This window comes from Scomber scombrus, chromosome 12 (assembly GCF_963691925.1).
Source record: "Scomber scombrus chromosome 12, fScoSco1.1, whole genome shotgun sequence".
NCBI classification, from domain to species: domain Eukaryota; kingdom Metazoa; phylum Chordata; class Actinopteri; order Scombriformes; family Scombridae; genus Scomber; species Scomber scombrus.
The window spans coordinates 2,129,536-2,201,624 of record NC_084981.1 but is presented as its reverse complement, the minus strand read 5'-3'; the positions used below and the strand labels follow the sequence as shown (position 1 = coordinate 2,201,624).

General features: G+C 38.5%; 1 protein-coding gene across 2 annotated transcripts; it reads left to right on the top strand.

Moving 5' to 3' along the window:
* The first annotated feature begins 31,901 nt into the window (after positions 1 to 31,901).
* Positions 31,902 to 65,088, top strand: hspa12a (heat shock protein 12A). Of its 2 annotated transcripts, XM_062430357.1 has the most exons (12): positions 31,905 to 31,976; positions 34,115 to 34,242; positions 43,352 to 43,538; positions 44,993 to 45,097; positions 45,341 to 45,457; positions 53,081 to 53,252; positions 53,440 to 53,448; positions 59,820 to 59,906; positions 61,091 to 61,195; positions 61,286 to 61,544; positions 63,235 to 63,338; positions 64,457 to 65,088. In XM_062430357.1, the coding sequence occupies exons 1-12, from the start codon at positions 31,905 to 31,907 to the stop codon at positions 65,086 to 65,088; spliced, it is 1,977 nt and encodes a 658-aa protein (XP_062286341.1). The 2 variants fall into 2 exon arrangements, with proteins under 2 accessions (XP_062286343.1, XP_062286341.1); XM_062430359.1 differs by lacking the exon at positions 53,440 to 53,448 and having other exon boundaries at positions 31,902 to 31,976.
* The last annotated feature ends 7,001 nt before the right edge of the window (positions 65,089 to 72,089 follow it).

Genomic DNA, 72,089 nt, shown 5'->3' with positions numbered 1-72,089 from the left:
TGAGTCATGCACAGCCCTTTGTTTAAGCCTAAGAAGTGGCCGACCTGTCGGTGAACCCTTTCCCAGCATGCTTAGGAGGATGACTTAATCAAGACAGTCAGAACTCATTAAAGCTCAGGAGTGTGGTTTACAAAAATCTTCTTATTTGACATGTTCTGACTGAAACTGCAGCAGGTAGAGTAACACCGCTCATTGCAATCCTTTATATTCATAATCCTGATCAAACTATGACTGTTAGTGTTATGTGAAATACTGCACATACTCTATTATGAACAAATGTAGAAACATTGCTATATTGCTTCTATACAAATGTGCTATTGCTTATCAGTACATGTAAAAATGTAACTGTTGCAACAACTAAGAAACTTTAGTGTGATTTAAATGATGCAGCAACAATAAACATACATGTATTTTAGACACTAATATAACATGACTTATAATACACAGAAAATGGCTTATGAGCTTAAGTCATTATAATATTAAATGTTAGAGTTGATCAAACAGACTTCATATAATCCATGTATATAAACCACCTGATTTAGTGCTATTTTAAAACCATAATATTTCATTCTTTCCTTGTGTTAAATCATACAGTCCCCACAATTCAAATAATAAACATATTCTATAGTAAAAATGTAATTCTCAAGACTTTAAATAAGCTAAAAAGCTCAGAACTGAACACTTTACAGTATTTTAAACAATACAGATCACAGTCTTACATGTGGAATGTCATTATATTTGGCATATACAGGTTACTACGCAGCTAATTCAGCCAACTGGGTCTCTTTGTCCAAACCTGGATGGAATACTTTCATGTTAGAAGCCTGCAGGCCTGTAGTCTGCCTCTATTTTCTACACTTGCAGCTCTCTCTAGTGACCGTTTCTGAGCACTACAGCTTTAGTCCATGTTGTTGGAGTCCAGCATCCTCATGATACACAGTGTTGCGTAAGAAACAAGAGTTCTGCTGTTTATGATAACTGGATCGTTAAAAATGTCACATATAAACAAAAGTAGCATGCAGCTAGCACATGCGGATGGAGGTGTATGTATACTTGTTAGAGTTTAAGCATGTTGCATTTATCTCATCTGATGTAGTGACAGTTAATGAACTGTGAATGAAAAAGTGATTTAACCCTTACATACTGTTCATATCAGACTCATAATTAGTCTCTACACCAAAGAGAAAAAACACATTAACAATTACTATTTTATGGTCCAGGAGAATATTTTATAGAATATGATGAAAAAAATAAATAAATAAATATATATATATATATATATTTATTTATTTATTTATTTTTCCAAACTGTAAACTGCCTTTTACCACACAGCCTAAATAAGAGCTTGATTCCAACAAATGTCAGATTAATGACATCATCATTTACACAGATGAGTGGTACAAGAATGGCACAAAAATCCATGTTTGACTAAGACATTATGTAGTTATAAACTAAAGGGTCACTTCAGCCAAATCACATTATTGTTGTTGGGTTTTTTTTTAACCAAAACCATTTCCATCCATGTTGGTCCTTCTGGTTTTATGTCCTGAGGGTTTCATATATCTGATATCTGTTTCTGAAACATTTGCCATGACTCAACTCTGAATTATGAATTAAATTTAATTTGTGGCTCTAAAAGCATTAAAAAATAGTTTAAACCTTTTTAAGCAACAGCATCCTCATTACTCTGTTTCACCATCTACAGACTCCACAGTCTCTGCCTTCTCAGTATACCAATGAACACTTTGGTACATCCATCCAGTGTCAATGTATCCCTACAGTGATGATGAGCAGCAGTGAGGAGGACTGAGTGACCACTAGATGGAGTAAGATGCTGGTAAGAAACACAATGACCTCATACGTCCTCATCAGACGGCAAAATCAAAGCATCTGGTCCTCCTCACTGCAAATACTACACAATATACTGTCAGTGGAAGAAGTATCCAGATCATATCCTTAAGTTTGATTAGCAATACAAAAAATAGTACATACAAGTAAAAGTTCTGCATACAGGAACATTCTGTATTTTAACTTATATATAAAATAATGCTTAAGTATAGTACTTGAGTAGATGTGCTTAGTTCATTCCGCCACTGTCTACATTACATTACTAATACTTATTCATAAGACATTAGCAAAACAAAGGAAACTGCACTGAGAATAAAGGAGCAATTATATAACAACACAAAATGTACACAGTGTTCTGAGACAGTAAGTACACTCAGTACTTCATAAGTCATTCTCTCTATTTGTCGCATTATACATTTGACCTTGCTGTGCATTGACTAAAAGATGTTGAGAAAAAAAACAGGTTTGGAATGAATTGGAAGTGCACCAATTGAACACTACAACAATTTTCCTCCATTCATTATAAATATAATACCGGCAGTGCTTTAAAGGAAGCTTCCTTCACCAATCCAGTGACAAATATTATGATTATACCATGTACAGATATAATAGTGCTTGCATGACAGACACCTCTGTATATTTTCTGTCTGCATTAGCAGCAGTCTAATAAAGGCAAAAATGCACCTGATATTAAATAAATTGAATAAAAAGCAAGTGGCTCCATTAGTGTGGGTGTGTTGCTATAGTACCAGTGAGAAGGTCAAACACAGACCAGGATGGCCAGTTTAACCCTCCTGTTGTCCTCGAGTCAAGGAAGGAAGGGAGGAAGGAGGAAGGAAGGAAGGGAGGAAGGAAGGAAAGACAAAGGCAAGAAGGAAGAAAGGAAGGTAGGAGGGAGGGAGAAAGGAAAAGAGGAAGGACAGAGGAAAGAAGGAAGGGAGGAAGGTAGGGGAGGAAAGAAAGAGAAAGAGGGAGTGAGGGAGGAAGGAAGGGAGGAAAGAAGGGAGGAAAGAAGGAAGGGAGGAAAGAGAGAGGAAGGAAAGAAAGAGAGAAGGAGGGAGGGAGGAAGGACAGACGGAAGGAAGGAAGGGAGGAAAGAAGGAACAGTCAAAACAGACGGGGTCAATTTGACCCGGGAGGACGACACAAAGGTTAAAGGCTTATCAGACACATAGTATAGAAGCTTTTACTGCTGTTAAATTAGTCCTATGATTTATACTTTATACTTTATACCAGCTGGTATGAACGCTTGAACGTATTTGACTGGCCAACACAATGCATTGATTGACTGTGCTGCGACAAAAGATTGTTGGTGGATGACCCAGCATTTTTTTTTTTTCACTGTGGCACCGAATGTGATGCAGAGCTATACTGTAGGTTGTTGTGAATACAGCGTAAAAACCTCAAACCTGTAGCAGATCAAACATGCCTCCCATTCCTGCAGGATGAATATCTGATGTCCCAAGATAGCAGCTACATTCATCACAGTGTTGGCTTAGGTTACTTGCATTATGTTGCTTTTTGTCCAAATTTCATCTTGTCATTTTTGACATTTTTCTTTAACCTAGTATCAAATGCACACCCACTTTTATTGCATTCTTTTTTGTGACTGATTTTCCATTAGTTTAATAAAGTTAAGGAACAGGTCTGCAATTTGTTAAGTCTGTGTTAACAGTCAGGATTCCAAATAAACATTGAAATATATGTTTATCTTGCTGTAATCATTCCTCCTGTTCATACTGACCATTAGAAGATCCCTTCATAATGTGTTTACAATGGAAGTGATGGAGGACTAAATCCACAGTAAAAATGTATTTAAAAGTTGATCTGAAGCTAATATGAAGCTTCAGCCGTCCAAATGAGTCAAATCTTCATCTTCTATGTTTCAACATTACAGTTTTTTTAGTACCAAAGTCTTTATGTTACTATACTTCCACCACAGCTCAACAGGGAAACACTAAGAGGGAATGTGATGCTAAAAAGACTGTAAATGTGTCAGATATCACTTGATATGACTAACTCACACTGATGAAGACTCATATAAACTTCACATCTACTTTTAAATGACTGTGTGGACACACTGTGGATTTTGTCCTCCATCACTTCCATTGAAAACACATTTGAAGGAGATCATTTAATAGTCAGTATGAACAGGAGGAATGATTACAGTGAGGAAAAACCTCTTTAATGTTCATATGGACACCTGACTGATGGTGCGTGTTCACTTAAAGAACTGTAAACGTATCATTTAATTCTTAGTTTATTTGTAGAGTAATCTGAAACATATTAAAAATAAAGGTTATGAACATAAAAAGACTTGATAGATTTATTCTTAATCAAATGAACCTTTTAGTAGTATGGTTAACTGGAGGATTTCCCTTGGTTCAGTTGATACATTTAGACTGAAATCATCTGCTTTGCTCACACACAGGAGACAGAGGACACACTTGAGGATCAGTGTATGTGTGGAAGCAGTTTTGACGATGCAGTGTAGTTATACATACACATGCTTGTTCGAAAATCATAAATGTTTTGATTTATATGTGATCTCTCCCTCTGTTTCTCCTCACACACAAATAAGCATTGACCCAGTCTGGCTCTCCTAAAGTTACAACTTAATTCTCATGACATTATGACTTTTCTCTTAATTAATCTGAGTGGAGATCTGAATGTTTTTAAAGTTAGCCAATTATGTCAGGCTGACATTTTGGGACTTTTAATGCAAAGATGAATTCATTGGTGTTTTGGGTGTGAATATTTGACTCATTGTAATCATCATGAAGTGATGGCATCAAAACCATCTTATCTTTATCTTGAACTCCTCCTCCTCTACTCAAAAATATGTTTTTCCATCTGATTTTTTAAGGGTGGGCCTACATGCATGATTCATGACATCACAGCTATTTTTGGGAGACAATCCTGGTCCGATATTCAATTTACACCAGTGTGATGTGGAAACCTGAAGCCTCCAGTGCACAAACACTGAAAATGGACTTTACAGTGAAGAAGGGGACATCTTTTGTCCAGCTGTTAAACTTCTGAAATGAAACACATTTGCTTATTCATAGATTCTGGATTTGCAATGAGGGAGAAGGTGTTGCAATTTTAAGGATTTTAACATGGAAATAAAGTTCAAGTTCAAGCTTCTTTTATTAGCACATGGATAGGCTGGTGGAATTAATCTCATTACAGATGAAATAGCTGTAAAAAAAATACATCACATACAACACCCACACAAGCTCCAGTTAAGGTATTCTGTCCTGCCCCCTACTGACCTGTACCTTCTGCCAGAGAGGGTCAGGGTTAGGGTTAGGGTTAGGGTTAGGGTTAGGGTTAGGGTTAGGGTTAGGGTTAGGGTTAGGGTTAGGGTTAGGTTGACACAGATGGTGAGCCGGGTGGAGAGGGTCATCTGGGGTCTTGATAGCTAGTGAGATGGTACTTTGTGTGTTTATGGAGTCCAGTGTGGGGGGTTTACAGTCTATGGTCTCTGATGCTCTGGTGATAATTCTATCCATTTTCTTTATTGTGTGCTTAGACTCTGTGCCAGACAGTAATCAACAGTGACAGGATGCTCTGGACCATGGCTGTGTAACATTCATTATACTTTTTTAAATCTTTTTTCATCAAAAAAAGTCATATCAGACACACATCATTGTTCCAATCAGACTATTCTTATGTCTTAATACATGTCTGGATGGGATTGTTAACATTTAACTAGGCTCACATAAAACACTCAGTGTGGTATAAGACATGCCTGAGTCAAACCAGCAGGATGTCCAGAGTAACACGTCTCTGTGACTTACTGCCACACAAAGCAACTAATTAAATCATCTGAAAAGTGCAAATTCAAGCAGCATGACACCAGGCAGGCTGAGACAAAGAGCCAAACAACTACTGTAACATTGTTTTTCACTCATTCAGTTTAATGGAAATCTAGATCTTCAATGTATTTGGAGCAATTTGATGCTGAGAGAAAAAAGGAAATTTTAACGCTTTTTAATTTTTAACTGGCAAACTCCATCTGCTGATAAAGATCATCTCACATCTCTGGGCTGTCATTGGTTGTGATTTTCAATTGTCTCTGGAATGAGCAGCTTTTACTCCCATTGGGGGAAAAAGGGCTTGTGAGATGTAGTCTGGCTCTGTGTGTGACTACATAGCTTTCCCAAACAATAAGCCTCTTTGTGATTGGCTGAACTTTTGCAAGTCCATGTGGGATCTGTAAAGGTTACTGACAAATGTGAAGACATATTTACATAAATAAATAATTTGGAGAGAGAAACTGAATACAAAGAATCATCTAACCTAAACTGGGTTACCCACATAGGGCTTAAATGCTGGTCCAACACAGACCCATTTGGGCATACATGGATGAGTAAATGTTATGTGAATGAGGTTGGTTACAGAAAGAAATGATCACTAGATACTCCCTGTTTTTTTCTTTTTATATCCAAGTTCCAACTTCCTGTGGGGAAAATTGGTGTTGGGTCTCTATTGACACCCATCATACATGGTGCTACTCAAGAGCTGAAATGATTGGTTGATTAATCAATTGACATAAGATTTATTGGCAACAATTTGGGCAAGTTCATGAGCCATATTCATGGAGCAAATACCCAGAATTCACTGCTACCAGCTTCTCAAGTGTGAGCATTTGTCGGTTTTCCTGTTTTCTCTGATAGTTCATTCATTATCTTTGCTTTTTTTGAGTGTTGGTCAGAAAAAAACCAGACATCTAAATGTCTTGTTTGGAAATGTTAATTTAGGTATCAGAGTATAATTACTGCTATTTTTCACTATTTTATGACATTTTACGCACTGAACAATCAATGAATTAATAAACAAAACAATTGATAGTGATAGTGATAGTGATAATGATAGTGATAGTGATAGTGATAGTGATAGTGATAGTGATACTGACTAATTTACAACTCATCAAATTAGGGTGGATTAGGGTAATATGGGACATTGACTAATGTGGGACAACTAAGCTCCAGTGCATTTATCTCTTCTTCTATTCAAGGATTTTAAAGCTAACTAGTACATACGTAGTGTGTAAGTTATATTGTTTAAAATGACATGTGAACATACAGCCTACTAGTTTTTTTAACCTAAAAACTGTAAGCCTACAAATTTAATTGACCAAATATGGGTATGCACATTTCAGTTGTGGCAGATAAAGCTGCTTTGTATGAATCAAAGTATTTCTAAGTCTAAAAACTAGTGTCCCACATTACTAAATCTATCAATTCTGAAATGATTTGGCATGAGGAATGGCCTATTTATATATTTGCCATTTTCCTTTTGAGTACAATATCTAAAAATTGTCTTCTGGTTTAACAAGGAAACATCTCAGGGATTACATAATGATAATTGGTGTTTATATAATGTGTTGGATTCATATGTGAATATGGTGAACAAGTCAGAATTACAAAAAGTGTCGCACATTACCCTAATCTACCCTACATAAAGCCAAATGATAGCCTATGGAGTAAACCTGAGTTTTTCTTGCCCCTGGGCAGTTTGATAGTTGGTATCCAGGTTTGCTTCCAGTCATTCACATGTCTAGTAAAGTTTGTCAGCATATCTGAAGTAGACTCCCTCATGTGTGTCTGGAGGAGAGCACAGCATCTGGATGTCCTGAGCAAGAGCTGTAGCACACTGGGCAGCAGCATTCCTGGTCAGGACAACCGTGAATGTGATGGGAGGGGCGGACAGAGCAGCAGCAGCAGTCTGGGGTCCAACATCCTCTATGCTGAGGCTCACTGCCCCCCACACCTAAAAAAAAACCTCCCTACCCCAAATCTCTTACTCCATGTGCTTTTAACGCCTTTTCCCCCATTAAACAGGAAGCGGCAGAGCGAGGTGAAGTAGAAAGGGGACAACGAGTGAGCAGCGTGGATGGTGTTTTTGTTGATGTTTTTTCTTCTTTGGGCCGGTTTACGCATTAAAGCAGGAAGATTGCTTGGTGTAGCTGTATCGGAGAGAAGGCTCGGGAGGAGGTTAAACTGCGGGATATGATGACTGAGAAAGAAACAGCGGCAGAGAAGATCATAGCGGGTGAGTAAGCTCACTTCATTAGTGCTAAAAGCTTGTTTTTTTTTTTATATAGTTTTGATGAGCATCTCTGATACTAATTAATGCTCGCGCGCGTACGTGTGTGCCTCGGTGTGCTATGCGGGACGTGTTCACGTGCACTTCAGTGACATTCCTGAGGTTTTTGCGGTTAAATTAAAGAGTGTTAACTCCATTTAATGCTCTGTTACACTGCTGATCACTACACCGAAGTGTTTCCTACATGTGTGCTGCAGTGCAGGGAGGTAGTATGAGCTAATAGAGCGCTGCTTTGGTTCTATGAAGGGCAACAGCAGGGGACAGGACCTCGCCTACTACTGGCCTGCGCAGAGCAAGAATATGGCGATATTAAAGTTGATCATTGTAGCCGAGGGGATTTGTGATTCTTAGGATGAGTTTCGGTGTGTCAGGTTGTCCATACTGCCTTAGAGAACCGATAAGAGTACATTCGGTCTTCCATAACGGTGCAGAGTTTGGTCACATGGCCCGTCCCACTGGAGTTGTGACTCAATGCAGCAAAAAAAAAAGTCTGCAGCATGTCCTCTCAGGTAACGCAGTGTTCATCACCCGCCCAGTGCTGCTGCTGCTGTTGCTGGGGTCTGCTCAGGCTGCTCCATCCATCACTGCTACAACATGTCGCAATTTTTTTTTATCATTCTAATGCCTTCATGTTTGCTCGATGGATAAGATAGTTTTGCCATGTTATTACTCTTTCATCCGTCATAGGTGCATAGCTTACAGTCAGAACTCCATTGACATTTCTCTCAATTTAACTGTCTGATTAAACACATACATATAAGAACAAATATACATATAAAAAAATGTATCAGGTATATTCCAGATATCGACAATGTTGAATTCGGCATACACTTTTTTAACAATGCTTCAACTTGTAGCTGTATTAGTCGGACTGCAGTCTCCATCATGCATGATTTCACTTGATAGTCCGTTGTGGAAGGCGCCAGTAAACACTGCAACAATCCTAATAAGTAGGAATGTTAAAATGCTTCCTGGTGATTAACTTGTATGCCGATTATTTCAGCAGATTCTACTTATTAGCATTACACCTTATACATGACTGAATGAGCATTGTAACTTTATCATCAAGCTAAGAAAGCGTTAAAATAGCAGAATATGAAAGGGAGTTTGGTTGTGTTGAAGTTCTTTGCTTACTAGAGGTATTGGGACTAACCTTTCCAAGGGCTTGGCAAGGCTTCAGCATTATGTAATGTCACTGATAGAGCACCATAGAGACTGCACCCTGCTCATGTCCTGCAGGGATGAATGCTAAATACCAGACAATTATATATTTCAGCTCCTGAAGCTTAATAAAGTGCTTTGTGTTGGTAAATTGTAAAAGTCTAACTTGTGGATTAATATAGTCAGATTTGAAAGAAGGCAGAGACCAGTTCAGAATGCTGTTTTGACCAATAAAGGCACACTGTTGCTTGAGGTTGTAGAAGTTTATAACACTGCACAGGCGTTACCATCTGTGTCTCATAAAACAGTATCAAAGAGAAACCCAAAGTTGACAGAAAACGTAACATCTTCACAAGATTTCAAACACCTGATGCCATGTTTCTGACTGATTGTAATTATTCTCATGCGGCAGGAATGCAGCGTCACTCTGCGGATCCCCCACTGTCGGGCTCTTTCTTCTCAGCAGTCAAACCAAACTGCGTTCACATGATGCAGGATGTTGCACAATCATGTGAAATGACAACATTCACAGCCAGATGTCGGGGTGACGCCGATCTTGGCTGATTACTTTCCTGTCAAAACATTTCGTCTGGGGGTTTGCATCACATTTGATATTTTATAAAAAAACATTTCTCACATGGGGCGTCTCGTCACTACAATCTCTGTGACTAATGTCATTTACTCGGAACTAATTTGTTTTTCTTGCATTTTGACAGCAGCATTTAAGGGATGAAACAAGCCTTTTTTTCGTGATGTGTTTATGTTGATTCGCTACATTAACCTTCTGTGGGCCAATACATGTCAGACTGAATGAACAGCAGACTGATGAGTAGATTGACAGAAATATCTGGAACTACTGTGATTAATCTTTAGGTTTATAAAAGCAAAAACTCCTTTAGGAAAGTGTGATGACATTAAATAGACCAAACTACCAAAAGTAATGAGCAGATTAATTGATAATGAAAATAATTGTTAATTTGCAGCTCTCAACAGCCCAGTTAGCATGTCCATGTGGGCCCCACATGGGTTAAATGTGGGCTACATGGGTACTGAGTGGGCATGGGCTTGAACTGGGCAAATTTTGCAGGTCCCACATGGTTTCAGTAACATGGGCTCTACATGTGAAGCCCACATTGGGTGACCTTATGAGCCCCATAAGGAATCTAAGTGGGCAAAGGCGGGCATAGGCAGAATCAGGGAAAATTGTATGGGCCCCATATGTGAAGCTCATGTGGGCTGGCTAAATGGGCCCCATTTAAGGTCCATTCTGATCCCACTAAAACCCCATATGGGCAAATACAGGTGGGGCCACCATGGAAACCGCAGACAAACCCACTTGGGACCCATATTTGCAGCCCCCGTTTAACTCTTATGGGGCCCACATTGATGCATGTATCGACTAGGACAAACACAATGGAGGATGCTTGTTGGACAAATTAAGATGTTGTGTTTGAAAGGCAGCTGGATGGTTAGAAAACCAATGATCTCTTAACATCTGGTAGAAATGTGGATACGACACACAGCCAATCACTGCAGGAAAAAACTAGATCCAACATGAGTATAGAATGAGAATAAAGTAGTGATTTATAGTGGCTCTGCAGTCATTCCTGCTGTGCTGTGACGCTGATCACATCTTTATTTTATGATCATGACAGTAAAGAAACCAAGTAGAGGTTTCTGGCACAACTTCACCTCCTCCCAAGGTGCATGAAGAAGGGAAAAAAGTCCAACAAAAGTCAAAGATACAGTAATACTTGTAGTTTTGGCTCCCAGCCTTCATCATGGTCATCATAAAACACATTACAAACAACTGTAAAACTTTTAATAATTGTTGCTGGAACTTTTTTATGCTCATGACTGCGTCTAGCAATATAAACTGAAATAGCCTTACAGGTTAAGTATAGTGCGATAGGCTGTAATGATGTTTGAAATGAGTGATGGCAGGAGGTGACTAAAGGTTGTGATGACTTGAACCTCTGGCCTAGTGAGGAAAAAGGCCAAAACAGAATTTTTTTTATACCAGTTTAATGTACATATAGGCTTGATCTGGGGTGGTACTGTAATGAAGCAGAATGAAGTACAGCCACAAAGCATCTGTTACCATCTTTGCATAACACAAATAATGTTAGTTGAACCTCTCTAAACTATATTATAAATGTGGTTCCACTTCTGAAATGTTTCCTTTAGACATTTGAACAGCGACTGAGCTGCAGCACACCTGGATTGTGTTATATATTCAGGTTACAGACTGTTGAATTCCTGCAGTGGACTCACTCACATATTCTATCCTCCTCTGTACTGTAGCCTGTACGCTCACACAGGTCGGCGCTGTCGCTTTACTCTGATTGGCCGATTAGATCTCGAATCAGGTTAAAGCTTGTGGCGCTATGCTGGGAATGAATGTGTTGTCACAAAAAACTCTTATAGACCAATGAGAACGATGACAGGATGCTACAACTAACCCTTACAGCAGAGTGACAGTAATGACTAACAGTGGAGCACAGCAGGGACACACCCACACAGTGCTGAGAAGACGTCCAATCAGGCAGCAGAGATGTTAACACCCCGTGGGTGTGTATTGGCTTCTATTCAATTCACTTACTCTGCACTCGTCTCCTGATATAAATGATACATTTTCCATTAAATGAAATATCACAGAGCATAAATTTCAATGTCATGTGGATGTAGAGTGTAGTAATATATAACTTGACGCCAAGGACAGCGCCCGTTGCCATGGTGATACAACTTCCACACCCTCTGTATCAAGCTTTTCAACAAGACTGTAAGAAAATATAGTGACTTAAATGACTGGTGCATGTGTAACGTTACACATGAATTCTATCATTATAAGTGAAGGATTCAGATTTAGAGATTATTCTGCTGAATCATCATCCGTCTCTCTGCTGCAGTGAAGGCAGAGCAGGCTGCTACAGAATGTCCAGTGACCAAGCATAAAACAGCTATCCAAATAAAAATAAAAAAGCTGATCATTTCATTCTTCTTCCTCTCTAAGGTCACCTCAGTTCATCACAGTGCTGAGGAAGGTGTGGCCGGTGCTCCTCTTCACATTACTGATAGATGTTCTGCAGCACGCAGCAGTGCAGGGAGAGAATGTGGCAAAATGATGTCAAATGGGAACACCGCTCAGTTCATTACTTAAACCTTAAAGTTTATAAAATACTCAATGTGAGAAGTGATTATTGAGCGATCAGTTGTTGTATCCAGAGTGCTGGCTAAATATCTCAATACAATTCATGTCAGTATCTGAACCTGTAGAGAAACACACTTGTGCCCTATGGCTTGGTGATGGAGAGGCTACGTGCTCTCCATCACTCTTCCCCCCCCCCCCCCCCCCCCCCCCCCCCCGTGTCCATTACTGTTATCTACTCTTCTATTCCAGTTAGTGTTGTAGTTATTTGGAGGTCATGCAGTTATCCCGTGTTAGTCTGTGCACCACGATGCAGCTCAACAAAGTGCAGAGTCATGTAATACTCAGGGCTTCTCGAGTGATGACGCTGGTGATAGACACAGTGAGCGGCTGTGGTTCAGGAGGTAGAGCGGTCGTCCACCTCAGAAGGCGTTTATTCTCAGCGCGTTGTTCGTCGCAATTTTTCTCCGAAAACAGCAGAGGGCGTACGAACAAAATATGCTGTGAACAAGCAGGAAGTCAACGATTGTTACCCCGAAGAATGATCCTTCAAGTCTTTTTTCACACTTTTCAGGCAAAAGCTCATCTTTTGCCAGCGTGATAGAAATCTCTCTCCATGAAGAGAGCACGGTCGTCTGTTGGCCGGTCCGCCCTCGAAGGCGTCCATCTTGAAACGTTACAAAAATGAAGAGGTCGTGCGACCAAGTGCTGCGACAACTTACTGAGTCTTCGTGCTGGACGCTAAAGATGCAATGATGTCATTTTTTGGAACGCCGTGTCGAGCATAAACCCGATGACTGTATAGAGGTTTATAATACAATCAGACAGGATTTTTACTACTCTGGAAAGTTATAATGGTGACACTGGTTTTGTCCTTTGTCTCAAGTTACATTAGAGTAAGTAATGGAGCAGGAATCTTTGCTGCTGTGTATTAAATTAACAGACAGAGTTGCTGGGGGAAGTCACGTTGTGTTCAGAGCCAGATTCAACTTTTATGCCTTTTGCTTTTATTGTTTTGGTCCGGATGTCTGCTTGTTGAAGTGTATCAGAACAAGGCTACAGCGCTCAACAAAGGCCTCAGCCTAACTCGTATGTGTTAACTCAAGTAGGAAAAAAAAAGATAAAACAAGTATTTCTTCCACAGTTCGTAGTATCATCTTAGAGGAGCATTCAAAGCTAAGATCACCTCATCAAAAAGCAAACTGTAAGAAAACAGTGTGTCTCGGTCCTTAATTGAGCCTCAACTACCCAAACTACGGTTTCACCCCCTGTAAATACCAAAGTCCTAAAACTCTTAAAGTGACAGTAACATGTACCAGCATTATAACAGAAAGCCTTTTACATGCTTACATCAACATATATTAAATCAATCAATTAAATGCACACAAAAATACAGATTGCACTTATTAAACTTATCAACTTATAAACTAATATGCAGGAAACACTGAATTGTTATCTTTACTGTGTGTCAGTGATTTTGCAGATGGAGCAGAAACCAGAGTCACTGTGTAGCTGAGCTGAGCTGAGCTGTGAGCTGGTGTGCAGTGTGCACCCTGCTGTAGGTGCAGTACGGCCCATCTGTAGACATGTGCAGTTAGTTTGAACCTTTTTGTTAAGGAGGAGCAGTTTGAACCATCCAAGTCAGCTGTTTCACATTTTCCACACTGAGCTGCACAGACGTTACAGGCTGGACTGACTTATGAAGCATTAAAAGTACATGACGTCAGTAGAGGAGTCTGTTACTGTAGCTATAGGCAGGTAATACATACATCACAGTACAGCACAGTTATAAAGGAAACACTCAACAATCAACAATTTTTTTTAAATTTTTGACCAAGAAATCAAGTTCAGCTGAAGCTCTTTCTGGGCTCCAGACCAGGATCATAGACCACCTCTACCTGTGCGGACTTGTAACTCTCCTGTAGTCCAGTACTACTGTATAATATTTACGCTCAAGTGTCGCACCTGGTTTGAAGACAGGACCAAACCATTTCATGTGAATAGAGGGGGGTGTTCAGACAACACAGAGGCTTTGGGTGGTTCATTTCTGCCAGAAACAAGCAAAATAAAGCCTTAGTTTAAAGTGTACCTTCTAATCATATTGTGTTAATGATTATAAGTTAATTTTTTAAAAAAAGAAAAAAACTCAATGTGTGTATTATATATAAATATTTTTAGGGCCCCTGTCAGTCATGGGTCATTAGAATCGTCCTAACTTTTCACCCCGCCGTCGTTCCGACGCCGTCATTGACCTTTCGAAGTTCTGCGTGGAGGGAACGCGTTGCCCTGCAATTCACCGCCATGCTGCTAGGGGGTGTGACTGTGTGTGTGTGTGTGTGGTATCCGTATCCTTGTTTATCTTCCGGTCACAGTAGACAATGGAGACCGAGGTAGAGCGGTTGTGTTTGGAGTTGGAGCTCATCGATATTAAAGAACAAATTATTTTATTGCAAATGTTGAGGCGCAGGCCACAGAAAAGACGTCTGCGGAGGTGGTCTGTAGAAAAAAAACGGAAAAAGCAACTGCCGGAGGAACAGACGTTTTGAGCGGACCAATCACAGCCCTTGCGGGGCTTGCACACACACACACACACACACACACACACACACACACACACACACACACACACACACAATTTGTCTGTGCGGGGGAATCAGTGCTCCTTCATTTACATCACTGTGTTCAGTAAATGAACTTCTTCTGCGTGTTGTCGACGTGTGTGTGTGAACTGTGTGGGGGAGGGTGTCAGACAGGGGGGTTTGGGTGGTGGGTGTTGAAGGGGGGGGGGGGGGGGGGGGGGGGTTGGGTGATTTAACACCAAAGCCATTAACTTTTCTGAGAGCACTCTCACTAACGAACAGTGTGTCTGACACTGGGACGGAGCAGTAGGATTTAGATGATCATTTTCAATGAAGTAGGAAAGTGTTGGAATTGTAAATGGATTGGTTACTATCAGGGTCAGCTTCTTTTCTTCAGGACAAGCTGGACTACAGCACATAACTGCAGAGACTTTACCAGTCTGCCAATCAGTGTCACAATCCATCTTTCCATCACTTGTGAACAACCCTCCTAGACTCATGCCCAACCTATAGGGGACAGCCTTCCATTATTCTACTCCTTACATTAAAATGTGATCCAGTACAACAACAACAACAGAAGCATGGCTAGTGGCTCTGACTCTTTTACAAACTACACCCTTAAAACCACAAAATTCCAGAAAAAAAAGAACACTTTCACACCCCTCAATGAAACAATAGTCCCACTCCCTAAATGATGTTATGCAGGGAAAATAGCAGCGGAGGGCTGCTGCTGAGCATTGTGTCATGTCTCAGACATGAGCCATGTGGAGCAAGAGGTGGTGATCTGAGGAGGAGTACAGGATGGGGGAGGTGCTGCTCACAGACCATCAGATAGGAGCCGGCGAAGTGGGAGGGAGGGAGGAAACAGGAATCATTTGGAAAAGGAAAACATTGTAAGGAAGTCTGGATTGTGACACTTCTCTAAATATTCTCCCAGCAGATACTGAGGAGGAGTCTTGTCCTTCACTTGACCCATTAGACCTTTTTTTTTTTTTTTTAAATCCGTTTTAAATGCACACCAGGAGTTCAACAGCAATATGCTGAGTCTTCAGTTAGATGGTAATTGGTTTCATATGTTGCTCTGGCATGTGGAGTATGTAAATGAACACAGTGTTTGCCTTTACTAAAGAAAACAAAGCTGAACATTCCCTCTGATGCTGTGGTTAAGTTAACCCACATACCATCCACTCATGTATATTGTGCTACCAACTTCGGTAAATACACTATATACTTTTGTCTTCTTTCAGTAAACTATCTTACTCGTATCTCATATTTTTATCCAATCACATGTTTGCCCTCAGTACTTACGAACATGACTATGTGATTGGGTCACATGGGTTCAACACATCTGCCCAGAATGAAAAAAAATCCCATTAAAATCCAATTTTAAGTCTGTGGAAGTGTTGGATTTAAACAGTGGCGTCGCTTTGGTCAGAAAATGTTATCATTACAGGCAGCAGATCATCTGTAAATACCTCTGGAGATGCTGCTAGATGATATGAAGAAAAATTATATTTTGAAAGTGTTGATTGGACCCAGTGTTTGCTTAGGGGAAGCTATGAGCTCATAGTTATGAATTGTGAGTGCTGAGGGTTAAACTTCCTATAGATTTCAGATAGAAGTGTTGTGTGCTCTACATTATAAGACAGTTTTGTACATTCATGTCATACCTGTAGTAACTGGGCTTTCTCAGTTTTAGAGTGCAGTACTTATTACAAATGACTGAGATGTGCTTTGGTAGATCACAAAATACCAATTCAACTATACATCATCATACAACTATACATATGTTTCAGAGAGCAGAGAGAGTGTAGTTTTTAGCTTTTACACCACTAAACATCTCCTATCACACAATATCATGTCCTATTTTACCTCAGACATGAAAATATAACATAGCAATAATGATGGAAATGTATTTAATGTAAAGTGAAAATAACAAGAACTTTATGGAAGTGTGGGGTTTATTGTATAACCATTAGAGCCATCAGTCTTCACTGCTACATCATACAAAGAAATCCTCATAACTACTATCTTATTAAAACTATCAACTATTCATTTACCTAAAACACATGTTAATAGATACAGATCAAATATGACAATGGACACAAATCCGTAGCACCTATACAAAAGTATAACATTTTAAAATATTTTCATTTTTGTGCATTTTAGGCCACTTTAGGAAAAGTCATCAAATTTCAGAGTAAAATACATTTTGGGTCATTTTTTACAGCTGTTAAATGTCAACATGGGTCAAGTTAGACCCAAACAGTGTGTAAGTGTTAACCTGCTCATGTACAGACTATATGTTGGTATTCTTAATTAAAATCCATTTATTTTCAGTCATCAGGATTACAACATGTTGTACTTTGTATAATTGTAGGGGAGCGCTGAAGATATGATGACATATGGCAGTCAGATTAGCAGTCTGTCTCAGGTCTGCAGGCTGACCTGGATGATACATTGATATTATCATTGTCCATATAGTCCATGAGTAACAAGAAACTGCAGCTAGGAAATGTCAGTGATATGATTGTGATAGTTGAGTGTATCTATTACATAGTGTGTTCAACAGAGACAACCACCTTAATCAAAACCAACCAAATCTGTTTATTGTCATTTTTACCATACATTTCTGCAAGGCATAGGGAAAGTGCAAGGAGACATAACTTAAGAAACACTAAACACATTGCAGGTTGATGGTCAAAAGTCTTTATTTTGACATTGTGAAATACATCATACTTTTTTGGCAAATGTGTCATCTCATTTTAAATCTCACACATTTAAATAATGGTATTGGTGAGTTTTTCTTTGGGTTAACCAGAGCCACACTCATGTAGATAAACACTTACAGGCCATTCAGGATATCCAGAACACCTGACCTACATGTCTTTAGAGATGCTCCACTGCACCCAGAGTCACTCAGACTGCTCACTGACAGCTGCAGATGCTGGTCAGACATACTGTAGCATGATATGACTCCACCTGCTTTCTCCAGCGTTCTCATCTGTATTGGAAAAAATGCAAAACACAGTTAGCACAAACACTAATGCTCCACAGACATTCATTTAACTTGAAGACCAGTCTGCCTGCCTGTGATGTTCTTAATTACAACCCTAGTAATAGAATCTGCTGTTCTACTGATGACAGCATAGGAGAGAGCAGCAGCTGGGAGAAATGTATGAATATGAAGCAGAATTAAATGTTGGTTTTTTTTTGGTAAACTGTGATGCAGTTTAGACAGATTTACAGTATTCCCTCCCTGGAAACATGGAGGAGCAATGCACCAGTAAGATGTGAATAATTCTTTGCTGATAAATAATACATAGACTGTTAAAAAATGCACAGACTCCAAGAGAACCATGGCAACTGAAGATGAAGACACCTCTTTACATAAAGCGAGGAATCTGTCTGTCTTTCTGTCTGTGTGTCCTTTACAAATCTCTTGAACTGTTCATCCGATGGACTCCACACTTGGTGGGTGCATTGCTGGGGGGGAAAAAGTGGCATATCGTGTCGAATTTGGTGCAGTTCGGATACGCAATACATTTAATAATAAACTTGAACTTTGTGCAGGGCAGAGTCTCTTGTGCTCTGAGACACTACAGACAATAGCACAAGTCTTTGGTGTAAACATACCCACTCAAATCCAACCTGAAGACACAGAAAATAAGAACTATCTAAGAGCCCAATACGATCGATCCATTTTATTATAGGATGCACATTATTTTATTTTGAAATGGAGCGCTTATTTATCTTGAAATGAGAAAAGAACATGTATTGTTTTCGCTATTAGAGTACTTGGCCTATTATTTATATCATCTGTGTATAATAAAATGTTAGTTTCATTCATGTTGTTGGTGTAATAATAATAATAACTTTATTTGTATAGAACTTTTGATACAGAAAATGCAGCTCAAAGTGCTTTACAACCATAGACTGTATATAAAATGGACGTAACATCCGTGACGTCACCCATTGGTTTGTGGACTGCTGCTTGGAAGCAAATAGTTTCGGATCTGAGCAGCGCCATCTTGAAAATTTCCGGTGCATGCTGGGAAAAATAAAAACACGGATTCTACTTATATGGGCATCAGGAGGAGCATGAGGCGCCCTCCTGAACCTGTGAACCAATCAACCTGTCAATCACGACATAGCCACGCCCTAATGCATACCCTGCTTTATCGTCACATATAAAATCAGGGAGGCTAACATTTCACAAATGAACATCATACTGCATTGAAGAAGGCTTTAAACTAGCGATTGAGACCATAAACACATTTTGAAAACGTTTACTGAGGTTAGAGATCAAGTGAGAAGTTGGCGAATTCTCCATTGACTTGTATAGAGACGGAAGTCCTTTTGACACCAAAACTGTCGCCCCCTGGTGGCCTTTTGATAGAATGCAGTTTTAAGTTACTTCCGCGTTCGCATCATTTCAGAGGACCAGAACTCCCCGCCTGTTTACAACAAAATAAATGACATGCAGCAAGTGCTTCACAAAAAAGCACCTAAAGGGAGCATAAAACCATGTTTTAAAAAATATGTAATATAAGATGGAAAATTAAAATAGCATCATTATAAAACAGTCCATAGTAAAAGTAGCTTAAAAAAATAGAATAATTACAATAATTCATAATCTGGAATTATCTTTGCTTGAACCTGACCTGATTGGGTTATATTGTCTCTAGAATTCTATCTCTGTTGGCTAAAGCTGAAGCCAGTGTGGAATGGTGGGTTCCATTTGTAGTTGGTAGTCGGAATTTCTGAGTTCCCACTCAGAAATTTCAACTGAAATGACCACTGAAGTCGGATTTCTGACTCGGAAGGTCGTAAGGAGGAGAACATGGTAAAAGTAGCTAAAAAATAGACTAATTACAATATATAAAATCAAGTAAAATAGAGGTTCATCAGTGTGGAGAAAAACTAATAAAAGGCTAAAGTGAACAGGTGAGTTTTTAGCTTTCTTTTACAAATATTTAGCAAGCTGGCTTCCATGATATGTAGTATAGTTTTGGGGTGTAACTGACGTGTATACTCATTCACACTTCACATTAAGTGCATACATTTTTCTATGTGTTGAAGTAGTGGCTGGAGGTCAAGCTATCTGCCCGCTCTGAACAGGCACGTTCAACATGTTAAAAAAAGAAAAATCAGATTAATCCAGATGTGATGCATTGTTGTCAGAGGATACTACAGAGCATGACGTACTGACGTGGATGTCCGCACAATAGTGATCTATTTTCGTCCACTCTTGGTTTAGAGAATTGTCCTCACTAATCTGGGACTATTTGAGTTGAGCTTTGTTGTTATCAGTTTTGTCCGTTACAGACAGGCAGGAAGGAAATCTATTGTTCAACTGAGAGTGTTTAAGGCTTTTCCTCAGAGTGTGACCACATGGCTCTGTGCCCTCTCCAGGATAATGTCTCGCTCTCTCTGTCCGTCATTGTTTCATATCAAAGTCTTTGTTGCTTTATTGTGATGAACAATTGGAACCACTTGGGTCAGTTTCCCCAAAAGTCAAACTGTGTCTGGCTACTTTGATTTTGAAATATGGAGTACATTTGGAGGTAGATTTAAAGGGTCAGTAGGTAGTCATGGATCAAACTACTGCTCTGTCTGAACAGGTAGAAATTTAACCCTCCTGTTGACTTCCTGTTGACCGTGTAACTTTAGTCCTCCAGGGTCAAAATGTACCCTTTTTGGTTTGACTGTTAAGAAAGCATAAGGTATAACTTATCACTGAATTCTGTTATACCCTTTTAACCAAACTTCATTCCAACGCATTACCACAGGTCTTACACATATTTTTGGAAATGATGGACAATAGGCCTCATTTAAATGAAAACTTTCTGAGTTGATGCCTGTTGTCCTCCCAGGCCAACATTGACCGAGGGTAACAGGAAGGTTTAACAAAGTTATAAATTATGTTCCTACAGCTTAAACAGGCATCAGTTGCTAACTGAACCCCAACACTCCAACCATAAAGAATGATTTTACTCTATTGCATCTTCCATCTTGTTTTAGTAGTTTTCCTTTGTTAATAATAACTAGTTAATAGTTGAGATCTGGGAACATGATGACATCATGGCAGCAAAGTCAGACAGGGCAAGAAAAACAAGTACTAAACAAACTTACTATGAAGAGACACAATAATTCATAAACTTTTAAATGATCTTTACTTGAATCTTACTTTATTGGACTGCAGAGTCTCTAGAATTCCACCTCTGTGTGTGAAAACTGTAGCCAGTGTAGAATGGTGCTTTCCATTTGTAGTTGGAAGTAGGAATTTTCCAGTTTCCACTCTGATATATCAACTGGAATGCCCCATGAAGTCAGATTATTGATTTGGAAGTTCAGGTTTTTCTTCCTTCTGTTCAGAGTTACCTTTGATCAGGACGGTCCCTGGATGTCCACCTTGGGATTCTGGGATCTTATTTTGAGCAAATCGAAATGCAAGGACACTACAAGGGCAGGCCTAGGCCCAATCCCGAACTATTCCATAGCCACTACCCCAGAGTACACTGGTTGGATTAAATATCCCATCATGCCTTGGAGCAGCTCTGGATTCTCCAGGAGGACTTGGGGAACATGTGGGGAAGGACATGTGACCCAGACCTGGATACCTGGATGATTAGTGGAAAATGGATAGCTTGATGGTGACGGTGAGGGTTTACAGGTGGTTCAAGCCAATACAGTCAGTTGTTCTTGTCACTGGTTGGATGCTGTACCTCAGCTCCACCCCAGTCCCCAGTTCTTTTTCTGGTAGCTGCAAACTCAAATCCAGACTTCAAAACGTCACATGTTCTCAGGTCCCTCTATTGTCTCATAGTGATTACCTTCCCTGGGTTATGTTAGGTATAACAACACACTATGATTGTGCAATATGATGTAATTCTTGCAGTGGTCAGACATCAGCAGCACTCTACATTACAAAGTGAACATTAAAGACTGCTTATTTTGCTGGCCTGATTTCCCTGATTGTGATGCAGTGTGAGTGTGGTGCAGTCTGGAGAGAGGCCTTTATGCTTTGCAGTTAGGATGTCTCTATCAGTCACAGTGCACTGGGCACCGGAATTTATATTCATTCCATCATCATTCTAATCTTTACTGGAACACATGCTTTACAGTCCATTTTCAATCACACTTCATCATTGAAATCATAATCATGGCACTGGTAGGATGGTGTTCTACCTCAGAGACACTATTCATCTTTGACTTTGGGTTGTGACTAAATCTAGACACTAACTCATAGTGCAGGAGATGTGTTTTCTGCCTGCTCTGCAGTATCTCTGTACACATATAGATGTATTGATCTGCCATGCCTCTGCCTGGATGTTCAACCTCAGCAGTTTATTCATACTGTACCTGCAGAAGTCAGTGCTGAACAATGACTAAATGGTGCTTGTTTATGAAAGCTGTAGGTGGGTAACAAAGAAAGAGTACACAGTGATGGGTCAAAAGGGACGAAATTAATATCACAGTATGATGTTATTAGTCTCATACTGGCACGTTAAGATCTTTATAAAATGGTTAAAAGTCAATCTTTTACCAAAATAACCTCCATGTCCTGCATTGATGACATAGTTTCCTGTTACGTCCTTGCTGGGGAAACAACAGGACACATTAAAAGATATCTGGTCCAATGTGTCCCAGAAAACCTCAGCAAGTGCTTTGAGTGATGGGATTACAATGCTTGTTGGTGGTCTTTTACCTGTATTTAGAGCTGTCCACTTGTGATTGGATCACTTGAGACGCATGTTTATGTCAGCTGTAAACAAGGTCAAAGAGTCATGTGGGTTAGGGTTAGGAAACAATGTCTTTTGTTATAAATCAGAAATGCCCCTTTTCTTTCTAAACCTGAGAATGGACAGACCAGTATCCATGTTTGGAGAGGGAATGCAAAAAAAAGACTAAGGATTATACCAATTAGCATCTAAACTCATTGATGTTAACATGTAGGTGACTTTAAGCTATTTTTGCTACAGCTGATTAGATATTTAACTTGTAAACTGATCGTATTTCTTTAAGGAGAGCACAATATGTGCAATGGACAGAGATCCATATGCTGTAGCAGAAAAACACTTGCAATTTAACTTCAGTAACAACTAGAGCCCGACCGATATATCAGTCAACTGATATTATTGGCCGAAATTGAGCTATCACAGATATATATCGGTATCGGCGAATATGTTGTCCAATATGTGCGGATAATTTTTTTTTTTTTAAGTTACATAAACAGCATTTTATGTATGCTTTAATTTCTCTTACTTCAAATTTAATATATGCATGTTTTTTTAATCATAGCTATTTATAATGATTTATATATATATATATAATTTTATTTATCCTTAAACTGTTAAATATAACAGCTTCCACACATTGTCACAACTGTTTGATAACCACATTTGAGGGATCATTGCAAAAAAAAATGTTTATCTATATATTGTGTACAAGCCACACGCTATACCAAGAGTTAGCACATATTGCTGCAGTTAAATGATGTTCATTGTAGGGTTACACTGATATACCCGTCTAATCTTAGCCTTAAAAGCAGCCAGTCTGTGTCATCCATCTCTGATATGATGAATATTTTATAACACATGTCTGGCCTGGATAATAACCTACCTGAAAGGTTTCATCAGTGTGACACATTACTATAAGCTGCACATTGCAGCTCTGCACTGGGCCGCAACAATCATGAAGAATATTTGGTGTGGAAATGGTCCAAAGGTATTGAATATCTGCATCTATTTGTAGCGTAATCCAAAAAAGATGTCCTGGAAAGCCTCTGTCATTAAATCTGATAGTATGTTTGTGCAGAGACTCTGTGTTTTAGAAGTGAGACAGCGTGTAGTGGCTGCAGCTGTTGTCAGGCTGTTTCTCTGCACTGTGTGTCTGGGCTGACGGCCAAGTGGATGCAGTCAGCCGGGGAGAGAGAGTAGAGGGGGGTTAGTCTCTCTCTCTCTCTCTCTCTCTCTCTCTCTCTCTCACTGCATGGCATGAATGAATGGGACCTCTGATGGGAAGAAGAAACAGCACATTCTCTCTCCCCCGAACTCATTTTGCTGTCGCCGCTTCTGAATGTGGCTCTTTGATAGTTGATTTTTTTTTGTGTTTGTGCCTCCCGGTTTGCCGCAGTGAATTTAATGAGGCTGCTCTCTCGCTATTGTAGGTAACAGTCGGTGCCTTGCTTTGTGTTTCATTGCAGTCTTAGCCACCACTGTCTTCTCAAACAAATCTCTATTGTCTATCAAGATCTCTCTGTAGGTTCATTATCAAGTTTATGAACTTTTTTTTTCTCCATTTAAAATATTTAAACTACAGTTTACAGATTGAAAAATGGGTCTCGGTGTGAATTTGAGGTCATCTTGTAAAAGTTTGTATTTGTATGACGAACATGCCGTGAGATACAATACACAATTCATTAACAAACAAGCCCAAACTGACAGACACCATGTGTTCAAAGTTAGATTGTTAGCATAACTGGCTCACAGCCAGACTACCAAGCTTGTTCACATCAACGAACCAAAGGCTGCTGTCATCCAATGAACTAGCAAGGATGACATGTGAAAGCACAGCTGTTAGAGCTGTAGAGTAGAAATGCTCAAAAAAAATTTTTAAAGAGAAAAAGAAAAAAAAAAGTTTGTTTTTACATTTGTCTGAGAGAAGATTCAGTTATGACTTAATGATATAATTACATAATTAAACACTATGTCCAAAAGTAAATGAGTAATATTGATGTTGAGTGATAATATACCTGAGTTGGGATTGTTATTGCACAGGTTTAAAGTGAGAAATATATACTGTATATATAAATATATAGTATATTGTACAGTTGTACTGAAAAGAGAAGTGCCACCCTCACCTCTGTCACCATAGCATGCTGTTTTATTTTATAAGTATCTTTTACTATGAAAGATGATAACATTCACCTGCTATGTTCTACGTGAAAGGGGCCCAATCAAGGTTAGCTGTGTTGGGCCTCAAGTGATTGCTGGTTTGTACTGTTGACTCACACTGAAGCCTCCTACTAAACAACAACAGGATTTGATTGTGAAGCAGTTTCAAGAAATGCAGTGACATAAGCTTTGTTAGCTACATATTCTGGACCATTTGGTCAGTGGATCAGTTGGAAATACTGCATGGAGGAATGTTGTAGAGTGTAGTAAGCTGTTAGAAGAAGAACATTTGAACAGAAACATTTAGTAGTTGGCCTAAGCTTTGAGGTTGTATCATCAGTAGAAACTGCATCTCTCTCTATTACTACCATTGTCTTTAGCACACTGGGCTGACTTCCAACCCTTCCCTACATTGTGTCTGAGGAGTTGCTGGTCATGAACTCTCTGAATATGAACCCCCTGTTTCACTAGAACTTAGACTAACTGATACCTTTGAGTCAGAGCAGACGTTCCTGATGATTTCACTGACATGCTCTCATATCTCTGAGGCTGGCCTCTGAGTTACCATCGTTTGGGGACCAGATGGAATGTGAGGCCAACAGGAAGTCAGCGCTCCTGCTGAGAGGAGAGAAAATAACAAGGGTCTTCACATCCTTTTCAGCTGCACACACTCGACGCTGCTGTGTAGAGTTCAGCTTCGGCTTTTCAGGAATCCAAAATTTCCTGTTTGATTTGTACTCATCCTTCTGGGCTGTGTAGAACGTGGGTGTTCTGCAGCTCCTACATCTACGCTGTTTAAACTAACTCTAATGTTTGTGAGTGTCAGTGTTGTAACAGGAAAACCATTGACTTTTGTTCAAATGTAACACAGTGAATTACTTTCATTATTATTTCCACCTGAGAAGCAAAAGTTTGGATTGACTACTTAAACTATTCTCTGTACATGAAAGTAGGGACTGATTGTACATTCATATGCATTTTTATTGAAAAAAAGAACTTCCTCAAACATGAATTAGTGTATAAGATGCTGTTTTTCAGTTGATTCAGATCTTAATGATCTCAAATAACCGCTTATATCATTTTAGACATTTGAGTCTTGTAAAGAGACAGAGCAGAAACACACAGTTCTGAGGCCGGAATTGAACTGGGGATGTTGTAGTTCCATGGTTTGCATGTTGGCACACTGCCATCAGGAAATGGTACAGAATGTTTTCATAGAGATAGAACCTATAGTCAGATTCATAAAGAACACACAGTCTCAGATTTTGTGTTAATAGCAGTGGATGTTTGGTGTTTTATTTTGAAAAATACAACAAAATGAAACCAGAAATAAACCCAGAAATGAAAAATAGTTGTATAATCTGACTGATTCACTGACATGGCCAATAATCTACTAATTTCAGTTCATAGGATCAGTGGAATTGCATGTTTGAGAGTTAGGGTTAGGGTTAGTTTAGCAGCTGTGTTGGTTCTATAAACGTTGTATTTCTAACTCACATCAGCTGGGAGTCACTGACCAGCGTGTTCTGTTCTAGTGAGGCTGCATCTACACTTGGCAGGAAAACAAATGCTTTTTGTATCTGCTGTGAAGCTGAGCAGCTTGTACCTGTCTCTCTACTGTGTATGCTTAGAAGAACAACACAGCATGGGTTTGTTTTACTGGAGATCAACACTTTTGTTACAGAGAATACAGGAAACAGTCACACTTTTCAACTCAATGAAAGCTGTGCTCCAGGTCAAGCTTTATGCAGATGATGTGATCATCATAGTTTAATGCTTTCATAATGATGTTGCTCCACCCTGAATGTGAGGAGACTGTTTTCAAGTCAAACATACACTCACACTACTTAGAACCTAAAATGAAAGGCTAGAGAACATTCATAAATGTGTGTGTCAGTTCTAACAGTAAATTCTCAACAGTCTTGCTGTATGTGATAGTTCAGTGATGAAATGGAGAAAATGAATGTTAGCATGCTGTCTTCAGCTATTTTGAAACACTGGAATCCACAGCAGTACTGATCATTTATAGAGATGAGTGATGAGTTCCCTTGCATCATAATTACTTTTGCTGCTGACATGTTGATAGACTTTTATACTTTGCGTAGCTCTCGTCACGACACACACACACAGTTCTGTTCTTACTGGCATTTATTTTGTTTCTTCTTCTTCATTTATGCCTTTATGCCTTTATGCCGTGAAAACTGTTAATACAAACATACAAATATATCAGCTCACAACAACGATTGTACATGAAGTAAATAAAGCATGAATGTCGCGTTGTGTAAACATAAACAAAATGCGTCACTAACACAAAGAAAAATACCTCGTTAGCCGCTAGTCATGAAGAGAGGTTCTTGACGCGCTTTAGGCCATGCTTAGCAGGCTAGCTTCACAGTGCAGCATCAATTAAGTCTGCCGTGGCAGCACTCAAGTAATAAACATTGGTTCCGGGCCGAAACACAACAGCACCGATTTTACTTTACTTAACTTATAAAGTCAATTATGAAATGAACCCATGACTTTACTTATTTAACATTTTTATCTAAATTATTTAACTATATGAAATTATGAATTATTATCTTAGCACAGATACAACAACACTTAGCTTCTCTTTATATGAATCTGATGACAGTGTAACATGCTGCTCTCATGTCTGAATACATATGAGTCACTTTTACATAAAAGTCATAATGATAATCTTCTTTAACACAAGTCTGAACTGAATGTTGTCAGATGAATGAAAAGAGAGCAATGTGCATCTTAATGTACCTTCTAACAGCACTGTAATAAATCTAATGCCTGTCTTCATCATGCACAACAGATATATAATGAGTTTAATAAAGCGCTGTGAAAGAGGCAGTTTTAAGTCATATCAGAACAGATTAGTCTATGAAAATGATTTCACCTCAACCAAGGCAAATCAAGTTTAAAAAAATAACCCACTAGTAATCAGAAGAACTCTCCTCCTGTGTTTTCACTTTACATTCATGGCAGCTGTCATTGAAAGTCTCTGCACTGTCCCACTCTATTAAACAGTGTTGAGCCTCCTTAATGCTCACAGTGATCATTCATTAAAAACCTTCAGTGTGTCATCCTACTGATCAACTAATCATTACATCTTATCAATGAGTTTCTCTTGCCTCTATTTGATAGTGGAAGAGACAGGAAATGTGTGTAGAGAGCGGCAACATGTGGTAAACATCGTAACAAATATCACATGAGCATCGTCTCTTTCTGTATATATCCTGTCACGTCTTAACATTAGTATTTTTAAGAGATTTCTTTCTGAAGGACAACAAGTTGAACAAACTTTAATTTAGCACAGGCAAATTTTAATAAAGCTGTAAAAGGTTTGTTTCTATCGCAGCAATGTGATCCTTATAGATCATCTCTGTAAACTACCCACTAATCCTAATTTAAGTTTTCTTCGTGCAATTATACAGCAAGTGAAATCTTAATCTTTCTTTCTTCTTACTCTTAGTTTTTTTTGCTTTTTTCTTTGATTAATGTAACCCTTGCACAACTAGAAATATTCAAACATAATAACAGCTGAATGCAGAAAGAACTACATTGATTTGACTGTGTTTTTATAGATTGTTTAAGTGAATGTAAGATACAGTGAGCGACCTGTAGCAGAAGCACAGTACGCAATATTGACTGAAATAACTTCTTCACCTGTTGGAATTAAAAGTAGCTTTGTAAGAATCACAGTAGAAGAAGAATACAGTTGACATTCACAGTTCACAGCTGCCTGTTAATCAAATGTCTTCTTACATGGAGGTAAACAAACTGAACTAGCTCAATACTAAAGAAATACAGCAGTGCAGATATGATTTACCGCCAGAGCAATCACTTTACTTCTCTAATTGTGATTTGATTTTTATGGCCATTGTTAGGAATAAAAACTCGAGGTTGTAAAGGTGATTTTAGGATTGGGCTGCCGGGGCAACGGAGAGACGAGCTGGATGTTGGTTAGATGGAGTCTAGCCACAGGTGGTCTATAATTCTTCACCGTAATTGCCTGGCAAAGTGTATTATGGGTCTTCAGACCACTCATCCACTCCGTAGGGGTGGACAAGAGAAAAGGGTGAGCGAGGTAGAAAAATAGGATGGATAACATGATGTCCCGCCGTGAGACAATTCTGCCAGACGCTCACAATACGTCGAGGGAGTACTATTATTGTGTGCGTCCAAAGAACACTTTCTGTGAAGGCTATTAAGCCAGACTAATGAAAATGATGGTAGCAAATGGGGAGACAAACTCCAATTCAATTGAAATGTCATTGCGTTTTAAAGACAGGTGCAACAGACATTTTCTACAGTTTGAATGGAGTCGATGTTGACAGTCGTGTTGAAGCACTGTGCAGAGAAAAAGAGGGCAGCTTTTCACTTCTCTGGCATTTACAGCCTGTTTTTTTTCCACAGTTCAGGTTCAGCAGTAGTGATTTGGTGTTCAGTACAGCAGACACTGTCCAACCAGCACCTCATAATAGTCCCTGAGTGTAGTTTCTGAGCCTCCTCACTTACCATGACTGTTTAGAAAGACCTTCAGGTTCAGGGGATCAAACTGAGAACAAAGAATATTTAAAACCATCTGACTCATACAATCTGGAATTCAATTCAGAATTTCAAAATATTACCTTACTGTGATGAATAATAATTCCTTGTCAAGTTAAAGTGTTTGTGAAGCAATAATAAATATGTGTTCTGAGTTTGTCACATCACAGAAAAATGTTTTAACCACCCAGCCAAATTTGAATAATTAAAAAATCATGTAGCATATGAAATTAGGCTTCAAAATCGTGGAATAATAATCAGTATCCTCTGCCCAACTAAACAGCCTCTGAGTTAACAACACTCATAACACTGTAGTAGTAAAGGGAAAATAATCTAAAAAGGTCACTTTTATATATTTTTTATTGTTAGACCAACACGTTTCCGTTTGCAGCCTTCATGGATTACCCTGATGAAGGCTGCAATAAAGTTGTTCCATATACTACGAGTGTTGCTGGAGCTTTGAGCTTCTTAACAACGCTCATACCAAACTCCTGTATAAAAATACACTATTTTAAATAAGCTCTACTTGTAGGTGTAAGGCAGAAACATAGATGATACTTAAAAAGATAAAGTAACATTAGGAGCCACTGTTTATTGCGGCATATATTATGTAGGTAAATGTGGACTTATTTCAGTAAAAGTGTATCTTTAATGATAAGTTAACAGGTGATCCATCACCAGTCATTGTTTTATTAAATTGTTTGTTGTTATTTTTTTCGATGGAGTTTGGTTTACTTAATGTTCCTCACTTCTCTGCTTTAAAGTTCTTGGTGGCTACATTGTGGCTGTGACACTTGGATCCTTGCCTTTAGATAGATAGATTGATGATAAGATTTGATACTCTTTTTGGGGATAAGACATAATGTTTCATATTAATAATTGTGGGAATTTAAAGATGGCACCTTTGGATTTGATGATTTTTTTTTTTTTTTTGCTTTTGACCACATCTCATGGTCTGAATAGAATTAACTCAGTTGACTCAGGTGTCATCGTGATACCTACAGTAAGTACTGAACATGATAACAGGTGTTTGTACATTGGAGGATATGTTCAGAGATGGTCTCTGGTGTCAGATATGAATGACCTATGTGATCACTGACTCCTGCTCTGTGACCTTTGACCCCCTCCCCAAGGGAAGCTGTGAGTGGTTTGGGTCTGGTGTTCACAAACAGCTGATGTTGTCTGATTCTGGTGTTCAGTCAGTCTCTTATAGGAGAGGACAAGTCAGTCTTATATGGGTGCTGGTTCTTGATTGGTCCAAACTATAATACTGATACCATAATACCACTATTAGTATTTGATCACCATTTGTTCCATTTTTGCCTACAGTTAAACTAACTTTTTCTTAGTGCAGTCATCCACTAATCATCTATTGCACCATTACATCATTATAGTGTTAATATGCTGTGAACTATGGTAGTGGTGGACAGGTTCAAACTCTCAGCGGGTTAACTAATTGGATGTTACCATATATTACCATATATTACCATATATTTGTGGTGCTTTGGATTTTCCAAGCAAATCAGCTGCAGTTTCACTCTCAGTTGGCAGAACAAGTCAGTTTATTACTTTGTAGCGCCGCCAATTTGAACCTTAAAACACACATAATCTGCACATTTACAGCTCTGTATTTTTAATCTGAGGCTCTACTGGAGTATCTTTGCATGATTTACAGTTGGCCTTCCTTATTTACATGTGGCCCTTTAGTTCAGGCTGTTTTAGCTCCTGTCTCTTTAAGGCTCCTGATAAGCCAATTCTGTTCTGATTGGTTAGTTTCCAGAAGCTGTGTCTTAGCTAAATTCTTTGATCCGAAATATAACCATAAAAACATATAACTATAAACAATCTCTAAAATGATCTGTAATTATATACATCTACAATATACATACATTTCTTATACTATATACAAGTGTGCAATGTTCCTGGGATTAAACACTAAGGACAGCCTCAGTCTTATTATGGTGCTTTTCCACTATACAGTTCTAGTACTACTCGGCTCGACTCGACTCGGTTTGGTAACAGGAACGAGCTTTTCCATTACTATAGTACCTACTCAACGTGGGCGGGGTCGTCATAGCAACTGCTGTGACTTCGTTTTATACGCGACACAAACACATAAACAATGGAGGACATGGAGGCGATGGTGTACTTGCTGCTGTATGAGGCTTTCTGTCACACACATTTAAAAATGTTGGGTTTGATTCTTTTGTCGGACGGCTCATGACTCTTCCAGTGACGACTCTCTGACCAATCGGTGGCCGGCAGTCTGTTGACGTCATATTTAGTATCGGCTCGGCTCGCTTGGAACCTCACCAGAGCAGGTTCTAAAAAAGTACCAGGTACCAGGTACTATCCCTAGTGGAAACGCAAAAAAAAACAGAGTCGAGTCGTGCTGGAATTGTGTAGTGGAAAAGCGCCAATAGTGGGAGTGGGAGGTACTGGGAGCTGTGGTGTTGTACAGTCTGATGGCTGATGGTATGAAAGAGCCCTCCAAATGTTTTGAGGCATGTGGCTGAATGAGTAAATGACTGAACATACATTGGGTCAGGGTTAGGGTTGTGACATTAATATTTCTCTCTGTCTCTCTCTGCAGATGCGATGGCTAATCCTTCTCCAGCAAAGAGCATGGGTGACCCTGGAATCACCCCACTGTCTCCCTCACACATTCAGGTAACTGTAACACACATGTACTCATTTCTACACTTAATTGTGCTTTATATTGAGCTATAAGTACAATCTGGTTTCTTGTCCTGTCACACAGTGTCTGTCCAGTATATAAATGGTTCATCCACATACTGTCCAGTGACTGTGGGTGAATATCAGTGGAGAGTATTGTGCAGAGGCAAACACATTACGTCCATATTAGAGTGGAGAAATAGTGCTGTTCCCTGTGGTGCTGCCCAGCTCAGTGTTATTCATTGCTTCCTCTTCCTCACTCATGTATTTTTCAAAGCAGTTTTAGTGGACTACAGAGGAAGGACCACACTGTGTCACTGCAGCAACAAACAGGGAGAGTTATCATTTTTCACAGTGAATAATGATAAGTAACACCAAGCTGAAGTCATGACATCACTCACTAGTTTCTGTAACTCAACGAAAGCTCCGTAGTCTAAAAATATCTACAGAGTTCAGTGCTCTCTGTCCTGCTGTTCTTACAGACATGTGAACTCACCACGACCCCTCCACTCACATACTGTATGTTGTACTTGGGTTTATGGGAAATGGTGTTAGGCAAAGACAGAAGACCGAAAAATATATATAAAAATAATGAATAAACAACGATATACTGTAGATAGTTTTTAGACATATGACGTGAGACATACTGAGGATGATTTGTAGTTATTTGTGTTGTTACTCATTTTGAGTACCACTAAGCAGGATCAGTGGGTTAGCCAGCTATCTGTGGGCTTAACTCACATTTTCATGTAGCTGGGTATATTACCATGGTAACAGATGCTAAGCAGCTAACCTGATCTGGAGCAGGTGAACTTGAAAGGATCAGACCAAAAACTGCCAACATCCCCAACACTGACCAATCGGATCTCAAGAAAAAGCGAGTCCTCATTCCTACAGGATGCTGACAAAAGTCAGTCACATCATTTTACTGTTCCAGGTCTCCATTTACACTCTGATTTTAAAACGGGGTAGTTTATGACTCTAAACACATAATGATGATTGTAGCAGAATTTTAAGTGTGTAAAGTTTCATTCATTCTGGGAGTGACAGCTGACAGTGTGGATGATTTTACACTCTGATTCTACCACTGTAGCTCAGAATAACCTGAGACAACTATAGACAGTCTGACATGACTTTTCATATGTGCATCTAAGGCTAGGTGATATGGGCAGAATCAAATTGACCAAATGCCTCAATATCGATATTGAGATTTTTGATAAATAATCATCAGTAATGTGGATATAATGACAAAGTGGATGAAGGCAGATAATTACATTTTTACTGTAATGCAGCCTTTGGGGTGGCTGTGGCTCAGGAGGAAGAGCGGTCGTCCACTAATTGGAAGATTGGCGGTTTGATTCCCGTTTCCTCCAGTCCACATGTCCATGTGTCTTTGGGCAAGACACTTAACCCCCAATTGCTCCTGTTGCTGTGCCAACGGTGTATGAATGGTTAGTTTCCTCCTGATGAGCAGGTTGGCACCCTGTGTGGTAGCTCCTGTCATCAGTGTATGAATGTGTGTGAATGGGTGAATTTGACATGAGTGGTCATAACAACTAGAAATGCGCTATATAAGTACAGTCCATTTACCATTTAAAAACAGGAAGAGACACTTATTCTATATCAGAATATTATGATATTCAAAATCTAAGACGATTTCTATAAAGTATCACGATATCAATATAATATTGATTTATTGCCCAGCCCTAATGTGCATCACATCTTCAGAATTTGCTCATCTTCTGTCACTATAACCATATTTTCCCCACAGGTATCTGCTATTAAATCTCATATCACATTATTACTTCATTGCCTCTTCCACACAAATGCAGGTTACTGGAAAGCCCAGAGATAACAGAGCTAAATGATCACTAGCTTCATGATGTCAGTAATTGAGGATCACTAGAGTCAGTGAAGCAGCTAATGTAAAGACAGTAGCAGTAACTAAGCTAAATTTCTAGCCCCAAGCAGCAGATCATATGTACTGTAGATTAATCTCTCAGGTATGCAGGCATGTTATCTTAATGTTTATGTCTGTGTTACATCGTGATTGATGTTTCTTTGAGTGAATATGTCTTCTTCAGTCTCATCATCATGTCTAACTCGTCTATCTCTATATTATCTCCGCACAGCAGAACGACACAGACCAGGTCCCGTCAGGTCCATCCTTCGTGGTGGTGGTTGCCATTGACTTTGGCACCACGTCCAGCGGTTATGCTTACGCCTTCACCAAGGAGCCAGAGTGCATTCATACCATGAGGTAGGCCAGCACTGCAATGCAGACACTCACTGAGAGGTGTGGAGGTGGGCTGAAGCTAGAGCAACACAGTCTGACTTTGCCATCAGTGGCTTACCTGCTTTGAGCACAGTGAAAAACAGTGGTGCTTTCTTTGCATAAGCAGAATAAAATGATCCAGGAGCTATTTTAACAATATAAAACACGAGTCATTTACTTTGTAATGTATGCCCCTTAAATGCATAGGAATATCCTCTCTGAGGACCAGAGATGTGCTCAGTCTCTAGTTTCTTTTAAAGTTTCTACTTCCTCTCAATAATATTCAATTCATCCTTTGTAACTGAAAAATCCAGATTTTCCGGAGCTCCTTTTATGTCTGCCGTAAATTACTGTTATCATTATTAATATTTGCATTTCTTACTGCTGCCATCCCCCATCATTATTCATATTCATCTCTCTCCTTTTCCTCCTCTCTACTCTTGTGTTATTTTCATCCTATTGTCACGTAAAGCACATTGTGTTTTCCTCTGGGTACAAAACCTGCCTTAAATAAATACAGTTCACCTTGCCCTACCAAACAAAACAAAAAAGTAATGTGCATTAGGGCTGTAACGATACACCGATCTACATCGACACATCGATTTAATGTGCAATCTGGTTTCTTGTCCTGTCACACAGTGTCAAGAAACTTATGATTTACACCCCTAATGTGCATTAGGGACATTGATGAGCGATTTAAGAGAGCTTTATTGTCATATGAGTCATGTAGGCCTGTCACAATAATGATGTTATCTACTTATTGTACAATAACGTAATTATCAACATCATTTCTATATATGGACTTATCATATGATACATGGACATGACCTTGATCATGTTATTGACCTCAGTATTACCACACTTCACATTAGCAGCTAAGACTCTATTCATGTCACATTGGCTAAACAAGTAGTGTCCTCCATTCCTCACTGTGTACGTCCTGAGTGGAGACTGTAGAAGAATTAAAGGTAAATAACTCTGTCCCCAACCATAATGGCACTCTGTGTTTTTACACAAGTGTAGCGCCCACTCTCCAATCATTATTATGCTATTATATTATCATTATATCAGTGGTATAAAATAAGATTCAAATCACAATAATATCAATTATCGCAATTATTTCTGAGACGATATATCGTCAAACAATAGTAGTTATGATGACAGGCCTAGAGTCATGTAGATAGTCTTTTCTCTGAGGGAGGCACATTTCAAGGAATTCACAAATCGATTATTGGATGTGTCAACAATGCAGGTATCATTTAATGGAATATCAAGACTCAAGAGTGACGTTTTGAGCCTGTTGCTTTTCAGACTGGAACAAAAATTTGTATAGTCATTATTTTAAATAGATCAAGGCCCAGGTCACCTGACAATCACATGCTGTGTCAATTCAGTATCTACAGGTGTATGTATAAGTGAAAAGAAGATAATGGCATATACTACAAATGTATGCATTTTTTCTGCCTTTACAGGTTTGTGTTTTTTTGTCCAGCACCTGGTTTTTTATTCCAGATGTGCGTATCTATCACACCATTTTTTTTAACCTGTCAACAATCTCACGAATGCTCACCTACTCATAAACAGGTCAATATAAATGCTGCAAGCAAAGCCCACAGAAAAGTAAGAGAGGTTTAGAAATGGAATAGAAGTATGTTCTTGCATGAGATCCACTGAATGTAGAGGATTTAATGTAGCAGTGGGATTAGTACAGTCTCTGAGCAGCTCTGCAGCTGAACAATACTGTGTGACTAAAACCTCAGCGTGCCTCTTATTCATTACAACAGAGTCCAGGAGGCAGCTCAGTCACATAGACACTCATCCCTCGATAAATCCTGGGTTTATTCTGTGGTGGTCCCACATATAGTGACAGTCACTAGTGGGAAAAAAATGTGTAGTCAACTTCATCCATTGCTTATAAATGAAATATTAAAGAATAGGTAGAAATATATTAGAAGATGTTTTTTTTACAGTGAGTATGATCTGTGTGATGCATGCACCAAAACATAGCTGTGCTAATGTTGACTGTGCAGCCACACAGTAATAGATGTAGTGTGTGTGTGTGTGTGTGTTTCTCCCTCCTGTTTCCCTGTTTTAGAAACGATCATTTAACAGTGTAACAGATATGATCTGGAGCAGTCAGACTAATGGTCCGTGTCAGCGTTCGTGAGCTTGTTATCACAAAGCTCAAGATGCTCGTAAAACACTCCGTCCTCATCTAGCTGCATTCTGGCACGTTAGCACATATTTCACATTTTGTTGAAATTAGCCTGTTTGCTTTTTTGTTTTTTTCCTTCTAACAGAGAGCGAGATGGGAAGTCATGTCTGTGTGTTAATAAGCTGGAGTCAGGACCTGTTAGCTAGCTAGCTAGCTTAGCAAAAAGTCTGGAAGCAGCTAGCCTGGTTCTGTCTGTACTAAAAAACACCTAAAAACATCTCTTAACAGTGAAAATGACAACTGGTGATTTTAAGTGGCACCTTATGCTTGAAAGATGTCTTTATGAATAAGAGTGTCCATCTGCCCAGCACTGTGCAGCGTTTCCAAGATGGTGGCAAAAGTCACTGCATCTGGCTGTTTGCTAAGAAAAATTTTACAGTACGCAGCTCCATCCTTTGTTATTTTTACATTTCTGTTTGTGTAAAGATGAAACAAACAAGATAGAACGTATTTATTTAGAGCGTTTGTTGATGTGGTTATGAAGTTAGGAGTCAGACTAGCTGTTTACCCTGTGTCTATCTTAATGCTAAGCTAGGCTAATTCCAGCTCTGTACTTAACACACAGTCCGTTCTATTATTTTACAGCTGCTTATGATCGGACAATATTTCAACAACAATGGACAACATCTGACAATGTTAGCTTCTTTTGCTAAATGAAAAGACGTTTTTTATAGAAAAGCATGTTTATATTCCTCAAAGTCGGGTAATGTTTGTTAACTGAAACTCAGGTATTGTATCGGCACTAGTACTGGCAAACCTTATCAGTCAAATCAATCCAAAGATATTCAGTTTACTGCCACAGAGGACTAAAAGAACCAGAAATTATTATAATTTAAGAAGCTGGAACAATGGAATTTTTTTTTTTTTTTAAATGACTGAATGAATAATTTAATAGTTGGTAACTAATCCATTAACAATAATAATAATAGTAATAATAATAATGATAGTAATAACTTTGTGGCTCAGGAGGTAGAGCGGTCGTCCACCAATTGGAAGATTGGCGGTTCGATTCCCGGCTCCTGCAGTCCACATGTCCATGTGTCCTTGGGCAAGATACTTAACCCCAAAATTGCTCCCGTTGCTGTGCCAACGGTGTATGAATGTGTATGAATGGTTAGTTTCCTCCTGATGAGCAGGTTGGCACCCTGTGTGGTAGCTCCTGTCATCAGTGTATGAATGTGTGTGAATGGGTGAATGAGACGTAATGTAAAAGCACTTTGAGTGTTCATAACGACTAGAGAAGCGCTATATAAGTACAGTCCATTTAACATTAATATTTATTTGTATAGCACCTTTCATACAAGAAATGCAGCTCAAAGTGCTTTACACCAAACTAAATGATGATGTAAAAGGAGCATAAAACAATATTTAAAAAGAACCAAAAAGAAAGATGAAAGAAAAAGAAACATTAATGTAATCTAAAATGGAAAATAAATTAGCAATAATTTTAAAATAGTAAAAAGTACTACATGGGAAAAGTAGCTAAAATAAAATAAATGCAATATACACAATCACCCATAAAGTTGGAATAATTTTGTTTTTAGACACATTCCTCTTTTTATTTTCTATTTATACACATCAGTAATCACCTTTGACCAAGTGCAATGAGATTGATCAATACAATTTTGAGAATATATACACTTTATATATCTATCATGAATAAATCACATTTTCACAACCATTTCATGGAAAGAGGTAAAAAATATTATATTTCAACTTTATGGGCGACCATGTATGAAATCAAGTAAAATACAAAGTTTTAAAAGAAGTTCAGTAGTGCATCAGTGCGGAGATGACTGTCAGATAAGACAAAAGACTAAAGTGAAGAGGCCAGTTGTTAGCTTTCTTTTAAATATGTTTAGCCAGCTGGATCCATTAATGGCCTCATTGTTGTAGCTCTGTATAATTCCTTACTGTGAAATCTAATCTTATTTGACAGTTTTGAAGCTGTGCTGTTTATATGTAGTACAGGTTATAATAGCAGTAAGTTATTTACTGTCATACAGGAGTTTAGACATCTAAATAATAAGTAACGATAGACATTTGAGCAAAGACCCTTATTTGTCAAGCCAAATCTACATTTTCTGTAGTTTTTAATTTTGTAAAATGTAATGTTGTGTTACCTTTTATCGAGGCATTCCACTCTTTCTGTCCAATGTTAACGAAATTTGATATTAGCTGTGAAAGAAGCTGGAGTACTACCCCGAGAGTCCCATGACCCCCCCAGGTCAGAGCTCTTGGCCCCAGTGCCAGGCACCACAGGGGTTAACAGCTTCCATCCCACCACAGGCTGACAGGTGTTTAAGTTGCAGCTCATGTGTGATTCTTCACATTCTTGGCATTGCTCCTCTGTGTTGCTATTATTCATGGTGTTGCAACACATGTCCTTAAATCCTTTTTTATCTTATCAGCCAAATCGGGCAGTATGGTGTGAGAAGAAAGATGTGAAGAGAAGCAGGATAATTGCTGCTCTAGTTAATGGAGTCTTACCTACTGCGCTGTTACTAATGTGCTTCTCTGGTTTGTGTGTGTGTCTGTCTGTTTTAGACATCCATTATATTTGGTAGCAAAGTAAGGATACATTAAAAAAAAATGCTATGACTAGTTTTTATTTATCTTCATAACTTCAGTAGACCTAAATGAAATCAGTATTTACTGTAAGAAAACTTTAGGCTAAATCTAAAAATGCATGTATGTAAATTAGTTGGACAAGTTGCTACAGTTCTTCTTCTGTGGATTTTGGCATCTCAGCTGCTTCTGTCTCTTCATGTAATCCCAGACTGACTCCATGATGTTGAGATCAGGACTCTGTGGAGGCCAAACCATCTGCTGCAGGACTCCTTGTTCTTCTTGTTGATGAAGATAGTTCTTTATGACTCTGGCTGGATGTTTGAGCTCATTGTCATGCTGCAGAATACATTAGAGACTGATCAGACTCCTCCCTAATAAGAATCTTAACATCTAAAGTGTAACAGGATTACAGATGAGGTGCAGCTGAGAGTCCAGGTGAACAGAGTTGGCTGATGAGGTGAGTTAGGCTGACTGGCAGTAATGGAGCAGAGGTGGGGTGAATGAAAATGAACCAGAGAGGCAGGTAAATGAGCAGAACTGTGACTTCAAGTGCCTAAAGCCTTTTCACAGTACTAGAAATTCCAAACAATCAGAGATCTGGGGATTACTAAATGCACAGTAGTTGCTTGAACCACAGCGAGAACAGCCACTAACAAACCTACACCCCTTACATTTTTATGAAGGACACACCTTACTGTAAATGGGAGCGTGTCTATGTTCCCACAGCTCTATGTTTCACAGCCCTATGTTCCCACAACTCTATGTTCCCAGAGCTCTATGTTCCCACAGCTCTATGTTCCCACATTTCTAAGAGATTATTAAAATTTAGACCCTATTGTCCCACAGCCACAGACATGTGGGGTGTCCTGGTACCTCTGTGAGGCTACGAGTGAAAGTCCTTCATGAGCAATAATTTACAAATTAAGTACTGAGGCGGGCACAATGCTGTCCTGATTGGGCCGTCTTTTACGCTCGCAAGATCAGGTAGATCAGGCTTTTCTCTTCATTGGGTTGACCAATCCATCTGACACGGCACGGCGCACAGGCTTTGAGCATTGGCATAACCAGGGACTTATGGAGCTGAATTTTCAAAATTCACAAATATAAAACATTTAAATGTTGAAGTTCTATCTAATCTGCTGATGCCTGACTATCATGATGGAGACTGGGGTTTGTCTCCCACTTGGGCCGAAAAGATTCATGTATGACACTGGGTGCCGTAGACCCGGACGAGTGTGGGGAAAATTTTGCAAATGGATCAACTGTACAAAAGCTCATTATGATCACATATACAATTATAAACCATTGTGTTAAAGCCTCATCTATAACTCAAAATCATGCCAATCGGCATCAGTGCTCACAAAAATCATGTGTCTTTTCGTCTTCTTTTCTTGTAAAGACTTGTATGATAATAACACTCACTTTACTTTTTTTGAATCCCTTAAATGAGAAAAAATATCCATCAGGCCTCTGGGCATTGCCTCAGGAATCCCTCCTCACACGACTCATTAACTCTAACCTTCAGATAATATTGAATAAGATATGTTCAGTCAGTGCTACCACATTTGCAGTGAAAACAGCTCCAGATCCTCTTGATTATTTAACTTGGATGAAACCCTCCTCTACCGAAATCCTTACCCAAACAAGGGCTGCTGAGGAAAAATCACAAAGGCAACACAGAGGCTGCCTGTATTGTATCAGAGAGAAGGTTTTTAGTTTCGAGCACGAGATTCTTGAATAGCTGTATGGGAGGGGAGGGGAGTGTACTGTGTGCTAGTACGAGACATTCCCCCCAGTATAGAAGTAACATTAGCATTCAGTAGCTGTCTTCACTTGTGAGGGAAACAATTGAAGCAGGAACCTGATTACTGGAACAACAACCCCAGCAAAATACAGAAAACAGTCAGAGGTGCTGACAGCAAGAGATGAAAGCTAGAGTCTTATCTCATCATTTCAAATGTCTGTCAGGGAGAGAAGGTTACTAAGAATGAATGTTCTACCTGTTTTCTACCTCAGCTGACCTTCTCTCAGAGAAATACATTCATAATTGATAGACCAGAATGATTCAATGGATGCTTCAGTCAGTTGGAGCAGTGTTCAGGGTGATGTAAGGTCAGGCTGTAGTTATATACAGTAATGCTGAGTCTAGTTAGAACAGTAGTCTAGCTTGTTGTTGGTGTTCTGACTTAAAAGGAGAAGTCTGCTGTATCTTATATTTATAACTTTTGATAGAAAAAATAATGCAATTTCCCTCTTTAATAAGTAATAAAACACATTACTCAGTGTAATACACTCAGGGTCTGTGTAGTTGACAGGCTGTGTCTGAAGTAACTTCCTATTTACTATGTAGGTCACTACATTTACCCTCCACCATTTTATTTGAGTGTCTTAATGCTCAGTGTGTAAATATATACACTATATTTTACCCTCAAATATTCCACCATGGAATAAAAAAACTCCATGGTACGCTAGTTCCTGCTAACAATCCCACAATGCAATGCTCCACATTTTAAAGATGTGAAAGCCATCGTCACATGACTCTACAGTTGATGGTTATGACACAAAATGATGATTAGTTAGTGTCTGAAGTCCTGATTTGCTGCTTACTACTAAGTGAACTATGTAAGGTTTATTATACAGGGAGCAGTGATGGAGTGAATAAGGGAGTGATTTCAGACACAGCCACGGTCTTGATGCTATAGTCTTACATAGTCTGGTACGAGCGGTAGCTAGGGTGGCTAACGTAACGTTAGCAAAGAAGTTTGTGGTGGACAGGTACATCCAGAAGACAAATAAACACCTGCAATGGGAGGTGCAATGTGTGGACTTTTCTCTTGTTTCTCAATGTAATGTTAGCGAAATCGAAAAGTTAGCTTTTTAATTGAACTACTCTTCGCTGTTACTGTGGCACTCTTTTTTATAAATAATTATCTCCTAATTACCATTTGTGGCAACAGTAGCTGCTGTTTAGCTCATTTACAAAGGCTTACTTTAAATGTCAATATGTGATAAAATATTCCCTCTGTGTATTTTCTGGTAGAAATCCTAACAACTGATGCAGTGTAAATACATGGGTCAATGACGTATAAGGATTTAGAACAACTCAATTTTAAATAATAAAAACAAGCATATCTAATGCAGTAGTTCAAACATTCAGAATGTTGTGTAACTGAAGATCCATATTATACATTTGAAATTAAGTGATTTTAGTGGGTTTTTCAAGATTAATTGGCACTGGCCTTTAAAAAGAGTCATGTGGTGCGACCATGATTCATCTTGAAATAAATCAATTTACTTAACACGCTTCACATCTTTTTTTTACAAGTTTTCAGTAATATAAAGTGTTTGGAAACAAAGTATTTGCATTTTTTTAAGTCTTTGTAAATGATGATCTTTTATTTATATAAGACATTTCAAGATGAATCATGGTCGCACCAAATGACTTTTTTTTCAGGCCAGTGCCAATTAATCTTGAAAAACCCATTAAAATCAGTTTCAAATGTATAATATGAATTTTCAGGTACACAACATTCTGAATGTTTGAACTACTGCATTAGATATGCTTGTTTTTATTATTTAAAATTGAGTTGTTGAAAATCCTTATACGTCATTGACCCATATACACTTAAATGACTGTGTTGTTTGCATTAGTAGTGACAGTCACATTTACTGACTAAAAAACAAAGTCAAAGATACTGTAAATCAATACAAATATAGATTTTGTGGCTCAGTAAAGATCACACTAAAGAATAGAACAGTCTCAACCACATTACAATAAAAACGCATAAAAGATATAAAAGATATCCCACCAACCTGATACTTCTTATCAGCTGAAAACAGTTCCATCCATATCTCTCAAATGAGTTCCTCTTCACATCAGGTGCTCTTGGCCTCTATAATCCCATCATACACTTCTCCCAAGGAAAGAAGATAGCACTAATAATAGCTGACCTCCATTTTTGTAGATAGAAATACTGTGGTACCTCAATTAGCCTACGAGCTGAGCTCAGGTAGCTTTTCTGAAAGAATTTGATCACTAATTTGAACCTCGTTAAAGTATTTACAACGTATCTGTCAACGTCAGAAATAAGCCTGAACAAAAAAAAAAAAAAGAAGACTTTTCACTATACATTTACAGTAGTAGTACATGTGCAATTGATGGAAAAGTCCCAAAAGAATGTTTCTTAAGTAGAGGGAAATTATTATTCAAAGTGCTGACAGTTCCAACAATTTGTATGTGATTAATATAAAAGCAGATATACAGATTTATGATAACAATGCATTAATAAGTGGTTTGTTTCCTCTCAGGCGCTGGGAAGGTGGGGACCCCGGTGTGTCCAATCAGAAGACTCCTACCACAATCCTGTTGACTCCAGACAGGAAGTTCCACAGTTTTGGCTACGCGGCTCGTGACTTCTATCACGACCTGGACCCTAGCGAGTCTAAACAGTGGTTGTACCTGGAGAAATTCAAAATGAAGCTCCACACCACTGCAGTAAGAAAACACACACACACACACACACACACACACACACACACACACACACACACACACACACACACACACACACACACACACAGAGTGCTGACACTGCAGCACACTGCTGACTTCTTTCGCTATGAGTGGCTGTTGGCTCAGATACTTTACTGCCCATAACTCACTGCAGGGCATGATCTGGATGATGCCATTGCCATCAGCAGTACACCTCTGATTCTGCTGAGGTGTTTAAATCAAAGTCATGTCAGCAGGATCAGAGCACTTTGTTGGTCTTTTAAGAAAATTCCGAGCTGGCCCTTTTACAATTGTCCATCGAACCACAGTCATTTTATAGCAGTTGTAATTATAGCAACACTTAAATAAAAGTACAGATGATGTTTATGTGAATGCTGTTCCACCACGACAACAATAAACACGAATCAATGAGTATTCAGAGTTTAAATGGAGACAGACAAGAATAATAATAAGTACCACTAGCAGCCCCTGCTGGTGTTCATTACAGCTTAAACGTGTCTTTGGAAAGGCACTGTACATATTGACAGTTGTGTTGTCAGTATGAGAATTTAAGAATATAAATATAAGGTGTGATATGAGGGTGGTGCTACAGGAAAGGTTGGATGGTCATTGACTTCTTAAGTGTTTATCTTCCTCTATTTGTATAGCATGTAGAGTATGAACATTCTCAAAAACATTTCATGGAAATGTATCATCTAAAATGTCTTCTGAGCAAAGTTGACAATGAAAGGTTGAGATCAGAGATTATATATTGTGAATTAACCCCATAAAAAGACCTAAATCCACAATGAACTGATCTACAAAAATTATTATGTATCAAATTCTGATATATCCATGACCACCATGAACACACACTGTAGTTTATTTAGACTCAAACCCCCACACACACACACACACACACACACACACACACACACACACACACACACAGTCCTGCTGCCCGTACATTTACTAGAACAAATGTGGATTAATCCACTGCTGAAAATATTCCCAAACAAATGCACTATTTCTTCCTGTTTGAGTAACGCTATAAACTACAGTCAGATGTAAGTCTTTAGTAGAAACCAGTGTGTCACAGACAGGCCAGGGTTGCCAGTCTTTTCATGGGATTTGTTGACAATAACAAAAATGTAGTGTAACACCAGCCATAGGCTATTCTTTTTAGCCTGATGATGGACCAACACCACTAGAAATCCTCTTCTGGTCACCATGAATATTTTATGCCAGTGTGGCCAGTTGCTGCTGAGACACTGTTTTGATCGAAGTGTTTTGATTGACTGACTTACCTGACCTTGCAACAAAGCCAAAAAGGATAGCTGAAAATGTAATTGCAAATCTAGACTTCATATATCCTCTATATGTGACAATGAGTCTATGTTCTGTTCATCTGCCATGTTTGTTGTAATTAATTTATTAAACTTCTCCCGCTCACCCAGAATCTGTCCATCGACACAGACCTCCAGGCAGCCAATGGGAAGCGAGTGAAAGCTCTGGACATTTTTGCGTATGCGCTGGCCTTCTTTAAGGAGCAGGCACTAAAGGTAACACACTTATCTCATGTATATTCTGTTGTTTTACATAAACTATGTATTTTATTTGGTTGCCATTGATATATTTAAATTCTGTAGAATTTATTTTTAATAAAAGGCAGTACTCAAAAATACTTTATCTGACTTGTGCAGGTGGTACCTTGTGACAAAGTGAGCGGAAGGTAATGGAGAGCAAATGAAATGAATGCGCAGTGACCTTGTCTTTTCTAACCCACTCGACTTTTCATCCTGCAGGAGCTGAGTGATCAGACAGGTGGCGACTTTGACAACAATGATGTGAGATGGGTCATCACTGTTCCTGCCATCTGGAAAATGCCTGCAAAACAGTTCATGAGGGAAGCTGCCTATAAGGTGGGCTGAGAGGCTATACTCATATATCTTACTAACACAAAGGACATTTTCTTTCCAGTTAGCAAATGACTGATAGATAGATAGATGGATAGATAGAGATAGATAGAGAGAGAGAGAGAGAGAGAGAGAGAGAGAGAGAGAGAGAGAGAGAGAGAGAGAGAATCGCTGAAAACTGGATTTAACATTACAGTAAGATAAAAATAATGTCTGTTTTACAAATATATTAAAGAGGGAGAAGGAGCTGGATGCTCAGGGCTGCTGCAGCTCCACCCAGTAATCAAGACTCCCTGTCATACGTGACTGCCATACACATACAGTGACCTACAGACTGTGGTAGAGGACATGGGGATGGAGCCAGACTGTCATCAATACAGAGAGGCAAAGAAACACAAAGAAAGGACAGAAGGAAGGAGAACTAAAGAGATAAAACCTCAGGACCAACAAGTTAACACTTTTTAACACACATTTTAATCAATGCAAATACATCTTGCAAGGCCCTTTGTGAAGTGTTCATTTGTTACTTATGGATTTTCTCTTTTGAACCAATCATCTATAACACACATATCAGAGATTCAATTTTCATAGGATTAACGGCTATGAGGATCAGCAGCTACACAGAGAGGATGTCACATCAAAGCTGGCCTCTGTTCCACTAGTTTCTGTAACTCAGTGCAATCTCCCTCAACATGTCTTTCATTGGTTGTCAATAAAAAGCGTTAGGACAAACTCCTCTACAGCAGTTGCTCTTAGATGCCGAGATCTTTGTCATTTTAATCAAGTTAAACAATGATTCACTTTTTAGCGTGAAACAAAAAACTGCAGCTCCCATGAAAAGTTACTGGTGCAGCATTGTGGCTACATGGTTTCATCCATATCCATAAAATGCGTGTGTCTAAAGTCAATTTTCCACCTTTTTAGCTGTAGTGTCTATTGCCTAAAACTTATAGATTTTTAGGGTTTTCTTGCATTATTACAAATGTCAATTGGATGATGATTGACATTACTTCTATAACAGAATCTAGAAGTTGTGGTTTCACTTTGGCTTAATAGTTTGGTGTCATCTGCATAGAATTAGAGATCAGTAATGATGTTACAGATGATGACCCCTAGTGGTAGCATATAAAGACTGAAAAGTAGTGGACACAGGACAGAACCTTTTGGTACACCGTATTGAAATCCTGTATTAGTTGCTAACAGATGTGTAATTAATGGCTTTGAATATTAATGAGTTGTCAGGACAGATAAGGGGATAATATCAGTAGATTACGACCCAATTTATTGTGGGATTGACTGTATTTTCTTACATAAAATACATAGTTATTTTCAGTGGTGTGCAGTCAAGGGCAGCAAGGCTAGCACTGCTAGCCCTGTCAAAATGTATTTTTTCAGTTTTTTCCATAATTAAAAGGTCATTCTGAAATATATCTGGAGTCAATTACTTGTTCAGTATGCAACTTTATCCAGAAAACGAAAGGTTATATTTTGTGGAGCTCAAATCTCATATGTCCTATAAACGCATCACAGCTCCTTTCCTCTGCTGGGGCCAGCAGTAGTTGCATTGCTAGCCCTCTGATCGAGCTGGACGCTGCTATTGGATGTGTAACGTTGAGTGACCGTATCATCAGCCAATCAAATTTTGATGTGTTATTGACAGAACGCCCTATGTGAAGTAGAGTTTCTAGTGCTGGTCTGGGCGTCGTCATTCAAATGAGCTCTGCTGATTGGCCCATGGGCAGGTGCGTGATGACGCACTGTCTGTTATTCTGGAAAGGTGATGGCGGTTGATTTAACAGCAAGATCAGTAGATAAAGATATGATTGCGGACCTGCTTCAGGTGCCTTTTTCATCATGAAGGTTCGCAGAACGGATTTAATCTACAAGTCATCGGTGAGTGCTAGTTTTTTTTTTTTTTTTAACTTTCTCTGGACCAGATTGGCGCTGCTGTTGGGCTAATATCTCTCTCTATCTTTGTGAAGTAAATTTAGAAGCGTTTTTTGGAGCATGTTTGTGTCTGTTATAGAAATTTTTTTTGCTTCTTTTTTGGTGCTGGCCCTGACTGAATCACCACTGCACGCTACTGGTTATTTTTATATATTTTATATATATTTAGGACACAATTAGTCATATGCAGTGGGGTGATTTACATTCCAGTGATTGTAGCTCTGCAATAGAACAAGCAGAGGTTCTAGATTGGCTTGCAGGGTGTATTGTATACTCTACTATAACTACTCATTCATTATACACAAGGAATATATAGTGATTCCCATTTGCTGTGAAATGTAGTCGTCACAAAAGCTTGTAGTGTTGTCTGCTTCTCCACTGATTCTACTTAGTCTGATCACTTTACTCTTCCATATACACTATCTATAGGGTTGCTCAGCCCAGAATCTCAAGAAACAATGACACCTTTGTCTGCTTGGTGACACGCCTCTTGTTGTATTTATCCTTACAGTCTTGTTAATGGAGGGTCCTCACAAGGAGTCACTTTTTAAGATGTCCCTCCAGACCATCAGTGTATGTGGTCATCAGGGTGTGGCTGTCTGCAGTGAAGAAATAGTCTGGAGGAAGAGAAGAGAGAGACACAGGACAGATGTGAAGGGGGGGGGGGGGGGGGCAAGGGTGTGTGTGTGTATGTGTGTGTGCGTCATTGTGTGATGTGAAATAGCTGAAGGAGGGGAATGATGAGTCGGAAAGGTACATCTCCCCCATAGCATTTAATAAAGTAAAGAGCAAAGACTAGCTTTTTTATATTTTGGCATTCTTGAGGATTTTGGAATACCACCTGTTCACGTGAATGTAAATTGTCAACTCTTTTATTTATTAACTATATATTTACACTTTCTATATTTTTTATTAAGTCATTTTATTAAATTTGATGCGTAAAATTTGCAGAGATATGCTTAGGAAGTGTCTCATATCAGATACTTCCGTTAGTACATTACTGTGTAGTACACTATGTACACTCTGTACTTAGTGTAGTGTGCATATTTCAACAGGTTAGTGTTGTCTGAAATCAAGCACGGCCATTGCACACTTACCGGAAATGAGTTCATTAGCAAGCTAGTGTTAGCAAGCTAGTGTTAGCAAGCTAGCGTTAGCAAGCTAGCGTTAGCATATTTGTGTTATCGTTCATGGTGCCATATCATTACAGACTGATAAATGAACCCAATAAACCAACTGTTAGCTTATATCTGACAACAGTATAGTGGTGCTTACTGTAAAAAAAACACATGGATGATTTACATTTGTATAATGCGGCGATGTTCACCGTAGTTACAACATCCTCATCTGCCATTTCCTTAACCATCACCACCAACGTAGCCAAGATGGTGACCGTCAAGGGTGAGGATAGTGTCCATAGTTCCACACTCAACTTTTTGACTGTTTTGAGTGCCATCCAGGTACTTACAGTACACTGCATCTTCCCCTACTTAGTTTGAAAGTATGGAAAAATGTGCACTCAAAATATTAAATGTAAGTACAGAAGTACATGCATTGAGACACAGCATAAGAACTTAACCAGATTTCTATATAAGATAAATAGCCTTCACAAAAGAAAATCCACATGTAACAGTGTCAGGTCCCAATGAATGTGAAACACCTTCCAGTGCTGTATGAATCATAAAAAAGAACAAGACTAACAGCATTTTTATGTTAACACATGGAAGTCGACCAGAGATTTTTGCTAGTTGGAAAGACGACATGCAATTCATAATTTGCATTTGTGCTCTCCTCCTCCTTTTAGCCATGGTACTGTGTGGTCTGAGATGTGAGTGCATCATTTATTAACTCAGCCACAAATGGTTTGAAGTAAAGCCTAGCAGGCAATGTAAAATGTATTTAAATGGCTCAAAAAATGTTAAATTGCTGCCAAACATCATTCACCTCATTCAAGACACAAAAGTAGTAACACAAACAATTCAGTATTGTTTCCCTTTCTCTTAATCTCCTCGGTCATAGCTTCATATTAACTTCATTAGTTGTGTTCGGTTAAATATGGTTTATTCTGTCTTAAAGGAATAGTTGAACATTTTGGGGAATATGGCCATTCAGCTTTTCATCCAAGCGTAAGATTGGGATTGATACCACTCTCATGTCTGTGTGTTATGATGTGGTTAGCCTAGCTTAGCATAAAGACTAGAAGAAGCAAGGCTAACAGCTAACCCGCCTTTGATAAATTAACTGACTTATTTACATGATATATGGCATTTTTTTTTATCCTTATATGAACAGATTCATTTAATGTTAAATGCTGCAACTATTTCTTGACCAACAACAGTGTATCTACTGTTTCTAGCTGTAGCTTAGCATCACCACTGTGAGGACATGGCTTCAGAAAGCTGTGCACTGTGGTGTCTGGCTGTTTTTGCGAAGAAAAAGTTCCACGTTACTCCACCTAAAACCACAAATTATGATTTTTACATGTTTGTAAAACCAACATGTTCATTATTGAGCTTTAGTTTAGGTTAGTTTTTTTAATTGAAAAAAAACAATGGAATACACAATCAGGCAAACATGGCATCACACATACAGTCTATACAGCTCAGAATTCAGTTACACATAAGAAGAGTGTGACATAATAAATGAGCTATAAAAATAATAATAAGATAATTAAAATATATAATGTTAAAAGAAAAAAAAGGGCGGGGGGTCATATATTTTAGTCAGAGGTTTCATGGAAAATAGTTTCATAATGGTTTAGTAATGAGTTTCTTTTTTACTCATATATAGGAGGAAAGGTGCAATTTGATATTGTAGATAATAATATAATAATAATAACTGTTTATGACTAAAACCTTGGCATGAATGACAAAAATGAATCACATATTCTGCAGCATCATCCTCTGAGTTTGAGTTTTGATAGGAGTACTACAAGCAACCTCTCTCATATTACATATAGTCTTTTGAGCCACAGATATGTATTTGTAAGATTTAAGTGCAGCTGTTATACACAGATGTGAGACTGACCCTCGTTTCACTCTTTGAATGAAAGCAAATAAGCTTTTTTTCAAATAAATGTTTAAAATGTTGTATAATTCATTTTTTCCTTTAATAAATCTTAAATGCAGCTCTGTGAACAGTTCACACTAACACTAATTCACATTCCTGTTCGCCTGCTGCCTCAGTGATATCATCCTTTTGTCCTGATCACATCCCTGGTGTGCATGCTCAAAGAGAAGCAAGAGAGGAGGGGGAATGTAGAGGAGGGGAGAAACAGAGGAGGAGGAGGGCTTTTAGCTGTTATCTGCAGTGTGCCTGGAGACAGGGATGGAGGATGGAGGGGTGAGCTGACAGAAACAGGATTTGATTAAAACATAGACATAGAGAGAGAGAGAGGGTAGAGGGGATGTTGGGCATCCACAGTGACTCAGCATCGGCAGTGGCAATCGTTTGATTGGCTGTTCATGGAAGATGGAGGGAGTGAGCCCTCTCCTGTTAGCACCTCCTCTGATCACATCATCCATTAGTTCTCCAGGGGCCACGACATTACCCCACAACCATTGTTTTACACTAGGATCATGTCTCCTCTGGCTGCTTCTCAAACAGAAAAGCAGCTTATTTAGACTTAGTTGTTATTCAGTTGTTCTCTGGACTGAAAAGAAGCTGAAAAATCTGCCCTAGCAATGACAAGAAACTCAGTCTGAGTTATAGCATCTTGTGGGATTTGATGTTAATGTCTGCTGAGGATGATTTATATCGGCTGTATTTTTCTGTTGGAGCCCCATTCCTCAGCAGCAGCTATTAATCAGTTAGATGAAGTGAATCATGGTCGGTCTATATCATAGCTGATGTTTTGCATTAGTCTTGTCATGACACATTCTTGGCTCTCGATCGCATGGGTGTATCATACTCTTTAAACAAAAGCTATACAACCATCTGAAGTCTTTTGAGGCACTTACACATGAATTCACATGTTCTTGAACTGTTTAACTTTAGTCCCCTGTTGATGTGGCGAGCAGCAAGTTAACAATGTAAATGAAATGGACTTAACAAAAACGTTCATAGATATTAAACATATGCTACAGTAGATAATATAAGATATATTTTTGATCCAAAGCTGTCATCAGTCTGTCTCCTCATCAGGTCATCTCTCTGAGCTCAATGTTTAACCACAGCACACTGTAATAGTTTCTTCTTCTGTAGTTTTTTTTAGTCCTTTATTTAAATAGATAGGCACATTGATATATGAATCGCTTTTTCAACACATACAGAGTAGGTCTGTCACAATAACCACATTTGTTGGACGATATATTGTCTCAGAAATAATCGCGATAAACAATATCATCTTCATTTTATACCACTGATATAATGATAATATAATAGCATAATAATTTCAAGGGAATTCGGCAGAAAAGGGGAGTAAAGGCAGAAAACATTTATATACATTTAATTATATATATTTTTCTATATTTGTTTATCACATATAATGTTTATTTTGTTTTATAGTACACACCATTATGGGCTGTATTGTCTTCTTTACACTATATACACCTGTAGATATATAATGGAATTGACACATCATGTGATTGTCAGGTGACCTGGGCCTTGATCTATTTAAAATAATGACTATACATTTTTGTTTCAGTCTGAAGAGCAACAGGCTCGAAACGTCACTCTTGAGTCTTGATATCCCATTAAATGATACCTGCATTGTTGACACATCCAATAATCGATTTGTGAATTCCTTGAAATGTGCCTCCCTCAGAGAAAAGACTATCTACATGACTCTAGGCCTGTCATCATAACTACTATTGTTTGACGATATATCGTCTCAGAAATAATCGCGATAATTGATATTATTGTCATTTGAAGACCATTTTATAGTACTAATATAATGATAATATAATAGCATGATAATGATTGGAGAGTGGGTGCTACACTTGTGTAAAAACACAGAGTGTCATTATGGTTGGGGACAGAGTTATTTACCTTTAATTCTTCTACAGTCTCCACTCAGGACGTACACAGTGAGGAATGGAGGACACTACTTGCTTAGCCAATGTGACATGAATAGAGTCTTAGCTGCTAATGTTAAGTGTGGTAATACTGAGGTCAATAACATCAAGGCCACGTCCATGTCTCATATGATAAGTCCATATATAGACATGATGTTGATAATTACGTTATTGTATGATAAGTCGATAATGTAATTATTGGGACAGGCCTACATACAGATAAATAAATAGACAATAATAATTCACAGACATACATTTACACAATAAGAAATACATGTGTAAGCATGTTTTACAACACGCAAGAACAACCTGTTAAAAAGTTTACAGATATCCAAAACTTGTGTTTTGGTAATTCTGCTACAGTTTTTACACATTTTGTTTACATAGTGTGTTTTCTGCGTGTCGGTATGGTGGATGTCAGAGTCACTACTGTCATTTTCACATTGCATCACTTTTAATGCCTGACAACTCTAAACATGTGATGTCCTCAACAACATTATCATGTTTCAAAAGTAAATAAACATGAAACTTTATACAAGCCTGTTTTGAGTGAACACATGAACAAAATATGTAGCAAAGAAATACATACAATGCAATTAATACATACAATAATATACAATTAAAAGCTGAAGTTTATTTTCCTGTGTGTCTTATGTACTTTGTATAGTCTGGTCTGGTGTCCCGTGACAACCCAGAGCAGCTCATCATTGCCTTAGAACCCGAGGCAGCATCAATCTACTGCCGCAAGCTCCGCCTCCACCAGATGGTGGACCTGGGCAGCCAGACCACCCAGAACGGATTCAGCCCCACAGAGAACGTAGGGAGCGGGATGACCCAAGGTAAGTCCCATCACTATCTGACATCACTAACATTAAGCTTTCACACAGTGTGTATCACCTAATCATTCACAGCACTGTACTGTTCAGTCGATTTTTCCAGTGTCTTTCTATGGCTGCATCATCAGTATTGACTTTATAACTACTGTAATACTGTTTTTCCTTCTGTTGAATGTTGTTTGTTCCATAGTGTCTCCAGGTCATGGTAAACATGCTTTCATTTTCAATTCAGACACTAAATACAAGAAGGTTTAAAGGCACATTTTATTTTATTTTATTTTTTTAATCTCCAATCTGCTTTTGCTTCTTTTCCATGAATACCCTTATATTCACTCTGAGATTCTATCACACACACACACACACACACACACACACACACACACACACACACACACACACACACACACACACACACACACACACACACACACACACACAAACCATGTTAGAAGATGGAAAGTTCAATCATGAATTATTTACATATCTGGTTTTAATGTTCGAGCCAAATTTCCTCCCTGCTCACTGCTGATGTTTTGAAGTATGTTGAGTTTTTAAGACAGGAAGGATCAGCTGGGTACAGATGTCATCATTTCTCAGCTACTAATGTAATAACGTCCCATGAAAAATAACCAACATATAAGACTTTGTATAATAAACTGGTTAGGAACATACAATTGCAATTTGCATTTGTTTGATAAAAGTTGGTAACATTACTTAAAAAAACTTGACATACTCCCTTTTCAGAACTGTAATAAGTCTATCATTACAGTTTTAATTTCAACAACTGACCCAAAGTTAAACCTGATATCTGATTAGTATGCTAATGTAGGAAAGTCAGTATATTAACAGCAGGTGTCTGAAGATACAGTCCAACAATTCTTGAAATGGTTTTATTTGTTTCTTCATTTCTGTTTGTGTACAGATTAAACTAATGATATATAACTGGTTAATTAGTGATTTTGCTTCCGGTCTTTAAACTAGGCTAAGCTAGGCTAACCACATCCTGATTCCAGCTCTAAAACACAAAGACTGATCTTAATCATCTCAACTCACTATTGGAAAGAAAGTGAATAAGCACAATTTCCAAAAAATGTTGATCTTTCCCTGAACACATGGAAATGCATTATATTAGCAAAATCCAGATTATTACATGGTTATTTAATTAATCAATCAATCAATCTTTATTTATTTATAAAGCGCCAAATCACAGCAAAAGTCATCTCAAGGCACTTTACACATAGAGCAGGTCTAAACCGTACTCTTTAATTTAACATTATACTGATTTGACATTATGGTCAGTTGTTCTAATCATATCATTATTCCTCCACTGCATAAATGGCAATGCAAGAACATACATATAGAAAAAATGCCTCAGAGATGAACGGGTCACTGTTATTTACAGCAAATAAAGCAGCAACAGCAAATCCACACCCCCACCTTTCCTTTCATCACAACTCTGTCACCTTTCATTATTTGACTTTCTTTGTTCTTTCACCATCTTCTAAAACAAGGGTTTAGAAGCTTGCTTTTGGTCTCATATTTACTGTCACAGTATATCACTCACTCACATGTGTGATCAACAGCTTAGTTCTTGATTATCCAAAATGAAACTTGCAAAATAATTCCCTGTATTAATTATTTCTTCTTCTTCTTTTTTTTTTTTAAAATAAATGTTACCTTTTTTTGAAAGTATCTGAAGGTGTTTCCTTGTAAAAAAGCACTTTCATGTGAAGCTTACAGACTCAGTAGATTCATAAGATGTTTCACTGTGAGTTACTGTAATAGTGCATGAGTTTGGTAAGATGCATTTATCCTGTGCTGGAATATGTCAGATAGATTCAATTTGTATCTGTATTCCATCAATTTAATGTTATATATCACAGAATTAAAACCATCAATCATTTCACTCAATAAGTTACCCAAATATCAATCTTAATACTTTAAGGGGTTTGAATTGATTTTATCCTTCAGTCATAAATATAGGCAACACATTGCAAATCAGGAAAAGATGAATGGAGACTGAGGGTGGTGTAGAATGTACAGTGTGGCATTGTACTGCATTCTGGATGTTTGTTATTTTGCAAAGGCTCATAGGAGGCAGGTTTTATAGAAGACTCAGAATGCCTGAATCTACAGTACTTGTTACTATATCAATAGAATGTATTGAAGTGGAGCATATAGTGAGCAGAGTGCAGTCAAATGAAAGTAAACCCACCTAGATCGTAAACTGCTGCCAGCTTCTTCTTATGAAACCAGGATTTTACGAGTGAAACCTAAAGAATTCTCCATCCTCTGAACAATCCAGTATCTCTCTTATTTCTATTTCATGGCCCCTCAAGTCACTTTCACCTGGAACATCATGCTGTAAGGCTCCAGATTAGTACCAGAAATATTCAACTTTTCAACCAAATACTTCCCGGAACTGAACCCAAAAATTCAATCAGATTGTCTTGTATACATTCATATCTGCGTGAGGATTAGACAAAATAGTGCCAACAACATGAGAAATGTGATGTTAAAAGAAAAAAGGATTACAATGTAAGACTACAAGAACTGTCCGTTCCTCATCTTAATATTGAGACTTGTGGCAGACAGTAGTCGTGTGAATTAGGCTCTACAGCAGCCACAAGGTTTCTCTTTTTACCAATCAGTGACATGTTTTTCGTGCAAACCCCTCCCCAGTATTTCCAGGGCCAGCAGGAAGTACCATTTCGAGAGCAGGAACTAAATTTAAATTCTGGTTCCTCTGATTGAAAGGTGATTGAGTTCCAGGGAAATTTCCTGAAGTGGAAACTGGCCAATAGAGAGCATATTGTTCCTGTCCTGGCATCACTTTACTGCCTCCATGCATGTCGGAGAGAACCATGTAGCTTTTATTGGATGCTTACAGGGTCCTTTATGATGATTAGGGTTGGGTATTGTTTAAAACATTATGAAACCAGTATCAATCCAAGTACCCTTAAAGTGATGCTGATACAGTACCAACTGATTACTTCATTCTATACCCATCATTATTTTATCCAGTGTAACAGGCGTGTAGTGTAGCTACACATTAGAGTGTTTAGGTGGCATCTTGGCTGCTGAACTGCTCAGCACACTAACTGAAATTCACCACGACTTCACCACCACAGACGGGTTGTAGCTGTTGTGGCAGTGGGCCAATCACATGTTACATTAAATCTAAGAACGCTTGTGTTGATTGGCTGTGAGCAAGTCCATACAGATAGTCATATTTTCTAGCTCTGGGTGCAAAAAGGATTGACTGCAGGTATCGTTTGATGGGAGACGTTTACCATACTACTTGGTATTAATTTATTGTGGTGGATACCTTTAAGGTATCGAGTACCAATACTCAGCCCTAGTGATGATGAAGCCCTTGTCATATCTCTGATCTCCTGCACCTCCACATTTCCTCCTGCTCTCACAGGTCACCTGACCAAATGAGTCCTGTGTTGCTTGGTCTTTACATTGTGCTATACATCATTAACAGATATCATAGGATCTCTGTAATTCCAATGCTGTTTGTGTTGTTATTAACTGTTTTGTTTGATTTGTACCATCCTCAACAACATTACTGTACTTTAATAATACATTTAACTTAACATGAATACCTTCATATATAGCACAGCTACAGTATAATCTACATCCTATTTCTGCTGTAATTGTTGATAGGAAGATGGATGTTAGATTGCACATGACCATGAATACTGATAGAAAATCAAGGCATGCTCTTGCTATATTATTAGTGTACTTCACATACAGCTTTAGCACTGTTAAGATCCTGAGGGCAGCTTATAACACAGTCAGAGATGCATTGAATCTTTCCTATACGCTGTAAATGCTACAGTGAGTGAAGCCACGTGTCAGTGTTCTCCAGCTCAGGTCTGTAGGAGTTGTCTGGAAATTCAACTTTGAACCGTACTGCTGTTGTTTCCATCAGACTTTCCCATTCTCACTGAAACACCCTCTATCACTGCACAATAATTCTGTTATTTAATGTTTCCTATCAGTCATTTCCTTCCTGCTGCTACTATGTTATGTTTTTTTTATTTTTCTTGTAATGGATGTTTTATTAGAATAATTCAGATTTGAGAGAATATTTTGGAATATAAACACAAGTGATGTATTTAGTGTTGCTGGAATGTTAAGCTGATGTAATGTTAAGTGTAGACCTCTCTCATGCCCTCTGCACAGCTAATGAGAGTCATCTGGAGAGTTGTCTTTCCTTCTCTGTATTGTTTCCTCTGTGCAGGAGGAAATGTCTATTTGACATTTACTTCTGCCAGATCTTCCTGCTATTAGCAGTCAAGCACAGGTCACATTTCAGGTCACAGTCACTCTTAGTTGGATAGCAGGGAATAGTAGACTGCCGTCACTAGAGAAGGAAAAATGATACGTATACTTTTTTTGTAAACATTGTTTTTTCTTTTTTCTTCTTTTTTTTGTGTGTTGTTTTTTTTAACACACCAATACCAAAACGGTTATCATGACACACACACACACACACACACACACAGATGATACATTCAACCTTTTGAGACCTTTGCATTGTTGCCATTTGGACTGACTACAGAAATCAACTATAATACAGTATTAGTGGTGGTGGAGTCACACATAGTGATAAATGATTATTGCATTACCTTGGAAAGAGTTTTAAACCTAAAGTTAGCATAGAGTCTAAAAAAAAAGTCTAACATCTTTTGCTGAATATTTCAGTGGAATCATAAGATTCAAAAGATAAAAATGTGTATGTAACAAAACTACAGACCTCAAAACAATTAGACTATGAAGTGAAATTTGTGCATAACTGCTCCAGTGTTTCATCTGTAACAGACATGCCCAAAAGTATAAAGAGTTGTGTGCCTTCAGGTTTTTTGTTCCAACCAATCAAGAGCATACATGATTGGACCAATCAACTGTCTGAAGACTGAGATCAGTTGATTAAATGAGTCGAGCCTGGTGTGCTCCTGCTAGGCTGGAATGAAACTTTAGACACCCCTGACTTATAAAGAGTGACTATATATTTTCAATATGATTACGCCAAACAAACGAAACTCCAGCACTCACAGATCTGTAGTCTAATTATTTATTGTGGACAAAAATGAACATGTTTCAGCTAGAAGCCATCATCAGTGTAATGTAGAAAATAGAAGAAATGTCAATTTATATAAACTGGTAAGGTTCAAACACAAATCCGCAACTGCCTAGATACAATCTGTTCTAATGATTGAGGCGTGACATCAGTCATCAGTGGAAACAATGACTGATGTCATGAGCTGAAAGATCATGAATATATAAAAGTGAATGCCCAAGACTGGAAACATAGAGCAAGATACTTTATCTAAAGAGAAATACAAGCCAACAGAATAAATGCAAAAAACAACTGCAGCAAAACATAGTCAAGAAATCACCTGTTGCACCACCAGACAAACCAAACATAGGCTCTGGAGATGGCTTTCTGCATTATTTGTGAGTTTCTTGGCCACTGAAGGTTCTCCTACATGTTTGGAAGGGGAGGAGGAGATATCAGTTGGTCGCAATCTGCAGCCTAGCTACTAGATGCTACTAAATCTTACACACTGCTCCTTTAAGATTACAAATGACAAGGTGAATGTTTTCCCATCATTTTCATGGAGCATGAATGTATTAATGTATGAATGAGTTCATCTGTATAAGTTGGTCTGGAATTAACCCTTACATAATGTTCAGGGTCACCCACTTTTACATTTGAGAGAACAAAAAAAAACATGTTTTGGTGCAGAAGATACATATTTTTGTTGAGTGTTTGACTCATTTATTTTTTTTAAAACACAAAAAAAAACACAATTCAAAAATACTGTTTGTTTACATTTAATATCATTCATTGAAAGCATTATGTTCTCCAGTGTTATGTAAAGTTGGATCATTATATCATGTGATATTTTCTTCATCAACAGAAAGTGTAAAAAATGAAATACACTCTTTGCTCCCTGATTCATTAAAGAGTAATCACCAGTTTATTAAAGACTGATGAGGTATTTATGAATGATGAATGAGGGGATACTGTGAAATGCCTCAATATGAACAGTATGTAAGGGTTAAAAAAACGAATAGTGAAAATTGTTATTTTTATGCCATGACATGAGACTCACATGGTTGAATAAAGGTTTGATGAAACACAATAAAAAGGAAGAAGACATCACAGATGAAGTTTTGCAGTGGTAGCACATTGCCAGTGTTACCATGAGGACTGTCTTACAGTCTTGATGTTCTGTCTCTTAAACACATCACTTTCCCTGCATGTTCACACTGTGAGCAACATGAGCAGTGAGTTACACTGATAACAGATTGTCCTCCAGGTTGTAAATTCAACAGTATATACTCATACTAACGAGTAAATCATCAGTTTATTACTACTTTAAATTCAGCTCCAACACAGTCCAACATGATGAGCTCGCACACAGTGTGGACATATGTGCACCTCAACCTGCTGCTTGCTTTACACACTATACAAACCTCACAAGCGTCACACAGCAGAGCTTCACGCCTTTATCACACTCACCAGAACATTCTCTCTCTGTTAACAACCAGCTAAGGAGCATGTTCGGCGAAACCGGCAGAGTCGCACCTTTTTGGTGGAAAATGTCATAGGGGAGCTTTGGTCGGAGCTGGAAGAAGGTAGAGTCTTTCTCTTCTTTTACTCATCTGTTATGACTTCCTCTTCCTCTCACTCTCTATGTCTCTCTCTCTTCCTATAGGGTAATTGCTCTTGCTGTTTCCTTTGCTGCCAGTCTGTCCTTTTACATATTAGATGTTAGATTTTTATAGTGATAGATCTGCTTTTGCAATTTAGAAGGTTTTCAGAAATTATAGAACTGCAGAAAGCACCACATGTTATGATTTTAAATAGTGTGGGTTTGGTTGTTTTTTATATTGTATTATTTTTTCCACCACATGGTTTTGGAACACAATCATCCTGTTGTCATTGTTGTATCAAGATACTTATATACACATATAAGTACAAATAAGTATATATATGTATACAGTATATACAATATTAATCAATGGCATGTGATACCATGATGAGCCCATGAAAGGGTTAGATCATCCAAATTACACATCTTTCACACAGTTATCTGGTGAACGGGTGAAATGGAGGTGAATAGAATACGTTTTTGGCGAATAAGTGGTTAAAAAAATAACCTTTGAAAAATTGAACATCTCCCCATCACTGGAAAATCCACAGAAGTCACTGTTAACAGTTTTCAGGGGAACTATTTCTACTGAAGAAATAGTCTTTCTGACACTGACTTCAAACCTGAGGTTCGGGACCCCCTGAGGGGTCGCAAGATGAGTAATAATAGAAAACTATCTGCATGGTTTATTTACCACCAGGGTTGTGTGACAAAATGTGTTTAACAATAAGAAATGAATTGTACAATTGTTTGAATGTCTTTAGTAGAGTCCCCCAGTCCCCACCTTGTTTTATATGTGAGCTTGGTTGTGTTTTATTTTGTTAATCATGGGAAATCCAAACTGACAGCTGAGCACTTATCAAAGCCAATCCTGAATCCCACTCGTTACTTCATCCAATATTTCTTCTTTCATTGCTTCAGCTTTTGGCTTCATATTTTTTTTCTCTCTCTACCACTCACACACAGCCACAGGAAATCTAGGTCAGCAGAACTCTCTGTGGTTTATTTGAAGAAGCTAAAGTGTCGCAACGAGTCACATCCTCTAAGACAAGGTTCCTAAAAACAGCAGAGTGGTGGTAGATAGGGGTGGTGGTCCTGTTGAGAAAGATGCTGCTCAGTAACATTTTAGACGCCTTCGATGTTCCATTGTGTGTAATGTTTGTGCAGGTGACCGTTACGTGGTGGTAGACTGTGGTGGAGGAACAGTGGACCTGACTGTCCATCAGATCCGTCTTCCAGAGGGACATCTAAAGGAGCTCTACAAGGCCTCAGGTAAAAGGATGTATGACATAGCAGTTTTTCAGCCTGCTTTATACAACTTGTTTAATTTTTATTCACGATCACAATCCGCTCTTTTCCCAGGCGGTCCCTACGGCTCTATTGGGATCGACTATGAATTTGAGAAGCTGCTGTGTCAGATCTTTGGTCAGGATTTCATCGACCAGTTCAAGATCAAGAGGCCGGCCGCTTGGGTGGACCTCATGATTGCGTTTGAGTCTCGGAAGAGGGCGGCAGCCCCTGACAGGACCAACCCCCTTAATATTAACCTGCCCTTCTCCTTCATTGACTACTACAAGAAGTTCAGGGGCCACAGTGTCGAACACGCCCTGCGCAAAAGCAAGTGAGTGAAGTCACATGTCTGGATCTCAAAGACACAATGCTGTAAAAAGAGCTGCATTAACAGCTGTAGATCACCAATTTTACTTTTTAATACTTGAACATTAAAGAAAATGTACTTATTTGCCTTTTCTCCCAAGAGTGAGACGAGAAGATACATGTTTTATCTCGTTGCTTTAACCTCTTTTCAGGATATCACAAGCTGGAAATATTTCTAAAACATAACAGCATTAAAACTCAGTGGCAGACAGACACAATATTAATGGTCATATAACTTTTCACCTCCAGCCATTAGAGCGCTATAACGACTGACTTGTGGGACCCCCATGGAGTCTAGATCTTAATGGCCCTGTCTCATGTCTGTGTGGATTTTCATAATCCAGCAGTGAGGGACATTAAAAGATATTTATAAGGCTGTAACTGGAACCTCGATCTGGCTCTCAGACTACTGTGACGCCTAACTGGAAGTGCTCAGTCTCTCTTATTGTGCTGGAAAGGCTTGGGGAGCGGGGGGGGAGCGGGGGGGGGGGCATCATTAGCACCCTCACTCAATTACATGACTCACATATTAACATACTGTACAATCACACACATGGGATCAGAATACTATGCTCTCTTTAAGGACTCATGATTTACTATAGGCACACTGCATCAGACATACAGTGATATGATGAGTATTCTAACTGGAAACACTACATTTCTCTTTATCTAACCACCAATATCACTTTCTGAATACATTAGAAGCTGTGCAGGTTTACAGTTCTAATCATTTGGATCTACACCTCATCAATATTTACTGACTGATCCTGTCTAACCGCGGAGATTCCCAAGATGGTTGTGTCCAGACATGAATGTGTAGACATTGTGAAAGGCTTTACTAAAAATGTTACAGCCACTACTGTAAGTGAAGTGAATCAATACGCTGCATTCATAATGGATGCAGGAGACAAGTACTTTCATCTATAGTATGTCTTGAGAAGAAACGTTTGATTTCAAAATCAGAAAAAAGTTTATTACCAAGTAGTTTTAACTATATAAGGAATTTTCCTTAGTGTTTTGGCGCATAACAGGAATACTAATATGATCAGATGAGCATCATGTTATCAAGCTAATTGTAACTAAAAACTACAAACAAAGGGTTATGTCAGTTTTAAATGTATAACAATGAAACACAATTCATTGCATTGATTATTTGTTTGATTTTCATTCTATGTGTGATTTAACAAACATATGTCTTATATTTCATACCATCAGCCATCAGACTGTACAACACCACAGCTCCCAGTACCTCCCACTCCCACTAATAAGACTGAGGCTGTCCTTACTGTTTAATCCCAGGAACATTGCACACTTGAATAGTATAAATAATTTATGTATATTGTAAATGTATATAATTACAGATTATTTTAAAGATTGTTTATTGTATATTTTATTTTATTTTTTATCTTTTCACCACTACACGGGTACTGTTTGTTGATTTAGTATTTCCCCCTAGTGGGATCAATAAAGTGTACCTTACATTTATTTGAACCTTATCACCCTGCTTTAAGTGCAGATGAATTCATTTTACACTACATGAAACTGATTCTCTCCTCTCCTCTCCTCTCCTCTCCTCTCCTCTCCTCTCCTCTCCTCTCCTCTCCTCTCCCCTCCCCTCCCCTCTCCTCTCCTCTCCTCTCCTCTCCTCTCTACAGTGTGGACTTTGTTAAATGGTCATCTCAGGGGATGCTGAGGATGAATCCAGATGCTATGAATTCCCTCTTCAAGCCCACCATAGACCACATCATCCAACACCTCAGTAAGCTACACCTCATTTCTTCAAACACTTCAACACACACATATCTCATCATGACATTCTCTATATGACACAGGTCCTGTCTATATCTTATAAAGTACTACATTTCTCAAAATGTTTACACAAGGTACGAACAACCTCAATCCAGCACAGTACCAGTTTGAACCCCTGTTGTTCTGAGGAATGTTTTTTTTTTTTTTTTTTTTTAGTCTGGTTTCTGTTAAAGGGGGTTGAGGGTTGAGTGGGTCTCTCTGAAACCAGCAAAAATACATAATTCATAGATTCCTAAACCAAGGGAAAGTACATCACATTAGTTTAGGATCAACTGGTTTTTGGATTGGTTCGCTCAGATTGTTTGTGACTTGTTTGGCTTTCCTTTATGAGGTCAGTAACTAATATTTAATATCGTCATCTAGAACCAATGCTGGTAGTCTATAGCAACTCAGTCTGTGGAATTCTTTAACCTCTATCAAAGGTATAGTTCAACATTTTGGGAAGTTTGAGTTAGGATGTTACTTGCCTAGTTTGGCATACAGACTGGAAATAGCTAGTCTGTGTCTGTCCACAGTGAAAACATACACCTACCAACACCTCCAAAGCTCACTTATTAACACATTATATTTTGTCTGTTTGATCTGTACACAAACAAAAATGTAACAATGATGATTTCTAGCTCATGGGGGAGTTACAGTTGGTGGTGGAACTACAGTATTTGTTAAAGAACAAAAGTCAAAGTTTTGTCACCAAGGTGAGATTGTCGAGTCTGGTACCAATATGCCTTTACCAAGACCTCAACCTAAACTTCACTAACTATATCTAAATCTGGAGGCACTTGGACAGATACATTCTTGTTTGTCTAGAAAAAGGTTCCAGTATGTAACTCTCCTAAAACTACAAACTGTTATTTGTACATTTCTATTTTTGTATGGACTCAACAATATTTTAATTATAGACCTTTAGAGGTGCTGGTAGAACTCTGGTAGAACTTTGGACAGAGTTGCGAGCTGGTTCCTCCTCCCAGCTGGAAACAGCTAGCCCAGGAGATCACAGTTTACTATATGTACTCTTTCTGGTAACAGTTGGTTGTTTTGTTCATTCAGATTCTGTTTTTTCTCCTCCAGATGATCTATTCGATAAGCCAGAGGTGAGCGACATTAAGTTCCTCTTCTTAGTGGGAGGTTTTGCTGAGTCACCTCTGCTACAGCATGCTGTCCAGAACATGCTCCAGGGCCGCAGCCGCATCATCATCCCCCATGACGTAGGCCTCACCATCCTGAAAGGTGCTGTTCTGTTCGGCCTGGACCCCAGTATCATTAAAGTCCGCCGCTCGCCCCTCACATATGGTGTAGGCGTCCTCAATCGCTTCGTGGAGGGCAAGCACCCACCAGAGAAGCTGCTAGTGAAGGATGGCACTCGCTGGTGCACCGACGTCTTTGACACCTTTATCTCTGCCGACCAGTCTGTATCGCTGGGTGAGATGGTGAAGCGGAGCTACACACCGGCCAAACCCTCCCAGCAGGTTATCGTCATCCATGTCTACTGCTCTGAGAAGGAGAGTGTGGGCTTCATCAGCGAGCACGGCGTCAAGAAGTGTGGGACACTTCGCTTGGATGTGAGTGGAACGGAAAGCACGGCGCCACGCCGTGAGATCCAGACGCTCATGCAGTTTGGTGATACAGAGATTCGCGCCATGGCGGTGGATGTGTCTACCGGACGCACCGTCAAAGCTAGTATTGACTTCCTAAGCCATTAAGTAGAGAAGAGGAGAGATAATGTTACAGAATTATAGGAAGCAAGGGAAATTGAAATATACAGCTTACACACATACACAAACAAACACACACAACAAGCTGGGGATACTGGAAAGTGGTTAAAGTTAATGAATCTCAAGACTCTCAATTTAGTGTGAATGGTAGACGGTTTGTGTGAAAGTGTTCAAACTTCACCTTAAATCAGGCTCAAATTAAACTGTAGAATCCATGTTACAGTGTGGAAAAGGATGAGGCAGCCTGGATGAGTGTGTTGTGTTTTAGGTCAGTCACTTCACTCCATAGTGTCCACACACCACAAACTCATATACCCCATGCTGAGGATATAGCTTTGTTGAGTCGAGTTTAAGAGCTCCTGACATGAAAAGTAAAGGCTTACTCACTGTTAATGCTTCATCACTTCTCAGCCATAATGTATTACAGCTTTTCAAACCTTCAAAGCCAGAAAAACACAGACATACACTATTATATAACCACACAAACATACACATTCAGAATATGTCTTTACTCTATTCAGTTTCTTTAACGTTTTCGGTCAGATTACAACAGATTGTTAATGATGCTGATTTATGCAATGTAATTGTTCCATATGGTATATTATGTGCACTACAAAACTATGTGATAAAAGCTCAGAAGGATAGAATTAAATGCCATGAAGCTTTGTTGGCAAGTATTCACTAAGTATGACATACAGTTCCACTTCACTACACAGTTGTGAGGACCGTACAGTGGATTTGCATGATTCAGACTTTTAACTAGTAACTATGTATACTTCACACTGCTGCCAACCATTTTTCAAAACATAGCATATGATTTTAGATTGAGTTTCTAGATCCTAGACAATAATTAGTAATAGTAATCCATTGAAGTTGTCATGATTCAGTTTTTTGGTCTTAGTTGGTCTCAGCTAGAAAGTCTACAAGAACTAGGAAAAACCATTTCATACAGTTAGCTTACGTTTTTAGCTTGTTCGTATTAGCTATTAGCATTATGAGCTGTGGATAGCTATGTAAAACATTCTGACTATGGGTTGACCAGCAGCTGGCTATGAGTACAGCAAAACAAGCAACACAACACTTTACAACAACATAGCCTATTATCAATTCAAATAATGTATGAAGTTGATATGGCTAATGTTAATGTTAGTTTAGCAGACACAACATTAACATTCATTTGGAGTCGCATTTGTGTCCACCTGGCTCTAATTTGGTCTCCACCATATCCTTAGCTACTTTGCTCTTTAGCTGCTAAATGCTCCACTATGTTCACTAGCTAGTCAGTAACACTGTGTGTATGCTGTTTGGTGTTGGAGTTTTTCTGCTTAAAATAGCATTTTTTATAATAATAATAATAATAATAATAATAATAGCATAGCATAGCAATTTGCGGGCCGTAAAACCAAAACAATGAGCTGAAAAATGCTTAAAAAAACCCTCTGTAGAGTGGAGGAGACATGCAGTTAAATGCTAATTCTCTGTGGGTTTGTCTCTATGAATAACCCCTTTCACATTACATATAGTTATTTGATCCACAATATAGGTTAGTGCTGTGTCAAAATATGCGGCTAACTAGGCTAAACAGTTGCATACAGTTAGCTTAGTTTTTTAGCTTGTTCGAACAATTTGTTGTTAGCCTAACTAGCTCTGTTTGGATCTGTCTGAACACTAATATGTATGTATGCTTGTATGCTTTGAAGAATGGCCAGCAATAATGTCAAGTATCAGATTTTAATCAATATGCCAAATCATGCAAAACCACCAGTATGTTCCATAAAGGCGATCCACAATTAAATCTGAATCCAAGAATGTGAAACATTCTGAAAAGCAAGTAGAGCCATCAAATGCGCTTAATTAATTGTTGCCTTTATTTGTTTATGCTTCCGATTATTGCATTTGGACAAAATGCCTCTTGCCCACGTGAATATTTTAAATCCAGGTGTGATTCTGCACAAAGGTGCAGGCCAGTTGGGACAAACAATAAAGTGTTTATTTCTGTAAATACAGTATTTAAATATTGTACAGATTTTTAGCATTGTTTCAGCAGCTTTAGAGCCAAGAGTATGTGTGTGTGCGTTTGTGTGTGTGTGCGTGTGTGTGATGCTTTCACATGTACATCTCTCTACATTTTTTTCTCTCACCAGCCATAGCATATGAGAGGCCGAGGCAGGTTTGCCTGCTGTGTTCATTCAGAGTGAGAGATTGGATGTGTCGCCTGTCTGTTCCTTTATTTTGCAATCACAGAAGAAACTTGAATACCTCCGTCCTTAAAAGAGCATTTCAATAAACAAGTCTGTCTACTGTCAGTTAGTCTTTAAAATGGTAGCAGTCTCTGAATGTGTCCTGTCCCCTTTTCAAATCATCTTTCTTAAAGTAAGTTCTGTAAAGATTTCATCATGATATAATACGACATTACATATCCATTGAGTTAACACTGTTAAGAACTTACGGCGTTAATTTTAGTGTTATTTCTGTGATAGAGACTGAAGCATAGTCAGCAATAACCACACGATTGAAAGTCATAATTCCAGATGATTAAGAAAAGTTTTAAAGTCTTAATTAAGAGTGCCTAGTATGTATAACCTGTGATGTCAAGATTCACTCACCCCATCAGAGCATACTGTGCATTCCTTCTCCTAATGATGTAATTAGCTTTATATGTCAGTGTGTCTTCCGACGTCATCACTGAGCAACGCTCTGATGGTAAATTCATAACATCTGAATGTTCTACAATCATCTAACATGCTTGTGGAGTTAAAGGGACATTAATGTGACATTCATCTTAATGAACTGCTACTGACAACCAGGAGATACTGCATCTTCTCCTTAGTCCCAGGTCACAGCAGGAAGTGGTGCAGTGAAAATTATTGGTGCATACTTGCAAAAATAGATGGTGAATATGTTAAGGTTGTGCTTTTTAAAACGATAGCTTCGTTCATTTAGGATTTATACATTTTTCCTTGGAAGGTCAGAGCTGTCAGTACAGTTTGGTTTAGGCCGGCAGCGCTTATTTAGGTGTCAAGACCTCATTATGCTTCCAACTAACTAGGCCACTGCCTCCTAAATCTCAGTGGGCAGACTTTCATCCAAGGCCTTCATGGTGTTGCACATGAGGAGATGAAATGTGACTGAAGTAACTGCTGTGTAATTTTAGCTCGATTATCAGACTGTCTGTTTCCGAAAGCCACACAAACTGCTGTTTGATGATCTAAAAAGCATTTGATTTGAAGCATATCAAGGCCTTCAGAGTTGAACTAAACATGAAGTACTGCACAAATGAATTTCGTTGCTTGACGGGAATCCACCGATTCCATTCAAATTTTGGCCAAAATGTTGCTGTTATAAATGCTGTTGTTAGCTTGTTTCCGATATTTCGTACAGAATTCTGTGCCTCCCACCTGCTGTGGCAGCCAAATACCCAACCACAACGTCAGATCATCCTAACACAACTCAAAGAGGCAGATGGTGTTTACAAGACTTTCCACAAGTCTCTAAGCTAGCTGATTAGCTCAAGATAGACAATGAAAACATACCATAAAGAGACAACATATCACTACGATAAACACCAGAAGGATATTAAACCTTCTGACGGTCGTTTGCTTGTTTCGCTCAAGAAAGAGGCAGAGTAATCGTTGAGTCATTGGTATTGATCAACAAACCCTGCACAGATATATTAGTAAGTGTGCTATATAGTGTTTCCGAGATCTTTATATCTTAGTAATCTGATCTTATAGCCAGTTTTGAAAGCCATTTTCTTAGATTCTTTATTTGAATTGTGAATCAAGGCTCGTCTCGCTTTTTCAGTGTCAATGTACAAAGTCGCACAAGCTTCTACAAAGGCGCACTCGGCTGTCCTCAAGCACTCTTTCTCTGCAATGCACGTTTCGCATGTGTCACATAGGAATGACCATCAACAAGTTGATTGCTATTACTAATACACAGAAATCAAGGTTTACCACTGATGATGATGATGATGGTGATGGTAGGGTTCTTCCTCAGCCTTGTTGGTGTTGGAGAATGGTTGGATGGCTGCTGCTTTCTGAGCTGATGCAGATGATGCTCATAACTGACGGCAGCTCATAAACTACCATTACAGGACAGCACTTCACATACTTAACTGATAACTAACCTTAATAACCTTTGATTTCCTCTACATGTCTCAGTATTCACACAGGTTGAATATGGAGAGGAAGAATTTAACATATTCCTATTGTTTCCTCGGTTAGATAATTATAATGTATTATGTGACGCACAGGATACAGTTATGTAGCAACTTTATACATAAAGCTATGATTAAAATGATATGAAGATGTGTTTAGCCAACATTAGCTCGCGTGAGGCAGCATCTGACATTTCAGCTGAGATGTCGATCAGTTTGAAGCGGTTCAGTGGATGTTATTCGAGGTAGCAGTCTAACCAGCTTGCATCATGTAAAAAAAAAAAAGTATCTGCTTAACACTATCTAGACTATACAGTAAATACAGAGAATTTTACAGCTAAAATGATTGAGCTTGTAGTTATGATCATCTCAGCCACTTTGGAACGCAACACAGTGTGCACAATGTTCTTTTAGTCTATTATTGATGATGCTAAGGAAGTTTTTTTTTTTTTTTTTTTTTTTTTATTACTATGAGTTACTTAAATGTCTTGTTCTCTTGCAATTTTCACACAGTAATGGGTGTATTTTGATCAATGCCAGGTATTCACTGTCAGACTGTCACCAATAAAAATGTATGTGTATTTCAAAGAACAGTCATTTGTGTGACGTCTTACTTTTACTTTGGCGCAATTTCAGAAATACTGAGGTAATGAGTCCAGGTCCTCTCTCCCCCAGTAAACAAAATACATGAAAAATAAAGACTTGAAAGGTATCATTGTTTGGATATTTCAATCTATAAAATGTATAAACCATAGATATCCAAAGTGTCAACTGCTCATAAGGTAAGAAAAACAGTCTGTTTTCATCTTTCGGACGTGATTTTCAAAGGTTCCCAAGAAGTAGAATTTAGATTTTTTCTCATTCCATGAAGGAAAACTTAATCCTTAAAGTCCTCCTCCAGTCAAATATATGTTATACTTCCTGTTCCTTCGGTTGGATGTCTTGAGTTTGTTTCCACATTCATTTGCTGAAGGAGGAAAGTTTCTCTGTGCTTACCTGGAATCTCACTTTAACACGTGGACCTACAAGCAGGATTTGTGACATCTAGTTTAGAGCAAATCCTGGTCCAGTATGCAACTTACACAACTGTGATGTGGATCTCCAGTTCACATATACTGAGAATTGACTTTTCAGTGAAGTAAAATACAGCTTGGTGCAGCAGTTAACCTTTTAAAATGAACAATATCTGCATATTTATAGATTCTGGATTTGTCAATGAGGGAGAAGGAGTAAATGGTAAATAGACTGTACTTATATTGCGCTTTTCTAGTTTTTCAACCACTCAAAGTGCTTTTACACTACAAGTGACATTCACACACACATTCATACACTGATGACAGGAGCTACCACACAGGGTGCCATTCTGCTCATCAGGAGGGAACTAACATTCACTCACACATTCATACACTGTTGGAGCAGCCATCAGGAGCAATTGGGGGTTAAGTATCTTGCCCAAGGACACATCGATATGTGGACTAGAGGAGCCAGGAATCGAACCGCCAATCTTCCAATTAGTGAACAATCGCCCCGGCTGTTTTAGATATTTTCAGGATTTTTAAGGGGGTAATTTAACTTTTTTTTGTGGAGGGAAAAACATATCAGACACACTGAGGTTTTTATAAGTTGTAAAAAAAAAAAAGTAAAGTCACTAGACAGAAACTGACAGGAGTACAATTCTGTTGAATGAATAGATTTTTATTTGGGTATATGTGGGGCCAAATATCGTGAATATGAGAGTTATTGTAACTTGCAAAATATCAAATTATAACATCCTAAAATTCAGGAAAAAATATTGATAACCTCAATACCCTGATTGCTACAATGCCGCTTACATGAATGATTTTAATGATGGTCCAGAACTAAATAGGTCTATTTCAGCTATCCAGTCTTAAAGTCTAAACCTCCCATACTGGATCCCAATGAGTCCTCAGAGAAAGGAAAAAGAAACATCCATACAAACATTATTAATCACTAGCTTCAATTTCAGATCTTTCTCATATGTCCTTTAATTCTGTATTGTTTTAGAATAATTTAATTATAACATCAAACAAGATTGTATAATAAAATCTGTAACAGCATCTGGATTGTGGACTGGAGTTTGAACAGGTGATGTCTTTGTGAAGCACTGCTGCCACCAAGTGGATTCAATGAGCAGTTATATTCAGATTTTCTTCTTTTACACTGGGAGTCCATTTTCAGTATTTATTTTTTATATAGGAGGCCCAAAAAAAGGGGGTCTCTCATATACTCAATTATGGAAAATATTATAATGGTAGTAAGTGTGAAATATATTATTCTGTATAGATTCATGTTTTTGTTTAACTAGCCAGTGATAGAACGATAGAAGTATCATGTAAGATGGAGTCGCCATGTACAGAGGTGTAAAATTGAACAAAACAATAAAAAGTATCCAGGCCAAATGAATAGAGCAGACTGAATATACAGTATCATACCTGCTCAATACAAACTCTGTTTTTACAGTTTGTCACTGAGCAGCTGAGGGCCTGGCTGGTACCTCAACTAAAGACCAGCTGGGGATAGTTAGAAGATCACAGCATTAATGACTGATTACTCATACATCATCTGTGTGTAGTTGGTATCTAAATCTAAGTGTCTCCATATACAATAATGCACACAGAGAGTGAGTGAGTGAGTGGGCCTTTGGAGGGAACACACTCCTCCTTTGTGTTTCAGAAGACCTCAGTTTGTATCACTGATATTTCACAATGTTCTAGTTGTCCTTAAAAATAATTTGGCAAACCAACATCTACCAAAATGTCCATCATTGAATTATCAATATGGTGTCATGTTATTACTGCAGTTTTAAAAG

Excerpts from the sequence above, each read along its gene's own strand:
- hspa12a (XM_062430357.1), top strand. The coding sequence starts at position 31,905 with ATGGCTAATCCTTCTCCAGCAAAGAGCATGGGTGACCCTGGAATCACC. Across the intron at positions 61,196-61,285 it reads GGAGCTCTACAAGGCCTCAG|GCGGTCCCTACGGCTCTATT; the intron begins GTAAAAGGATGT and ends CTCTTTTCCCAG. Across the intron at positions 63,339-64,456 it reads CCACATCATCCAACACCTCA|ATGATCTATTCGATAAGCCA; the intron begins GTAAGCTACACC and ends TTTCTCCTCCAG.